We start from the raw sequence: 58,929 nt of genomic DNA on the forward strand, positions 1-58,929 counted from the left end.
GGATTTGGTGGGGACAGGTGTGAGTGCTGGTGTCCTTAATCATCCCAAGGAGCAGAGGCTTTTGGCTCAGTTCAGAAATTGCACGGTTTAGTGAAGTGGCAGAATTAAGGGAAAAAGCAGCCAGTTACCAAGGGAAAGTGTTGGGTTTGGGTTGGTGGAAGGCCTGTCAGTGCGTGGTTGGGGGGAGGGTCGTGGAGACATGGGGGGCCCTGAAGCCCACCCCGCCCCCAGCACCTGGGTGCTGCTCTGAGCTCTCGGGAGGCAGTCTCTCCACTGAGGCCAGCACCCATTCTCAGGGCAGACAGCTTTACTGACCAGGGTGTGTCTGGATTTAAGTCCCTTCTCCAGCTGGCCGTGTTCCCTGTGACCCCCTTTTGTTAGAATCACAGAGAGGTCGCGGTCCGTGAGTTCGAGCCCCGCGTCAGGCTCTGGGCTGATGGCTCGGAGCCTGGAGCCTGTTTCCGATTCTGTGTCTCCCTCTCTCTCTGCCCCTCCCCCGTTCATGCTCTGTCTCTCTCTGTCCCAAAAATAAATAAAAAAAAAAAACAAAACGTAGAATCACAGAGAGGGAGGGTCTGGACCGAGCTGGGGACCTGTGGGTTGTGTGCAGAGTCCTGCTGTTGCTGCCCCCCCCCCCCCCCCCCCCCCCCGGTAACCCTCTTCCTGGTGTTTGGGCGGCTGCCAGACGAGAGGAAGGCCAATTCTGGCTTGTGAGCTCTAGGCCTCTGTTGCCTTATTTTGTCTGGTTGGTCTGAGAGCGCAGCAAGGGCCCAGCCCGGGCAGCTGGGGTCAGGACTGGAAGCCTGGGGTCAGTGGCAGCATCCCTGCTTGCCTCCCAGAGTCCTCGGCACCACGACAGTAAAGGGGTGTCAACCGCTGCCTCTCAGGGGGCGGGTGGATGTCTGGGACCCCGGTGACACCTGCTTGCCTCCCAGCTGTTGCTCACAGCACCCTGGGTGTGGGGGTGGGACGTCTCCACTTGCCACACGTGACCTCTGTTCTCTGCTTGGTCAAGACCAGACGCTGGGATTTGGTTTAAAAATTTCTGAATCATTTGTTGTGTTTGCTTCAAAAATAGAATTTCCAAGTTGGGACAAGCACTTTCCGTTTTTGTTGTGTGTAAGACATGCCATCGTTGGATTTTTTTACTTGTCCAGAGCTCACCATGTCATGAAGTCTCCACTAAACTCAGCCTTCATTAGCTGAGCTAATGGGACCCTCTGACAGAGGTGGGAGGTGCTCTCCTCAACCCCGTGAAAGCCCCATGATGTCCAGGACCTGGGCATTGGTCCATTTTGGGGCTTGGTGCAGCCTCCCTCAGGCTCACACCCCCAGCACACGTAGGTGAATCCCAACCCCTGCTGTTTTTTTGTCTTGGATACCCTTGCTCTCTCTCCCTCTGGAGTCTCCTAAGCCCTTTCCTTCACCCCTTCACCCTGTTTGGGCCACCTGGCCACACACTACACAGGCTTTGAGTCAGTTCCTGGGCCCAGGGATGTGGGAGACCTGGCCTAGAACCTTCCATCAGGGAGGCTCGGGCTTCCCTCCAGAGAGGCCAGCAGGAGGAACTGCCTGGCAAGGAGCCCTGGGCCTGTTTTCTGGGCCCCTTGTTACATGGGTAATCAAAAGAATTGGGGTTTGGGCCTCACCCTTGGCCTTTTCCTCACAGTCCCAACCTGCTGGCTGCCTCCTCGTGACCAGTCGCTGCTCTGGGAATCTGCCTGGGCTCAGAAGACTTGCCGGGAAGCTACCTTGGGCCTCTTCTGGCCTGGGCGTGTGCGTGTGCGTGTGCGTGCGTAGGAGGGGATCTTCACTTCCTAAGGACTAGAAATCCAGGGCACTTGTCCCTGACACGTGACCCATATAAGCAGCCCAGAGTACAGCACCGAGGAACCCCCAGTGGCTTCAGCTGGAGAAGGCCCAGCGCAGTTTTGCTGCTAGGGCAGCTCCTCTACCCTCGACACGCTCTTCTGAGCTCTGGTGTCACCTAGAAAGGAAGAGACACTGGTTGGGCCTTAGGAAGAGGTGAGATTTTAATCCCAATGTTGGTAAATAAACTCTGCGGAAGCCATAGCAGGAAGGCTAGAGATGGAGGAAAAAGACGCAGGGGGCGGGGGGGCCATGCAGCTGCCCTGACGGGGTTTGTGTTTAAGTGGACTTCTGGATGGTGCCTGGCAAACGTCCTTTGAGTTGGTCCTCCTCGAGTGGAGGGAGCAGGCCTGTGTTCTCAGCGGGGGACTTGCCTTTAGTTGTGCACAGCGGGCCCAGGGCACCCCCGGGGCTTCCATAGGAGGGCAGGTTCTCCTCCCTTAGAAACGTTTCGGTGGGGAACGGGTCAGGGCGGGTTGGCCTGGGGACCGAAAGCAGACTTACGTATTTATTTTTAAACTGTTCTTGGATTTGCTGTCAGACCAGAAGCCTCTTTTATCCCTTAGCTCATAAAAAGCAGCATTGGGAGCAGCTGAGCCTGATGCCCTTAAGTTGGGGCCTGGGGGCTGTGCGAGGGCCCCTCATATTCCCAGTCCCCCTCGGGCGTCTGTACCCCAGGCCAGGACGCCAAGCAGGGGCACAGATGCTGGACTGTGTCCCGGGCAAGGGCAGACCCCGCCCACCCACATAGTCTGAGGCGGTTGTGCCTTATTTGGTGTTACGAACCACGGAGGGTGGGCTTGGCTGTCACACGGGGACCAAGACAAGCAGGGTCTTGAGGGCCTGAGGAGGGGGCCCTGGTGCCAGCAATGCTCCCTGGGTGGCAAGAAGAGGATGGGACTGAAATGAAGGTGGCAATGTTCAGGACGGACTCCCCTACCCACACACTTGGCTGGATAGCAGAGCATCCCGCAGGCTGGAGCACGGTGTGGCCATTCCCAGACCAGAACCCTGAGGCCCTCAGGGGGTTTGCAGAGAAGCTGTCTCCGACCTAGGTCCCCCTCACCCCACACCCCCTCGGGATTCTTGTGGCAGATGAGAGCACCCCTCCTGCAGACAGAAGTTTCCAAAAGGCCTAGGCCACTCCCACCTCGTCCTCAGCCATTGTTGTCCGAGACTCAGGGACTGGGACGGAGGGGGACATAAGGCCATTGGGCTGTGCTTGTGCTGGGGCACCCCGAGAACCTGACCCAGAGCCACATGGGTGGGCAGTGTCCATGGGGTCAGTATTGTCCGGATTTGTCCTGCCTCGGCCCCGGGGCCAGCTGGCCTAGTCCTCCTTGGGCCTCTCCACGGTGAGAAATGTGTCCACAATTGCTGGTTGGCGCTCCTGGTCACCAAGTGGCTGCTTTTCTCGGTTCTGCTCGGCCCTGGTTCGCGTCCAGGAGGGGGAGCGCAGACAGCCAGACCGGGGTAGTGGGTGCAGGCCTGATGGGAACATAAGGGTCAGGTCATTCCTGCAGCTACTGGGCTGGGCCCCCGTGTGCTTCTCACACGGGGTCTGGCTGCACACTGGGGTCCCCCGGGTGTTTAGAAAACACAGATGCCAGGCCACCAGCATTGCGGACATGGGGGTCTGGAGGCGGCATGGGCAAGGACGTTTGTGATGCCCACAAAAAAGAGGGTCTCTGTGCAGCTGAGATCCCACCCTGGCTGTGAACCTGGCCCACAGCATCTGAGCAGTCCGTCACCCTCCCAGGGTGCAGGCTGTACAGTACAGAGCTGGAGCCTGAGCCCCCCATTCCACCCCCTGCCTGCACGAGGTGCGATCAGGGAGAGAAAACAGTCCCTGGGTCCCCATACCCCCACTGGCTGCGTGGCTGTTTCTGGAGCCCTATAGGTCTTGGGTCAAGGGCAACACTTCCCCAGCAACCGAAGGGGAAACAAAGGACTGAACTGTGGTGCCAGGGTCGATGAAGGCCACCCTGCTTGGCTTAGCCTAACTTGTGAATGATTACATTCACATTTAGTAAATTTCACTTTTTGGTGGGACTATGGCTTTGGCCTTTTGTTGGCATTTGGAAAGGAGAATTGAGGAAAACAGGAGGGAAATTCCTTAAAGTTGGGCAAATAGACATGTGAAATGCAAAAATATTGGGATGCTTGGCTGGCTCAGTTGGAGGAGCATGCGATTCTTGACCTTGGGGTCGTGAGTTCGAGCCCTATGCTGGGGATAGAGATTACTAGAAAGAATAAAATGCCAAAATATTGAACGAAATGGTACAGTGACAAACACTGATTTTGACACACATGTGAGCAACAGTTATGTTCCGAAATAGGGGTTTGAGGAGAGCTGTGTTTGGTCGGCTTGGGCCCCAGGACCGCCCCACGCTGCTCACTGCGCCCCAACGCCAGCCCACCTGCTGGCGACTCGCTGGCCAGGCTCTCGTCGTCCGAGTCAGCAAAGACCTCAGCCAGCTCCTGGTCGGACATGTCTGTCAGCTCAGTGAGATCCAGGAGGTCAAAGTGCACCTCCAGGGAGGAGACGCTGCTCAGGGGCTCTGCGGGGCCGGGCAGGGGGATGGCTCGTCATGGGCGCAGTCCGTCCACCCAAGGCCCCCCATGAGCCCCAGGGAAGAAGAGCTCCGGGTGAAGCCCTGTGTGGCCAGGATAAGACGGGCAGACCCAGACACCCCCGTACTCCACACACTCAACCCTAAACACCTTCTGGGGTCCCCCACTTTGCAGATGGTACAGCCAAAGCCCACAGAGCCAGAGCTGTGAGAGCTCAGCACCACCACCACTGCCACCCTGGATACACCTGGGGTACTGTTTGGACAGGATGGGGACCCTGCCCTCCATTTCCCAGGGGATCATGGTCCCCGTGGGACACATGCTGGGCAGGTCAGCTGTACTTACGCCGCCTCTCTGTGACCTGCAGGAGCCCCGGTGCTGGTATCGGGATGCCCACCTCCTCCTCGGCCGTGGGCGAGTGGCAGCTGTCTCCTGTCCCATGGGCCAGGGTGCCCAGGGCTGCCTGTGGCACCTCATTCTCCTTAACCATTTCTGCAACAAAGACGGTGTTACCTGGGAGGAGAGATGGGGGCGGGGAAGACCTGGGTGTTTGGTTCACTGAGCCCCCCTTTGAGGCCCCGGGCAGTGAGCAGGGTAGCCTTGGGCCCGGATGCCAGACACTGGGCAGTGGCCTCCTGTGGATGGGGAAGGGGGTGTCCAACAGCGTCCTCTGTCTCTACTCTTAAGTCCAACCGAGGGTGCAGTGGTCTCTCTAGCATTTCCTTGCCTTTTGGGTCCCTGTGATCCAGAATGGCCCCTGCTGGCCTGCCTGCCCTCTGTGGATTGACTTTTAAAGTCCTATGCTGTTGTGTTTGAATGCTGAATAACGCATTTTCATAGTAAGATACTGAGGAGTGTTTCTCCAGGTTTGCAGGGGTTTTTTTTGTTTTTTTTTTTGTTTTTTTTTTTTGGAAGACGTAATTACTCGTGTTTTGCATTTGATGATTTTCTCAGATGAGAGCAGGAGGCCCTGTGGGCAGTCTGCTTGGTAGAGGCTGAGCCGCTCAGAGATGGGGTCCCTGCCCCAAGGAAGCACCAACTGCACCCTTCCGTTCCTCGGCCCAACACCTTGTCTTCTCAGCTCACGTCCCTCCATCCGTACCTCCTACCAGCCTCTCCAAAATGTTCCAGAACCCACCCATCTCCCCCTCCTGCTGCCTGACCTTGTCACTCCCTGAACTCAGCCAGAGGACCTGTGAGGCATGTCCCTTGAGGCAGCTGGACCCCTTGGTTCCTCCGTGTCCCTACCGTGGCCCCCAAAAGAGTGAACAAATGCCTCCTGACTCCCCTCAGCAGTGCTCTGCAATGCCCCAGCATCCATGCCTGTCCCACGGGGTCAACATTGAGAGCTGGGTGTGTGCGAAGCTACAGGAGCATCTGCCTTGAGTGTTGCATCTAGGAGGGTCCAGTCGGGCCCCCACTGCCAACAGCTGCCTGTTGGGGTGGGCCTGTCCCCCCCAACAGGGTGGTCAGCAGCCTGGATGCCACCCAGCAGGTCCTGTGGGTCTAAAGGGTTTTCAGCTGAGTGGGAAGATAATGCCATCCATTCACAGCTGTAGGGCTCTCTGGGTAACACCTTGGCCTCCTCTTGGAGGGTACCACTGTTCCTGGGAAGTATAGCTGAGGGGAGATGGGACTGGGCCCTGCCCATGCTGTGTCATCACATGGGGCTTGGAGCTGGATAGGGGCTCAGGGGATCTGGCTTCCAGCTCTCTGACACATTTGGATTGTGGCTTTGGAGTATCCTTGGAGGATACAGTTACATCCACCAGTGTCCTGGCCCTCCCAGCCCAGCAAGGACACCTTCCCAGCAAGATGGCACAAGAGATGTGATTCAGACCCTGCTCTGAGCTGGGGTCAGCAGGGACGCCTGTCTTGAACCTCCGACCAGCCATCTGAGAATCCCTGTCGAGAGTCCTCAAGGAGCCTTTACTCCATGGGACACTGCTTTGTTTCCTTGAGGTGGGGACTACAGAACCCCAGTCCCTCTCTCTGAGGGTGTGAGTATCCATGGGCTCACATCACACTGGTGTGTGTTGTCGTAATTCTGAGACACTTCTATACCCATGGCCCATGGTGACGGGTGAGGCAGGGGGACACAGCAGGGGATGCACATCACACAGATGTCATCAGGACCTTGGCTGCTACTCTGAGTGAGCTGGGAGAAGCCGCTGAAGGGTTTTGAGCTGAGTAGGATAACCTCTACCTCCATTTATGTGAGATGCAGGCCAGGTGGGAAGGATGAAGTCCATAGGTGCTGAGATAGTATGAGGTGGGGGACGAGCATCATTACAGATGCTGGGGTCCAGGGGTCTTGGACAGCCTAGCCTGTTGTGCTGACTGTAAGAAGCACATTTTGGCAAATTTCAACATCTCTGAAATAACAAAGCATTTGCGGTCGATGGTATCATGGAGCCAACAGAAAATGGTAGCCCTGAATGTTTCAAAGTCATCAGGTGTCTAGTTTTTTATTCCTTTCCATGTCTCTTGGCAGTTGGGGTGATCTGTACTCTGTAAACCCTGGTCCTTGGCCTGTGTCAAAGCTGTGGGGGGATGAAAATGCAGAAGATGCAACTTTTGCCATAAAGGACACTCACTGATCTTTTGTCAGGAAGAATGTCATGGAGATTAAGAGTCAAAATGCCAGGGCAGAAGAGGCCAGGGACAGAGAAGGTTCTGAGCCCCTCAGAAGGAGCAGGATTGACCTTGGCATGTAAAGTGGTATAGCCATTGTGGAAAACCATCTAGTGGTTCCTCAAACGATTATATATGGAGTCACCACATGACCCGGAAGTCCCCTTCCTATGCTTATAACCACGATCATTGAAAGCACACATCCACACAAACACCTGCACGTGAATGTTCGCTGAAGTATGACAGTAGTCAAAAGTGGAGTCAAGCCCAGATGTCCATCAACGGATGATGTGTGTCCATCCACACCATGGGATGTTACTCAGCCATAAGAACCATAAGAAGCCATAAGAAGGGAAGCACCGATGTAGGCTACAACATGCATGAACCTCAGAAACATGGTAAGTGCGAGAAGCCGGTCACAAAAGGCCATGCGCTGTGGTAATGTTTATATGAAATGTCCAGAACAGGCAAATCCATAAAGGGTGGAAAAGTGGATTAGTCAGTCGGTATAGCGTCTGACTCTTGATTTTGGCACTGGTCACGGTCTCACAGTTCTTGAGTTCGAGCTCCTGACTGGGCTCTGCACTGACAGTGTGCAGCCTGCTTGGAATTCTCTTTCTCCTCTCTCTCTGCCTCTCAAAATAAATAAACATTAAAAACAAAAAGTGTTTTGTTTTTTTTTTTTAACGTTTATTTATTTTTGAGACAGAGACAGAGCATGAACGGGGGAGGGTCAGAGAGAGGGAGACACAGAATCTGAAACAGGCTCCAGGCTCTGAGCTGTCAGCACACAGCCTGACACGGGGCTCGAACTCATGGACCGCGAGATCATGACCTGAGCCGAAGTCGGCCGCTCAACCGACTGAGCCACCCAGGCGCCCCCAAAACAAAAAGTTTTAAAAATAAAAAGAGTAGATTAGAAAAGACATAGAAAGTAGGTGGTGGTTTCCAGGAGCTGGGGTGTGTGTGGAATGGGGAAAGAACTAATGGGTATGGGGTTGCTTTTCGAATTGATGAAAAAATTTACACACACACACACACACACACACACATATGTATGTATGTATATTTTAGCTTATTTATTTTCAGAGAAGAAGCACAAGCAGGGGAGGGGCAGAGAGAGAGGAGAGAGCGAGAATCCTAAGCAGGTTCTGCACTGCCAGGGCAGAGTTTGACGCGGAGCTCAAACACTTGAACCATGATATCAGGACACGATCATGACTGAAGCTGAAGTTGGACACTTAAGCAACTGAGCCACCTAGGCCCCACCCCCACCCCACCGAGTTGATGAAAATATTCTAAAATTAGATGATGGTGGTGGTTGCACAATGTTGTGAATACGCTAAAAGCACAGAACTGTATGCTTTAAAAGCATGAATTTTATGATATGTAAATTATACCTCAAAAGAAATCCTCAGGGGTGTCTGGCTGGCTCAGTAAGTAGAGCATAGGACTCTTGGTCTCGGGGTTGTGAGTTCGAGCCCCACTTTGGGTGTAGAGATTACTTAAAATCTTTAAAAAAAAAAAGAAAGAAAATCCTCAGTGGAAACAGCTTGATTTTGGCTGGAATTGAAGGGCAAATCCAGGAGGACTCAAGACATCCACTAACAATTGCTGTGCACCTACTATGCACCAGGCATCAGGCTCAGAGCCTGGGAGTGGGTAAGAGAAGTGTGACCTCTAGCACCTAGGTTTGGTCCTGGCACACAGTAGGTCCACCATAAATGTTTGTTGAATGCACGAGCCAGCCCAACACCCAACCGCATAGTTACTAGGCGTCCGTGCTAGGAATCACCTCTCCATGGATGAGACCCACAGCTCTTCTAGGGTATGAGACAGGAGTGAAAAGCAGGCATGGGGCAGGTGTGTTTGACAGCCAGGCTCAGCAGCCCCTGGGTCACCTGGGGCCAGGGGGTGGGGTAGCAACACTGTGATTCTCAGCACAGCCCCCATTAAGCCCCTGCAGGGCCACTGCTGCGCTGCCCTGCCCTGTGCAGACAGCGAACCAGTGCCCCATGGGGACCGCAGTTCGGTTACCACAGTCCTGCCCCCCAGCACTGGTGGCTGATGTGAGTGGATGGATATGATAGGGTTACCTTGTGCCATGTGGCTGACCTATTTTCCGGCACATTTGTGTGAGCACTTGGCCCAAATTTCAAGTTCCCTGCTGCGTGCCCTGGGCCTTGCCCTAAGCACTGAGGAGGTGCACTGCATGAACAGTTGAACAAATTAATGAAGTGAATGAATGAATATATATGACACAATTGCAGTGGGGAGGGAGAGATGGTCACAGAGGTGGGGGGCACTCACACCCCATTTCCCCAGCCCCTTGTCCTTGGACTTGGAGGATGCTGGGTGGGCCTTGCCAAGGCTCAACCTCTTCGGTGCAGGGCCGTGGCCTCTCCCTGTGCCTGTTCAGACAGACTTGGAGTCCGGTGGGCCACAACCTTGGTTTTCCCCAGCTGGGGCCCTTCAAGAAGTGCACCGCCTCCCTTCTCATTTCCATGTCTGCGCACTTGGGTATGAAGACATTGTTGGGGTGCCTGGGAGGTTTAGTCGGTTAAGCGTCTGAGCTGGTTTCTGCTCAGGTCGTGATCTCACGGTCTGTGAGTTTGAGCCCCACGTCGGGCTCTGTGCTGACAGCGTGGAGCCTGCTTGGGATTCCCCCCCCCCCCATCCCCGCTGCTTCTCCCTCTCTCTCTGCTTCTCCCCCACTCACGCTCTCTCTCAAACATTAAAAAAAGAAATCAGTGTTAATTTGTTTAGATGCAAAAGTGGGCTTTTCCTTATGCTCTGTGAAGACCTGACCTTTCAGAGATACTTTCAGATGAAACAGTGTGTCTAGACTGGCTACGAACTACTCCTGAAGGGAGGATGCTGGTGGTCTGGTAGAGCAGGCTGGGAAGTGGCACACAGAGCTCTACTGCACTGTTCTACTTATTTGTGTGTCCCACATGCTCCAAAATAAAGTTTTCAAAAGTCAGCGAGCTGAGAGAAAGACAGAGCCACCCGTGTGTGACCTCATGAGATCCCACAGAATGGAGATCACCAGGCCACTGTGTAGGCAGGAAATGGCTACCAGGTAACAAGAGTTATGAGCCCGTCAGTGTGGCCCCATCTGCCCCTGCTGTGTTCCCACCGCTGCTCCTGCACAGGGTGGGCACCTGATAAATACATGTTTGTGCCCTCAGTAAGTGAGAGTCGGAAACTGAAATCATAAAGCCCCTCTCCCGACCAAACACCTTCGCTCCTTACCTCACTCAGGGCTCCCGCAGCCCTGCAGGGAAGTGAATCTGTCCCCACCGACAGAAGTGGGCATAAAAACTGAAGGCCAGGCTGCTTTCCCCCCATCTCCCAGTTCTGTGCTCCCCAGCCCTCACCTTTCCCTTCACATCCCCTCAAAGCTGCCACGGGGAAGTCCTGGGGTTCTGGGACTGTCAACAGCAAGAAAAAGGTGGATCCCTTCCACAAATGACAAGACAAAACCCACACGCACCAGCTCTGGGTGTGTCTGGTGGTGCTTGCAGGGAGGGTGACAAGGTCCTCCAGACAGTTGTCTGGGACGCACCTGCCCAACTCAGACTGCAGACACAGCAGTGGGTGGGCCCATTGCTTCAGGACACCCCTCGGGGCCATCCCTTTGGGCTCCAGATGAGGTCGCTGATGTGGCTGGTGTCCCTCCACAGGTCCCTGTGCGGTCAAGAGTGGCTCCCTGGGATGGGACCTCCAGGAAACCCATGATGCATCTGGGGCCTGGCCAGGCCGGTGGAGGCGCTGACGGCGCCCAAACACTCTTCCTCAAAGGACTCTGAAATGGGGTTCCTAGACTTTTCCTCTCATCACCAGCTGCCACCCTGCCTGGGCCAGACTCCAAGAGGGGAGACCTTGGTAGAATCTCAAACGCCAGAGTCACCGGGAGCTGACAGAGGCTTCCAGGAGGTCTCCGTGCACATCTGCCCTCCCAGATGTGAGCGCCCTGTGCCTCACCCAGGCCGACAGCCCCGGCTAGCGTGGAGGCAGGCGCCCCGAAGGCCCTGCCGGGTGCGCTGCCCACCCCCCCCCCCCCCATCCCATTCACCCAGGGCCTGTCCAAGCGCGGTCCCCTGCAGGATCCCAGAGGCGGCCTCCCTGCCCGAGCCCCCGGTGAATAGCGACTTGGGCGAACAAAGCAGATGCGCGGCCCAGGAGGGCAGCGTCGACCCCACGCCTCGCCGACCCGGACCCCAAACCACGGCCCAGACACGCCCCATGCCCTGACCCCCCAGAACCCCGGCTCTGCTGGGATGGGGTTCGGCACGAAACTCTGGGCCAACCACCCAGGAGCGCGCCTGGCGGCTGCCGGGGCCTGAAGCTCAGAAGACAAGGGGGCGGGGACGCGGTGTGTGCGCCCCCCGCCTAGCGCGGGGGCCGTTCCCGGGAGATGCCCCCGGCGTGGCTTCCCCGGCGGCAGGCCAGGCTTCCACCCGCTCCGGCCAGGCTCACTCGGAGCTACCGGTGGGTGTTTGCGGCCCCCGGGAGCGGCCGATGAGTGGGCCCTGGGCCGGGGGAGGGGGGGGGGGGAAGGGGCTATGCTGGCTGCGGGGAAGGAGAAGCTCGGGGACTTCTAGGGACTGGGGCCACACTCACCTCCGGGGCCGGCGCCCTCCGGGGGCTCCATGCGGCCAGCGGGGTCTGGGAGGGGCGCGGGCGGCGTCGGCGTCACCCGGCCCGGGCGCCCCTGCAGCTGCGGCGGCGACGCGGCCCCAGCTCCCGGCGCAGCGCATCGGGGCAGCAGCCGGGGGGCCGCGGCGGCGGGGAGGAGCCCGCGGGGCGGGGCGCGCAGCTGCTCCGGGGCCCGGGTTCCCCCTAGCATCCTCCCCCCGAGCCCCGCAGCACAGGTGCGGCCCCGCCCGGCCCCGCGCGCGCCCCCTGCCGGTCCCGCGCCCTGCGGACCGTGTCTCCCGCTGCGGACCCTTGCGCATCCGGCGGCGGCGTCCCATCGCGGGTGCGGCCCTAGCGCCCTCTGCGCCCCCAGCGCGCACGCTCCTCCCGCAGCCGCGCCGACTTCCGTCCATTTGTTCACCCCCAGATATTTATGGGGTGCCAGCTACTCGTCGGTGCTTCGCTGGCCATGGAGGGGAGGCACGAGGAGAGGCAAAGGCGGCGCCCACACCCCTGGCCTGTAAGCAAAGATTTGCAGATTGTGGCTAATACCATGGAGAACACATGTGGGTGGGGTTGGGCGGGAGTGGAACGGCGAGGCCGGAGTGGGGCGCGGGTGGGGGATGGGAGGTAGGGAGGTGGGAGCGGGCAGCCAGGGCGCCCCGGGAAGGCAGGCAGGATCCGGGCGCGTCGAGAACCGCAAACACACGCCCCTGGAATGCGTCCCTGTGTCAAGTTCTTTGTGCGCAGTATCTCATTAATTCTCCCAGAGATCCAAAGAAGACGGTGTCCTGTTTTTCCAGGTGCAGACGTTGAGCACAGAGAGGGTAGGTAACCTGACCAAGGCTGCACAGCCAGGCACTGGAAGCCAGAGGGTCCGAATTCAAGCCCAAAGACTGCACTTTTATAAAAACAAAACCAACCACAGAAGGGCATCAGGGAGAAAGAGTTTGTACCCAGCTGGGAGTGAAAAAGGCCCACAGAGGAGGGAGGTGGGTATGAACTTGGTGTTTGCAGGACAGGCACCCTCTCAAAGGCAGGTGGTCCATACAGTTTCAGCCACTCGAGGAAGGCCCTCGTTGCCCAGCCCAACTCCAGTTTCAGGGAGCCCACAGCCTTTGAGACTGTCAGTCCCCGAGGCTGGCTAATGGTTCCCATTTTTCTTTAGTTTACAAAACAAGTGAAAACAAAGACTGCAGTTTGCAACCTTCTAAAATGACCCTGTAGAACCAGCCCTTGCTGTGAGCCACTGGCCTCCATGTGACCCCAAAAGGCAGAGATTTGGCTTTCCAGGGACAAAACTGAGTTCTAGGATGGGTGGTGGGGCCATAAGCAAGCCAGTGAGTGCCCTGGGAAGTTGGGACAGGGGATAGGTACTGGATGTTCAGAGTGAGCTGGGGTGGCAGATTGTATATTCTCAAAATGGTCACATTGGTATTTCTTAAAAAAAAATTTTTTTTTCAATGTGTTTAGTTATTTTTGACAGAGAGAGAGAGAGAGAGAGAGAGACAGAGCATGAGAGGGAGAGGGGCTGAGAGAGAGGGAGACACAGAATTTGAAGCAGGCTCCAGGCTCCGAGATGTCAGCACAGAGCCCGACGTGGGGCTCGAACTCACAGACCGCGAGTGAGATCATGACCTGAGCTGAAGTCGGACGCTCAACCGACTGAGCCACTCAGGCACCCCCAGATTGGTATTTCTGATTCCATTTCCAGAACCTTTCCACTCCCCTCAAGACACTCCCTCACCTATACTTTTCCTGCTTGAACCTGGGCAAGCCTTGTGACTGCTCTGGCCAAGAGAGTGTGGCAGAAATGATGCCATGTGACTTCTAAAGTTGGGTCATAAGGGAGATTCACCTGTCCCTCAGAAGACCCCCTGGAACCTGGCCACCTTATGTGAGGAATTCCAGGCCACTCAAGACGCCATTGTGTGTGTTCTGGCCAGCAACAGCCAGTAGACAGGACTTAAGTCCTCAGGGCATGGGGCAGACATGAGACCCGCCTTTGAGCCACCCCTCTGGGGGTTTCTGTGGAGCCGAGGTGAGCTGTCCCCCACTGAGTCTTGGCTGAGTTGTAGACTCATGAGCAAAACCGATATTGTTACTGTATCAAGCCATTACTTTTGGGGGTAACCTGTTATGCAGCCACAGTAACTGTAATGGCAATTGTTTAATAATTTTCCCTATTTGAGAGATGGGTAGGTGGGTACCTTTAGACAAGAGGGGGTCTTGTCTAAGGCATTCCAGCTGGTGACCAGCAGGTGATCTGATTCCAGAGCCAGTGTTTATTTATTTTGAACTTTTCATTAAGAACATTTTTAAACAAAAGGAGAGAGAATAGCACAATTAACCTGCTTGTACCCAACACCCAGACTCAGCAGTTACTAACTCATGGCTGATCATGTTTCCTCTCTACTATCAATTACCTCCCTTCATTGCTGGATTTTTTTTGAAGCAAATCCTACACATTATATAATTTCATTTTTAAATACTTCACTATTTATCTCTAAGTGAGAGTCCAGTCTTCTCAAGTCCTCTGTTATCTTTTTTTTTTCTAAGCTTATTTATGTAATTTGAAAGAGAGAGAGAGGGAGAGAGAGGGAGGGAGAGGGAGGGAGGGAGGGAGACAGAGAGAGAACAAGCAGGGGAGGGGCAGAGAAAGAGGGAGAGTGAGAATCCCAAACAGGCTCCTTGCTGTCAGTACGGAGCTCGACACGGGGCTCGATCCCATGAACCATGAGATCATGACCTGAGCTGAAATCAAGAGTCAGACACTTAACTGACTGAGCCCCCCAGGTGTCGCTGAAGTATTCTATTACCTTAACATCCAGGCATCTGTTGAGTTGACCTAGTGGTCTGCACTTGATCTTAGCCAAAAGGCCGAGAAGCGATGATGATGTAGTGGTCTGAAGCAGTTTACCTAACCGACCAAGTCAGCAGGCATGAGGAAGAGGCAGACATTAGACAATATGGTCAGGGGGTTTGTCTGTGTTAACATTTGCTCTGTGATTTTGCAGGAAACTCAGATGCCATTTATCTGGGTTTCGGAGCTGCACAGCCTGATGCTGAATAAAAGTATCTTGAGCCACACATGTGAAGCAAAGTCTCTTTTCTAAGAATCTGAACTCAAATCCAATATGAAAAGCACAGGTCACTGTGGGCCTTGTCAGGAGCCCGGGGAGTTGTCAGCCAGGGCTCTCTGTGGAACTTTTCATCTCTGCAATCCATACTGATAAACTAAGCGATGCTGCTGCTTTTGACAAATGAATTCCCTGACTCGTTATCCTGAGCTCACCTTTTTCTTGCCTTTTTTGCTGAAAGGAATTCTTGTTAATGCATTTATTTAATTCAGAACTCCCAGACTTCTAAAGCAAAAAAGCCAATCAGCATGAGGCACCTAGCATATTGGGTCTGCCAAAGTAAGTGTTAAATAACAATAATTACCCCTCCGTGTTACCCAGCTGCACTCTCACCTGCCAAATTCCCTCTGGGAGGCCCTGGCATGGGGGGAGGAGGCCCCTATCAGGCCAGTGGTGTAGGCACAGGGACATGACCAGACCTCACAAAGGCCTCAGGGCCTGCTATAAATAAATCATGGCTCTGTGCAAGGTAGGTCCTTCCAATTGGCTGCTCCAGTCCAAGAGCAGTCATGGCTTCTGTGGGTAAACCAGGAAGCCCTTCAGGGTCCTCACTGTGGCTCTCAGATCACTGCCTGTGTGTGTGTGTGCCTGGGGCCTAAACAAGCCCAGCTAAGGAGGCATCTTCTTCCTTGGGTGGGACTGGCAGATCCCTTCTTCATTACTCACACTTTGTCCCCAGTGCAACTCTCCAGGGCGAAAAAATTCTGGAATCTTCTCCATCCCCAAACAGATGGGAACATAGGACCTGCTGCAAAATCACTAGTTAGGAAGATGTTAAAGGGAGAGGGTGTACAAACCAAGAGGACAAATGGTGTGTAAAGATGGGCACTTGCTTATGACACATTCTTAGTCTTCTGATTGACAGGGAGTGATACACGTGGGCAACAGGGTGGTGGCAGGGGTTGGAAATTCACCTGCAAAATCATATAATGATTTGCAGTTTTCAGAGCAAGGGGTTGGGAAAGGGACCTCCTAAGGCTTTTTCTGCAGTGCCTGTCTGGAAACCCCTGGCAGAGGTTTCTAGTTTTTCCTCACCATGAGGACCGGGGGCCACAGAGGAGGCCTCCTCAGGCAGAGCAGTTTATTTATTTATTTATTTATTTTAAATTTTTTTTTTCAACGTTTTTTTTTATTTTATTTTTGGGACAGAGAGAGACAAAGCATGAACGGGGCAGGGGCAGAGAGAGAGGGAGACACAGAATCGGAAACAGGCTCCAGGCTCCGAGCCATCAGCCCAGAGCCTGACGCGGGGCTCGAACTCACGGACCGCGAGATCGTGACCTGGCTGAAGTCGGACGCTTAACCGACTGCGCCACCCAGGCGCCCCAGAGCAGTTTATTTTTGAGGAGACACTTGCTGACTTCAAAACTTTGGAGCTAGCTGGAAAATACTTTTCTTTCCTATTTTTGTTTTGTTCTGATGGTTTGCGGAAACCCAGCTACCTTCCACCCTCACCGCGGCAGCTGGTGGGAGGAATTTTCAAAGGTGGGCGGGGGTGTGGCCCAGGGGCGTAACCTCGGCCCAAATTTGAAGCCGATTTGCATAGCGTCTGGGAGCCTTGGGCGGCTGATCTGTCTTTCCTTGCAGTCTCCCTCCTTCGTGGAAGGCACTCTTACTGAACACCTGGTATGTACTGTTGTTCTAGGCGCTGTAGGTAAGAAGTGGACGAAACAGTTCCTCCCCCTCCGGGGAGCTTAAGTTCTAGTCGGGGAGACACGCAAAAGACGCCATAATCCCCCAACGAAATGCGCTTAGGAGCTTCGGGAAGATCCAGAGTGTGGTTGACACCAGGCCGCCGCAAGACCTACTCGACTCGGGCAACCCCAGGTCCCGCCCAGCGCGAGTTGCTACGAACTCGCCTCCGCGGCGGCGAGGGACTGTACCGGCTGGCCGAGTCTCGCGAGGATCTTCGAGGTTTCGCGCGGGACCGCCCATCGGTTGCCGGGAGACGCTGCGGCCTCCGTCGGGCGGGCGCCTCTGTCTGCAGGTCGCGGCGGGAATCCACCACCAGAGCCATGGTGAGGAGGCGCGGGGTACCCGGCTAGGGTCCCTGAGGGCGCCAGGGGCTCCTTGGTTAGACAGTCCTGCGCGCAAAGAGACCCCTGGATGGGGAGGCCTGGGGTCCCGGGACCTGTGCGCACTGAGACCCCAAGAATGGGCAGGCTTGGAGCTCTGGGTTCCTGGAATTGAGGCCTTGGTGCTCGCCTGGCGTTCCCATGAGGAGAGCCTGGGGCGCTACGCATGCCGCATCCCTCATCCCGCACGCACGCTGAGCTGAGAGATCTGGGATCTCCAGGCTCCTGTGCTCACCACCCCCCCCCCCCCCCCAACCCCCGCGCCGAGATCCAGGGTTTGATGTGCAAGCTGTCCAGAAAACAGAACCTGGGACAAAAAGATTTCCCATTTGTTATGGAGGTCTCAGTCCTCCGATCCTTCGGCCCTAGGGTCTGACATTATAGGGTCCCATGGAGCACAGTCGGGGTCAGGGGACACCCCAGGACGCCCAGTCTCTGGGATGGAGAGTCTGAGGCATACCGCAGTGGCTGGAGTTCCCGCTACAGCAAGGAGTACTGGACAGAGCCCCAGGATACAAGAACTGCTGTTTCCTTGGAGAACCCCGTGGGAGGCAGGCCTGTCCGAGCAAGACGGGGAGCTCACCGCCTCTCCAGTTCTTCCTCCTGCCTCTCTCCTGTATTGGGGCCCTCAGCTGCCCTGGCACCCATGGTATAGACGCGTTCAGTAGCGCCTTTTCTGGGATGTGGCCCGCGGGCCATCAGCTGGCGGGGAGAATGCCTCTCCAAGCCCCTGCAGTTGGCTGTGAATTGCCAAGTCGTGGTGAACCTTTGGGGCCTTCTGATGGGGTGGGCTTCTCGGAGGAGGAAAGATTTTAGTGGATGGGTCTTTTAAAATCAGCTGGAAAAGATCGCTAAAATACTTATGTGTATCACTAGCTTGTGGGAATATGGGTGATTTTCCTATTCACTTTTTGCTTTTCTGTGTTTTCCGAGATATCCACGTAAAACTTTTTTGTAATCGTAAACATATTACAGAGACGTGTAGACATGCACGTACACACATGAATACATTAACAGGGACGTTTAGACACACAACTATGTTACATGCAAAAGCATGGGTCACAGAGTTGGGAGAAGTCTAGGCGTAAAGACAGGGATTTGGAAATTCAGTACCTGCTTGAGTGGCCCTTGAGAGGTGAGTGGGGGTGGGAGGTGTCTCTCATCTCGTCAGAGTTGTTAAAAGCAAGTGACACTAAGAGCAGGTCCGTGTGGTGAACCGTTCATAGCACACCCATGGCGAGTGCTGTCTGCTTCAGCTCCTGACAAGGCTTCTTTCAAGGATTTATTTATGTATTTACTTTAATGTTTAAAATTAATTAATTAATAATAAATAATGTTTATTTACTTGTTTGTTTATTTATTTAAATGTTTGTTTTTGAGACAGAAAGAGAGAGAGCGTGAGCGGGGATGGGGCAGAGAGGGAGACACAGATTCCGAAGCAGGCTCCAGGCTCTGAGCTGTCAGCACAGAGCCCGACGCGGCGCTCGAACTCACGAACTGTGAGATCGTGACCTGAGCTGAACTGGGGTGCTTAACCGACTGAGCCACCCACATACCCCAAAGATTTTTTTTTAAGTTTATTTATTTTGAGGGAGAGACAGCGGGAGCGGAAGAGGGGGCAGAGAGAGAGAGAGGGAGAGAGAGAATTTAGAGCCTGACGTGGGGCTTGATCCCACAAACTGAGATCATGACCTGAGCTGAAATCAAGAGACGCTTAACTGACTGAGCTGCCCAGGTGCCTCTGATTCTCTGAAGGAGTTTTATATTTGGAAGAAAGGAAGCCTTCTATTACCACCTGTGATCATTGCTATGGAGATATTTCTCCTTAGACTTATTGAACAGTTTCTTGCAGGTTTCTCTGTGGTGGTGACCAAGCATTGTAGCCAACATAGTAACATTTGGCAGTGTGGTATTGGGGTTTGTCCTGGCCAAGCACATTTTGCATCCACACCAAGGAGGTCTCTGCCACGTACCAAGGAGTGGATTTGGAATGAGTTCCCCCTCCCTTCCTTTCTGAGGGAGAAAATGTTCTCTTCTAAAAAGGAAGATTTTTTTCCTTGTTTCTCCAGAGGTGTCAACAGAGAAGTGTGTGGGTGGTGAAGGGTGGGGAAACCTTAGGGCGGAGTGATGTGCTCCAGGTGGGGCATGAGCCAGTGAGCAGTAGGACAGAGGTACCACGACAGGTACTCCTCTTCCGGTGAGCCCGGGAATTAATCAGAGCCAGGCCTCCCTGTCTTACCCGATCATCTCTTCTTTAATCAAAGGCGCCCAAGAAGAAAGGGAAGAAAGGGAAAACCAAAGCTACCCCGATTGTTGACGGGCTTGCTCCGGAGGACATGAGCAAGGAGCAGGTGAGCAATTAGGTCGGGATGGGACTGGCGAGTGTCGTTCGAAGTTGTCTCTGGCTGTTTGTCTTTCTGAACTTCTTTTTTTTTTTTTCTTTTTTTTTTTTTAACATTTATTTATTTTTGAGACAGAGAGAGACAGAGCATGAACAGGGGAGGGGCAGAGAGAGAGGGAGACACAGAATCAGAAGCAGGCTCCAGGCTCTGAGCCATCAGCCCAGAGCCCGACGCGGGGCTCGAACTCACGGACTGCGAGATCGTGACCTGGGCTGAAGTCGGACGTCTAACCAACTGAGCCACCCAGGCGCCCCTTTCTGAACTTCTTACAGACTGTTGCCCGCTGCCTCCTCGTCCACCTCCCCTCAGTGTGTTCCTGCACTCGTGTCCAAACCAAGATAACACCTCTTCCCATTTCCATACTTCTCGTCGGCTCCAAAACTCTCAAGCACAGTACAATTTAAAAAAGGCATCAGTACACTGAAGACATTTTTTAATAGGGTGGTAGCAATTTGGAAGGAAATCATTTTCCAAAATAAAAACTATTTTTAATTTTCTGTATATCCTTTCAGTCTTACCCTTTTATGCGCCTGATGCTTACTGAGCTGTTATCTGCATATATAATATTGTTGTTTATTTTATTTGCATTAAACAGTAGGGATTATTTTAAGCCACTTACCCATTGTGACGACATTAAGGACCAGAGAATGTAATTGTCTAATTATAATTCCAGTGGGAAACCAGCACATGGTGAACCATGAGAGCAGGTGTGGTGGCCCCTGCAGCCTTTGTGTTGGTGACTGACCCGTGAGTGTCTGCTGTAGGCCTCTTGAGGGTTCCATGTCAGCTTGTGGGTTGGTGTTAATAACTCACTTGATAGTTTTAAGACATAAATACAAAGGAGACAGGGACAGTGACATGAGCTGAAGTTGATGAGCTGGACAGAGGCCCTTGTACACTAGTGAAGGGTTGCTTTATTTTACATGCGGGGGAACCACGAGCAGTTTAAGGAGATGGTGATGGGTTCAGGTTTGTGTTTTGGAGAGAGGGTGGGGCTGCTGTGTGTAGAATGGACGGCACATCACATTGCCAACAGTTGAGCTGTTTCTCGTCTCCCCGTTTACTTCTTGTCCCTGTCGATACAGAACTGTGACACAGCAGTGGTTAGGGTGCACATGTGGGCACTGACACCTCAGAACTGTCTAGGGTCCAGGCAGGGGTGAGGGACTGGGGACAGCTGGGTGAGGGACTGTGGACAGCTGCAGTCAGTTCATTGGATGGTTACCTTGGGGGCACTGGGCTCCAGTGTGGTCTGTTTTCTGCTTTTCAAAGAGAAGCTAGAAATCTGGATATTTATAAGAAACCTAAATATCGAGGGAAATCTAAGACTGTGAGTCAATCGAACTAGGTAGGAGCCTGGTTTAGGCTATCTGTTTGAGTCTAGATACGAAAGGTCTGTGCCATGAGGACACTGTCATCTGCTGAACCCCTCATCAGACCCCCATGGGGAGGCAAGCCCCACCCAGGTTCCCCACCACAGAGCTCTGGCTGCCCCTCCTTGGGGGCTTGTTATCTTGGCCTTCTCTCTTCTTAAAGTTTTTAATTCATTTTATTTATTTATTTTTACTTTTATCTTCTAATGTTTTATTTCTTTTTGAGAGAGAGAAAGTATGAGCAGCGTAGGGGCAGAGGGAGACGGGGACAAAAGATCTGACAAAGGATTTGCTGAGAGCAGAGAACGCGATGTAGGGTTTGAACCCATGAACCGTGAGCTCATGACCTGAGCTGAACTCAGACGCTGAAGCAACCGAGCCACCCAGGCGCCCCTCTCTCTCTTTTTAAAAAATGTTTATTTATTTGTGGGGGAGAGGGGCGGAAAGAGAGAGTGGGAGAGAATTCCAAGTGGGCTCTACATTCAGTGCAGACCGTGTGCATGACCCTGGGGTCATGGCCTGAGCCGCCATCAAGAGTGGGACGCTCAACCGACTGAGCCACTCAAGCGCCCCTTGGCCTTCTCTTGAAGTGAGAAGTGTGGTTTCCCTGTGGGGAGTGGGGTTATCAGGAGAGAAAAACTTCACAGTGAGTGGCCTGAAGTTGTGCTCCGAAGATGACTAATTCTTGTTGGAGATGAAATTCCCAAGAAAGCCAAGAGCCAGCCCCACGTAAAAAAAAAAAAAAAAAAAAAAATTAACCTATTTGGAGATTGGCAGTGGGCTTCGGACAAAACCTTTTTGACTGTTAGGGGTTCTTCTGGGTTTGTATATTTTTTTTGCTTAACATACCTTTAAAGGTGAGCGTTTGTTTGTTTGTTTATTTATTTATTTAAAGTTTTATGTACTTATTTTGAGAGAGAGCAAGGGAGGGGCAGAGAGAGAGAGGGAGAGAGAGAATCCCAAGCAGGCTCTTTGCTGACAGTGCAAATACGGGGCTTTAACTCTTGAACTGTGAGATCGTGACCTGAGCTGAAATCAAGTCGGATGTTTAACTGAGCCACCCAGGCACCACCAGAAGGTGAATGGTTTTTAATTTAGCATTGTTTTGTTAACGTGTGTACATGCTGCTCCATCATTTTCATATTTATGTGTCTTTGGGCCATATGATCTTTTATTTTTTTTTTATTTTATTTTATTTTTTTCAACTTTTTTTTTTTTTTTTTTTTTTTTTTTAATTTATTTTTGGGACAGAGAGAGACAGAGCATGAACGGGGGAGGGGCAGAGAGAGAGGGAGACACAGAATCGGAAACAGGCTCCAGGCTCCGAGCCATCGGCCCAGAGCCCGACGCGGGGCTCGAACTCACGGACCGCGAGATCGTGACCTGGCTGAAGTCGGACGCTTAACCGACTGCGCCACCCAGGCGCCCCAGGCCATATGATCTTTTAGTAGATTTACTCTAATTTCTCAACCATTTCCCTATTTAAAATCATCTCAGATTACTTCCTTTAAACTTTTCTTGCTGTTGTAATAATGGTGTGGCTAATGTCTTTGAGCAGATAACTCTTGTATTTTTTGGTTCTTTTTTTTTTAAATTTTTTAATTTTTTAACGTTTATTTACTTTTGAGAGAAAGAGAGCATGAGCAGGAGAGGGGCAGAGGGAGAGGGAGACACAGAATCGGAAGCAGGCTCCAGGCTCTGAGCCGTCAGCACAGAGCCCGACGCGGGGCTCGAACCCACGCACGGTGAGATCACGACCTGAGCCAAAGTCAGACGCCCAACTGACCGAGCCACCCAGGCGCCCCGACTCTTGTGTTCTTTTGAGAAATTCCTCTAGTATGAATTCCTGGGAATGGATGAAAAGATACAGTCATATTTTGATTATTGGTTACATTCAAGGTACTTCTGCTATTTTCTGAATTATGTCCTGTCCTCGGGACCTTTCTAGCATCATATTTTAACATCCCACTTTTAGTTTTTACTTGTGTTTAGGTGAGAACGGCCTTTCTTTCTTCTTCGCAGTGGGCAGGGGCGGGGGGAGGGCCCTGCTGGGCCTCACGGCTGCGCTCTGCCCGGCAGGTGGAGGAGCATGTCAGCCGTGTCCGCGAGGAGCTGGACCGTGAGCGTGAGGAGCGCAACTACTTCCAATTGGAGCGGGACAAGATCCATACCTTCTGGGAGATCACGCGGAGGCAGCTGGAGGAGAAGAAGGCCGAGCTGCGAAACAAGGACCGGGAAATGGAGGAGGCTGAGGAGAGGCACCAGGTTGAGATCAAGGTAAATGCAGCTGGCCTGCCCGTCCCTGCTGGACGTACCATATGGCACAGAAGAACGGGGCAGGGGCAGGGGGGCATTTTGTTGCTTGCTTTGGGGTCACAGCCCTTTGTATCCTTTACACTGGGAAATGAAGGTTTGTTGTTTTTTTAAGTTTATTTATTTTCAGAGAGAGAGAGGGAGAATGAGTGGGGGAAGGGCAGAGAGCGAGAGAGAGAGAACGAGTGGGGGAAGGGCAGAGAGAGGGGGAGAGAGAGAATCCCAAGCAGGCTTCGTGCTCATCGCAGAGCCTGACATGGGAAATTGTGATGTGGACTGAAATCAAGAGTTGGACACTTAGGGGCGCCTGGGTGGCTCAGTCGGGTGAGCGACCGACTTCAGCTCAGGTCATGATCTCAGGGTTTGTGAGTTTGAGCCCCGCATCGGGCTCGGTGCTGACAGCTCAGAGCCTGGAACCTGCTTCCGATTCTGTGTCTCCCTCTCTCTCTGCCCCTCCCTGACTCATGCCCTGTCTCTCTCTGTCTCAGAAATAAACATTAAAAAAAAAAAAAATTAAAAAAAACAAGAGTTGGACACTTAACTGACTGAGCCACTCATGAAATACTCATGAAAGTATTTTTTATAAAAGGGTATGTGCATGGGGCACCTGGGTGGCTCAGTCGGTTAGGCGTCCGACTTTGGCTCAGGTCATGATCTCCTGGTCCGTGAGTTCGAGCCCCACATCGGGATCTCTGCTGTCAGCCTGGAGCTCTGTCCCCCTGTCTGCTTCTCCCCAACTTGTGCGCTCTCTCTCTCTCTCTCTCTCTCTCTCTCTCTCTTTCTCAAAAATAAATAAAACATTAAAAAAAAAAAGGATATGTGCCTGCAGGTGAGCATGCACGGGCAGGTGAGCCGGCGAGTGTGCGTGTGCAGGGGTGTGGGTGAGAGTGTGCAGGGAAGCAAGCGGTGCTCTCGCTGCCTGCAGGTGTACAAGCAGAAGGTGAAGCACCTGCTGTACGAGCATCAGAACAGCCTGACAGAGATGAAGGCTGAGGGTACCGTGGTCATGAAGCTGGCCCAGAGGGAGCACTGCGCACAGGAGGGTGCACTGCGCAAGGACATGCGGGCACTGAAGGTGGAGCTCAAGGAGCAGGAGCTGGCCAACGAGGCGGTGGTGAAGAACCTGCGGCTGGTAGGTGTGAGGGCCGCCAGTGCCTGACTGGCTGCTGGGGACCGTGAACTCCCGGTTAGTCAGCTTACCTGGGAATTCATATTTTGCTTAGAAGCTTCCTGCATTTTGGGAATTCGTTGAACTATTTAAGAAAAAGACAGATCCCATTTGGGGGCCAAGTACAGAATTTTATTTCAGAGCTGAGCAACAAATGGACTTCCCGAGGGGAGAATCCAGCCTAGAGTCCTCTTCATGTGCTGCTGACACCTGACACCTGGCTGCTTTCCCAGGGAGTCTGTCAGGTGCATTTAGAAACATACAGAACCGGGGCGCCCGGGTGGCTCAGTCGGTTGAGCATCCGACTTCGGCTCAGGTCATGATCTCGAGTTTGTGAGTTCGAGCCCTGTGCCGGGCTCTGTTCTGACAACTCAGAGCCTGGAGCCTGCTTCAGATTCTGTGTCTCCCTCTCTCTCTGCCCCTCCCCTGCTCGTGCTCTCTCTTTTAAAAATAAACAAACATTTAAAAAAAAGAAAAAAGAAACATACGCAACCATTAACATGTCTGGTGTGCCAGCCCCTCCGTGGCCATGGCAGTTTGTCATGCAAGCTGGGTTCATAAGCACCTGGCTGACTTTTTGGTCCTTTCTGAGTGAGGCTTGGGGGTTCCAGGTGGAGGTTGAGATTCATTTGCCTGGTGCCCATAAGGTGCCAAGCCCTGTTCTGATCTCTGGGGACGTATAGGGAACAGGACTGAGAGAATGACTGCCCACGTGTGGTTGACAGTCCAGGAAGGAGACAAAAGACAGAACGAAGTGTTGGATACGTGGAGCACATCCACAGGCATAAACGCTGTGGGAAGAGCAGTGCGGGGAAGAGGATGCCGTGGGTTGAGGGTAGGGTTGTATTCTTCTACAAGGAATTCTGGGAGTGTCTCATTGAGAAGGTGACATTTGGGCAAAGGCTGGAAGGCGGTGGGGCTGAGCCAGGCTTAGGGAGACCAGGTCTGGAGAAGGCATAGGGGATGGGCTGGTGTGGAGGCCCAGAGGAGCAAGGGGCAAGGTGGCTGGGCAGGTAGGTCAGAGCTTGTCGGCATCAAAAGCCACAGTCAGGACCCAGCTGTTGACCTGGGTTTAGTTGGGGGAACTTTGGAGGTTTTGGGCAGAGGGAAGATGTGCCTGACTTTGGTTTTCTAAGGTTCTTCTTGGCTGTGGGTTCGGAAGACTTTGTCAATACGTTTGCCTCATGCTGGAGGCACCGCAGCCTCAACTAAGAAAAAACTGCAGTGAAGGCTGACAGTGAAGTCTTGGACCTATAAGAATAGTCTGGTCTTTGCTGACAGACAGATTTCCAGTGAATTTGGTGATGTGAGGCTGTCTGCTTACCTGAGGCCTGGATATGGAGTAGTTATGTGGTCAGAATTCCCCTTTGTGCAAAAGTACTATCCTATAAAAAATAATCTAAATTTTCTATTCAAAACCTCTCTATATAACTGTGAAAATGATTGTGAATGCTGCTCTAAGTCACAGCTGAAGCAGGCCGTCAGGCATCTGGAGAGAACCTGCAGCTCCGTGTAGACATGGCCCGTGCTCTCCGACCTGTGGGCAAGCTGAGTGAGGGGCCAAGCACGGTCAGTGTTTAGCACGTCTGTTAACATTCGGTCATTAACCAAGGAAAGTGAATTATGAAACACGGAAGTTACCAAAACCACGTTATTCTGAGCATGGTCCAAGAGCTCGGAGATGAGGGGAACCCAGCACCCTCCAGAAACAGCGCAGAGTTTACGGAGTTGGATTTTCTTTTTTTTAAAATTTTTTTTTTTTTTTCAACGTTTTTTAAATTTATTTTTGGGACAGAGAGAGACATAGCATGAACGGGGGAGGGGCAGAGAGAGAGGGAGACACAGAATCGGAAACAGGCTCCAGGCTCCGAGCCATCAGCCCAGAGCCCGACGCGGGGCTCGAACCCACGGACCGCGAGATCGTGACCTGGCTGAAGTCGGACGCTTAACCGACTGCGCCACCCAGGCGCCCCGTGGAGTTGGATTTTCCATACCACCGAGGAGCAGGGCCAGCCCCAGGGAGAGGCTTCTGTGTGTGTCTGTCACCTAGTAACGGCCTGCTTCTCTGCCTTTGCAGAAGCACAGCGAGGAGGTCACCAAGATGCGGAATGACTTCGAGAGGCAAGTGCGAGGTCAGTTCCTTACATGCGTCCTGTCAGAAGGAAATTTACCTCTAGGGCCTGCTCACCCAGGGCACAGAAACCAGGTTAAAATGGCCTACACACGCAGAGAGAAAATGTAGTTTCCAAGGCTGACGGATTGCCCAGAATCCCGGAACAACTTACTTCCACGCAAGTTGGGGAGGCTGTGATTACCTCCTACGTCCCTACTCCTGGCACAAATCAGCAGTTTGAGGCACGTGGCAGTTATTGTCTTGTGGGCAGTATTCTTAGAATAGTCTTTTCATGGCTTCTGGCCTGAGGAGGCTCCCATTTGAGAAGTCTGTTGGGTTCACTAATAAAGCTCTAGAGTCGGCCTGGATGACCACTGAGCCGTGGGATCAGCTGACACTTGGTTTTGGGAACCCTAACCCCGGGATTGATTATCAATGCCTGCTACAGGCAAAGGAAGGCAGACAGTGGTGTGTGTGCTGAATATGTCATCTGTGAGCCTCAGCAGAGAGAGGTCCACTCAAACCCGTCCTGTGCTTTGGCCGCGCTTGTGTGCACAGCCTTCATCCCGGTGGATGTTCCTGGGCCGTGTTTAGAAGTCCCATCTATTCTTTTTTTTAATGTTTATTTTTTGAGAGAGCATGAGCAGGGGTGGGGCAGAGAGAGACAGAGGGAGAGAGAGGATCTGAAGCAGGCTCCATGCTATCAGTGCAGAGCCGGACATGGGGCTCGAACCCATGAAACATGAGATCATGACCCGAGCCAAAATCGAGAGTCGGACGCTCAACCTACTGAGCTGCCCAGGTGCCCATAGGTTCCATCTATTCTGATAGACACTGGCCACCTGTTCCTCTGCTAAGCTGCCCTATATGTGCTTCTGCCTTTCAGAAATTGAGGCCAAGTATGATAAAAAAATGAAGATGCTTAGGGATGAACTTGACCTGAGGAGAAAGACTGAGATCCACGAGGTGGAGGAGAGAAAGAACAGCCAGATCAACATGCTGATGGAGCGGCATGAAGAAGCCTTTACGGACATCAAGAACTACTACAACGACATCACCCTCAACAACCTGGCTCTCATCAACTCCCTCAAGGTGCTGCGCTAGGGCCGGCTGGGCCGGGGGCCCCAGACGCTAGGTCTCCACCCAGTCGGGCCCATTACTCTCCTTTTAAGAATGTTTGATGGTGCCCCTCTGTCCTTGTTTGAATTCGTGATGGAGCCTCTCCACACCTGTGGCTGGTGGCAGCCAGGATGTTGCCCTGACTGTAGCGTAGGTGGGGCTCGTGAAAAGGACACATTCGACAGGTGGAAGCTTCATGCGGAACTGTAGTGGGAGCCCCAGCATGGCTGCACAGGTGGTGTCATCACCACGCAAGTGCTGGCAGGGACAGAGTTCCCACGGTGGGGAATGCCCCTCGGGTCCTGGAAAAGTGTAATCTCAATTTGTGTGGAAGCAGCCTTCCTAGAAGATTCAGAATAAGTGAAGACTGCAAAATTACTCCGTGTTTATACACAGAACAGGTCTTCAGGACCGTCCTTGGTGGGCGGTGGGCAGGAGGGCTCCTGGCTCTGCCCTCTGAAGACCTCGGCTCTGCCTGCCGAACCCCTGCCGCACCCCTGCCGTACTTGTGCCAACAGGAGCAGTTGGAGGACATGCGCAAGAAGGAAGGTCACCTCGAGAGGGAGATGATGGAGGTGTCCGCGCAGAACAAGCGCCTGACAGACCCTCTCCAGAAGGCTCGGGACGACGTGACTGAGATGCAGAAGAAGCTCGGGAACTATGAGAGGGACAGACAGACCCTGGTTGTGAGTTTCTGCCTGACTGTGCCTCCCTCCTTGCACTTCCTCCTGGGCTAGGAGAGGAGGGACATCAGCAAGGTGTCTCCTGGGTCCCAGAGCAGGGTCGGGCAGGACTGGGGGGCTGAATCTCAGCTTCTCTGACTGGTGTCCTCCATGGACAGGATGTTAAGCTGGTGCACGTTCTGGGCAGTAGGTGTTTCCACCAGCCTGCTGCGGGGGGCGCTCAGCTGCTTGTGTCCTTGAGCCAGTCCTTCGTTCATTCGTTCGTTCCTTCATTCATTCTAGCAATCTCTACACTGAGGATGGGGCTCGAACTGACAGCCCTGACCCAGAGACACCAGATGCCCCTGAGGCAGCTCTCTTCCACAATTATTTTTGGCCTTGCCATCCCCCAGGAGCCTGCATTTACGTGGACTCCTGGTCCTGAACACCTTGTCCTCCACCTTTCATTTTCTCTCCAGCGCACAAAAGCACGTTTGAAGGTTGCCGAGAAAGCGCTAAAGGACCTACAGTGGGAACACGAGGTGCTGGAGCAGCGATTTCTCAAGGTGAGCAGATGCCAGGCCGGCATCCCAGGGACCCCCAGTCAGGGAGAGACCCTTCCTGTAACCCTGGCTCGGCCACTGGTTCCAGGAAGCCTTAGAACCGCGGCCGGGTTTCTAGGTTCGAAAGCTGGGAGTCCTGTTGTCCACTTCTCATGCTCTGCAGCCTTATGAGGCAAAACCCTGTGGTACATTCTAGAGAAGGCCCAGGGTCTCACAGAACAGGTGCCCTGCTGGGAGACCATCACCCCCAATTCTCTTTCCCCGCGGCTCACCTCTGAAGCACGTGAAGGGTACCTGGCCCTTGCATCGAGGGTCTTTTCCATGTATGTACGTGTGTTTAAGTAGTAAACTGTTGGGCACACGTTGTAAAGAAGTCCTGGAACCCTGCCATCTGTGAGTGAAAATGAGAGGGCCCTCCTGCTGTGCAGTGCTGGTTCTCACGAGTGGTAGCAGCTCCTTGAGTTTTGTGCAGACTTCTTCCTGTGCACCCTTAGGCACGGGTGGCTTCATGCCTTAAGAACGCTGTGCTTTTTTTTTCTTTTTAACCTCACCTTGACTGTGCTGTCTCCAGATTGTACACACAGAACAGTCATGTTCGGCTCTGTGCCAGAACGCTCCGTTTAAAAAAGTTTTTTTTTTTTTTTACATTTATTTATTTTTTGAGAGACATAGAGAGACAGAGCACAAGTTGGGGAGGGGCAGAGAGAGAAGGAGACACAGAATCTGAAGCAGGCTCTGGGCTCTGAGCTGCCAGCACAGAGCCTGATGCAGGGCTCGAACTCCCAAACTGTGAGATCATGACCTGAGCCGAAGTCGGACGCGGACGCTTAACCGAGCGAGCCACCCAGGCGCCCCAGAAGGCTCCATTTGTTATGCAGCCACTTCCCCTGGAGAGATGTCTTTGTTTGCGTCCTTTGCTCTTACAAACCACTGCCACTGTCATCCTTCTAAGTTTACCTTTGTGCAGGGGTGAGCATCTCTTGTAAAGTCAGTCCCTAGCAGTGGCTTGTTGGGCCAAAAGGTTTGTGTTCCGAATTTGGGTAGAGGCTGCACAGAGCGTTGTTCTGAGTTATGACTCTGCCCAAAGCACCCAAGGGGCCACTTCCTGCCCGAACCAGATGTCACTAATTCAAAACTTGCTGATGTGATTGGGTGGAAGATGTCTCGTTGAATGTGCTTTTCTGAGGTACCCCGTGAGTGGCACACATGCCAGGCAGAGCAGTTCCGTCTTTGTAAACTTTTAATTCAGGTTTTGTTCCTTTTCTTACCTGATTGAGATTCATGCTCACAGACAGTGATTATGGAATGGTCCACATTCCTCAGGTACATCCCATCATCCCATCAGATCTAGAATCACCTTCTTCAGAGATGCCTCTGAGGGTCCTGCAGGCTGCTGGCCAGCCAGGAGAAGGACCCTTGAGTCACCAGTGAGATGTGCCCTGCGGCCCCCCCCCGTTGCTGGCTAAGGGGGTGTGCATTTGGGGAGGAGGAAATGGAGGCTGACTGCAGAGGCTTGCGTTGGAGCCTGTGCACTTTGCCCCCTTCTCTTCTGTTTGAGTGTCATTCGTGGCAAAGTCAGTGTTTCCTGAGAAAAGCAAGCGTGTCGATGTGTCAGCAGATTTTGAAGACCAAAGGGATGGACTGATTGAAGTGAATCGAGGGAAAACTGTACAGTAAGGAGAAGGAGAAGGTGCTGCAGGTTTGAGCATAACCCTCTTCTCTTCCTAGCTGTAAGACATGTTTTTACACACGTAGAGAACATTCTGGAAGGAGTTACATCACGGATTCACATGGAGGCCTCTGGGAAGTTGGGTTAAGGGGCGTTCACTTTTTATACTTACACACAGTCTTGATTTTTCTTTAAGGTGCTCAGTTAAAGGAAAAAGAATGGGAAGATGAAAAAGAACACTTCTATCTATTGACAGGCTGGTCTCCAGATCTGCCTCGTGGGGCATGTTCTAGGATCCAGGGCTGGCAGAGGGAGTGGACGGATCCCCACGGGCCCCACTCCCAAGCATTGCCTGCTGGAGTTTGATGCCTTGGATGTGACGTAGGGGTGATCAGGGACATGACTTTCCTGAGCCTACTGAACAAACCCAGGGCCCCAGCCTCTCTGTGGGGCTTCTCCAGCTCTAACGAGGGTGCCCTCCTACCTCCTGAGACACCTTAGTAGACAAGGGTCCAGTTAGTGTTTCCTCCTGCTTTCCACAGTGTGGATGGCTGCAGCCCTTTAATCCCGTCACAGAGAGTGAGTGTGGCGGCAGTGTAAATGACACCCAGCCCCCCCATCCGTGGGTGGGCACTGGTGAATGGAGTTCACTCGGCAGAACTGGTATGTGCTGGCCCAGGGAAGAGGCGGGAGGGGGCTTCCGACCAGTGAGATGCTTCCGGGGGAGGTGGCCTCTTTGTCCACTGCAGCCTGTCCCTTGCAGGTACAGCAGGAGCGGGATGAGCTGTACAGGAAGTTCACCGCGGCCATCCTGGAGGTGCAGCAGAAGGTGGGCTTCAAGAACCTGGTTCTGGAGCGGAAGCTGCAGGCGCTGAGCGCTGCTGTGGAGAAGAAAGAGGTGCAGATTAATGAGGTGCTGGCGGCCTCCAACCTGGACCCTGCTGCCCTGACCCTTGTGTCCCGCAAGCTGGAGGTAGGCCCCAGGCAGGCTCCTGGGGAGGTACTGGGCTGGAGCCTCATGTCCTTGCCCCCCAGTAGGTGTCCTGAGCTTGGGTTGGGGGTCGCTTGTTCCGTGTGTTTGTGTCCAGCCTCCGTCATTCCGGTGGGGGCCCTCAGGTGGTGTTGGGAGGGTCATGGGTTTCCTGTGGCCTGAGCATAGATGGGGCTGCAGATGTCTGCTCACAGGCCCGTGTGTGCCATCAGGCTCCCCAGGTTCTCTGTTACTGGCTTTGCTCAGGTCTGAGGTCTTCTGCAGTCCCCTCCTTAACGTCTCAGCCCTTCTGGCCCTGAGCCCACTGCCCGTCCAGTTCTCGAGATGGGTTTAGTTCAGCCTATCAGGCCCTGGGTTTCTCAAGCTGCTGTGGGCCGGTGCTCCTCGGGAATTTGGCAGCAAACCTAGAGACGGGCCTGGGGGACAGTCAGGCCCATGAGCTGTCAGCTGAGACTACTGCCACAGTCTGCCTGGGTTGCTTTGATGTCCGGATGTAGGCTGTGGGCAGTTAGGACGGGGAAATGCAGGGCCGTGGGCAGTTAGGACAGGGAAATGCAGGGCTGTGGGTGCCCCTTTGTGGTGGCGGGTGCTGTGGCAGGGTTCCCAGAGGGAGTTACGTCTGAGCAAAGGCCACGAGTTCACAGTTCCTCGTGGTGCTCCTCTATGCTGGAACCATCTTGGGCACTGGGGACAGCAGTAAACAAGGCAGATGGGGCCCGGGTGCCCATGGGCTGGTGGGGCCAGCTGAGGAACCCTGGCAATAGCTGCCAGCTTTGGCTCAGCAAGCAAAAGCCTGACAGCACCTGGCAGGCCGTCTTGCCTGGAGCTGGGCCTTGTGTCTCTGTTCCCTGGGCCTAGTTGGGGCATGTCACAGAAAGAACGGGTGAGGCTGGACAAGGGGTCTCTGGGCTGCCGCGGGAGTGCGGCTGTGCAGGGATCCTGGCCACCTGGGTGACCTACTGTAGCTGCCAGGCCTGAGACAACCCCAGGTGCAGTGCCCTTGGGTGCCTGGGAGACAGATGCGGGTGTGCATGGCCCCAGAGAACGCAGCTGGTCTGCATGTCTTTATGGAGAGGCCCAGTGAGGAGAGGCCAGCTTGTCCCAGAGATGGATCCTTCCAGGATAGACGGTGCCTGTGTGTGTCTGCTTTTCCTTCATGGAGAAACAGATCTTCGGAGTTAGGGGCTGCTGACTGCTTCAGTTTGCGCAAGTGTGTTTCATGCTGAGAAATGGCACACATAGCATTTAAAAAAAAATGTTTTATTTATTTATTTTGAGAGCGAGAGAGAGCGAGAGCGAGCAGAGGAGGGGCAGAGAGAGAGGGGGAGACAGAGAATCCCAAACCGGCTCTGCACTGACAGTGCCGGAGCCTGATGCTGGGCTCGAACCCACAAACCGTGAGACCATGACCTGAGCCCAAACCAAGAGTCAGACGCTTAACTGACTGAGTCACTCAGGTGTCCCTATACAGGTAGCATTTTTTAGGTGATTTGTAGTTCTAAACCCCCCTTTGCTCACATGACACCCAGGCCCTGAGGATTAACTCTGTGTCAGGTCACTTCATGTTTATGTAAAGCATCCTGCACTGGCCTACTGCCCACCTGGCCTTGACCTTAAGCTTGCAGCTCCCACTTGGTTGTATCCTTGTGAGCCCCTTGCTGCTGCTTGGGTGTTGGGGGGAGTGCAGGGCTGAGGCGAAGGGAGCAGAGCCAGAGGGATGGGGGTGATTCTCACGCTAGTGGCTGTGCCCCTGGGTTTGGGGCTGGTGAGGAAACATGGAAGGTCCTGGGTGGGGCAGACTGGATCAGAGAGGACCCTCTGGGAAGGTGGGAGGTGAGCTGGCACTGAGTAGGGGTGAAGGACTTATTGCTGGTGGAGAAGTGCTGAGGAGTCCAAGATTATGTAGTGCCCATTTCTGGATGAGACCAGGTGCTGCTTTCGGGCAGCAGTGAGTCCTGGCTCAGGGGGTGGCAGGGCCAGGAGGCCCTGAGTCACTCAGGACAGGCTCTCGGGGCCTGTGGTGGTGCGGCCACATGGGAGGGGTCTAGTCTGGGCTGGCAGCACCATGGACTTGGGTCTGGGGGCCCATCTGTGTCCTTGTCCTTGTTTGTGTGTGAATCCCTGTGAACGCCGGCCGGCGGGGAGCGAGGGCCCTGTTAGAAAGGTCAGGATGGCTTTCCTGTCTCTACTTTTGGGAGGGGCAGCTGGTCTTGGAGCTGGATGAGGTTGTGTTGCCAGCACTCATGATGAAATCAGTCCCGTCCTCAGTGGTTGCTGCAGCTGGGCCTGTGGGCCAGGGTGCGGTGTGTCAGCTCTTGCCTTTTCTGGACACTTACTTGGCTTGCCAGGCAGGAACCCTCCAGGCAGCAGGTAGGGGTTCAAGGGGCCTTCCCTGGGCCATGGTTGGCCTGGCTTCTCTAATCTCTTATCCTCACTTCCCACCATCTAGACAGTCGCCATCTGGAGAGGCAGATGGTATTTTCCCTTTCTCCTCTGAAGACCTTTCTGTGCTGGCTGGCTGCGCCCTGTGTGGATGCACACCGTGATGGGGTCAGGCTGCCATTCCCTGGATGTCTGAGGTCCCCTGCTGGAGCTCCCAGACCCCTGCCAATCCCTGTCTACCTCAGCTCAAAGACAAGCTCTAACTCACATCCACCTTTCTCTCCTTAGGATGTTCTAGAATCAAAGAACAACACTATCAAGGACTTGCAGTATGAGTTGGCCCGGGTCTGCAAGGTATGAGGAGGCTCCTTGACCCTCTCTCAGGGCCCCACCTTATTTACACTTTGAAGCATACGCAGCCTGAGGCTGTCTGGGCCTTCTAAGGGTCACTGTGTGTGTGGACTGGGTCTCTGATGCTGCCACGGGAGTGCGGTTGTGCTGGCATCCTGGCCACCCGGGAGACCTGCAGCTGCCAGGCTTGAGACAGCCCTGTCTCAGCTCTGGCCATGGTCCTGGTGTCCCTTACAGGGGCCTGCCCAGTGGATGTCTGCTAAATGAGGGCACTCTGTCCCTGTCTCCCTGTTTGACCCTTTACTCTTGCCGACCTGGGCTCCGGGGTGACTGGATGGGCCTCCTTTGCTTCTTCTATGTAGGGGACAGTTACGAGTCTAAGCTTGTCTCACTCCTTTGTAAGTCTGATGAAAGCTGCACCCCGTACCCACACCAAAGCCACCAGCAGTGTGGAGGCCTCCCGCTGTTGCGGAGTGGCAGGGAGTGCCTTGACCCTTCTGTTGTCTGCCTCGTGAGCCCCAGAGGCCTGGGCCCTCTACCCAGTATTCACTCCCCTGTGGGTGAGCCCCCAGCTCTGCCTTGGCTTTGCCTGTGGGAAGTGCGGACATAGCGCTGCCTACATTGACCTCAAGCAGCCACCCCGTGAGTGTGACTCAGATAAGCCCATAACCCTGCCGGTGGACATTGCATCCTGGTTCTACTGTGCACCCTGGGTTGTGGAACCCCAGGAGGGAGGCGGTGCCTGTCACTGGCGCTGGGCTCCAGCGCCCGTGACCAGATCTCCCTGAGCCTTTCCTCAGCCCTGCCCATCTGGACACTTCCCTTACATGCTCTGGCATCCCCTGATACTTAGATCTGCAAAATTAGAACCATCTACTGGTGTGTGCAGTTCTAAGGGAATGTATCTGACTGTCAGGAGGTCCGACCCCCAGAAAGAGGTGAGAGCCAGGACCTAGCCCCCAAGTTCTGTCTGGAGCCCAGCCTGAGTTCACCCTTTAAATCTCAGCTCCAAGCATCGGCACCTTTTTCTTGATAATGGTGAGGATGATGTCAGACCGTAACCAATCCTATGCAATTAACTCTTTAAAAAGTATCCATTTTCCAGAGTGCGGCGGGGGGGGGGGGGGGGGGGGGGGGGGGGGGGACAGGAACCTTGCCTGTGTTGGCCCCACCAGCACTGTTGTCCAGACCTTAGCCTTCCTGGGATCGGGGGATGGAGGGCCGCCTGCACTCTCCACCCACAAGGCAGGGAGGGTCATATACACGTGGAAGGTCATGCCCGCGAAGTCAGGGGTGACCGATTTGAATGAGAAATGCCTGGCAAGGAGCCAGGAGCACGTTCAGACTATAGTTCTGCTCTGAGTCTGTATCTTCTGCTTCAGTTTCCCCATCTGTGAAACAGGAATAATGGCAGCGTCTCCCATTGTGGGTTAGCTGAGTTATGTACGTGAAGGTGCTTATGATCAGGTGTGGCGTACCGTGAGCCGTTGGTAAAGGTTAGCTTTAAATGGTTTTCCTCCACCACCCTCCTGCACCCTCCAGAACTGAGTAAGGCCTGGGCTAGAGTCACCCTCGGTGTGGCTCCACCCCTCCCGATGCTGCTCTCACCCCACAGGCCCACAGTGACCTGCTGCGCACCTATGAGGCTAAGCTCCTGGCCTTCGGAATCCCTCTGGACAACGTGGGCTTCAAGCCTCTGGAGACGGCCGTGATTGGGCAGACGCTGGGCCAGGGTCCCGCGGGGCTCGTGGGCACCCCAACGTAGTGCCCGCCTGGGACTGCTCCCTGGATGACACTCCCTTTCACCAAGGACAGGAGCGGTTTGTCTTTCTATTTGTATCGTCTGCAAATGAAGTTTTTCTACATTTGCTGTGTGTCCTGTTGCCTGGCTACGTGGAGGAGAGGCACCTCCAGGGCCCGTGGTGCCCTGACCACTTCCTTCCCTGCTGCCCTCCTTCCCACCTCGGGCCAGGGCAGCACCAGCCGAGCCCAGGAACCGCAGCAGCCTTGCAGATGCCAGCACTGACTTTATTGATGCCTGAGACTCGGCGGCTACTGGAAATTGGGGGGCCAGAATCTCCCGCAGGGAGTGTGAACTGGTGCCCTCTGTTGAGGTGTCCCAGTGAGCTGTGGGGATGGGATTGATGCTCACAGGCCAGCAGTTGTCCAGAGGAGGCGATGGCTCAGCCACTAGCTTCCTCGATACGTGGTGTAGGACCACGGGCTCAGCAGCAGGGGCACATGGAACCTGTGGGTCTCGTTGGTGATGGTGAAAACGACCTGAGAAGCAGAGAGGGCACCGAGACAGAGTGAGGGTCCGGTGCAGCACACAGGCAGCCCAGACTGTGGACCAGGGGCAGAAGTTAAGTGGGGCTGGAGCCTCGAGGGCCAGATGAAGCCAGTGGAGAACTGGAAAATGGTGAGGGCTGCGGATGGGGCTGAATCCTCCCCCGGAGAAAGCCCTCGGCTTGGGGAACTCGAAGGATCCGCCCTGAACGGGGTCAGGTGAGTGCCTTTGTCCACAGGGGCTGAGTCACTTTTGGCCCTGCCCCACAGCTTTACCCAGGGACAGGGCAGGGATGGGTGTGTTGTGGTAAAATCTCTGGACACCTTTCTTCTGAGAGCTCAAAGCAGGCGAACCCACTGCTTGCCACCGCCCAGGGAGAGGTGGGACCAGCCTGCCCACTGCAGGAATCTTGGTGAATCACAGGCCTCCACCCCTCTGGCCCACCCCCGGCCCTCACCTCCACATACGGGTAGAAGCTCTCCTGCCCCCTCTTCTTCCAGTAGCCCTCAGTGTCAAAGGACAGCTTGTAGGTGCCTGCCTTCATCGGGCCTGCTGGCAGGAGCCCCGGGCAGCGGCCATCCGAGTCGGTGTAGCTGGGGAGAGTGGAGTCGGAGGGAGTGAGGAGTCACCCCTGCCTGGCTCTCCAGGTCGGTCGGCCCATGGCCTCAGACGCCTCCACAACCTGAGTCACCGGGAATGCCCTGCAGCAGGACACGTTCTGGGGCCTGGGGTCTGGAGCAGCTCGGGGACACCACTGCAGTGTCTTTTTAGGGAACTCCAGTACAGAGAGGCAGAAAAGGAAAAAAAAAAAATCTATTCCATGAGCAACAATCCCTTTATACTGGCATATATTTTTCTAGATTGTCTCTATGCATAACTATGCTTATTCATAAACTTGGAAAAATACTCTAAAATGGATTATTCTATTCATACTGTTTGATAGCTTGCCCTTTTCATTTAACATATTGTGTGTGGCTTTCTGGATCAGTAACTGTCCCCAAACCCCCATCCTCATGGTGGCCTGTTTCCAGCTGTACCGAGTGTCTGAATGGAGGGTTCTGAGGGCCTGGCGCTTTGCTCACTGATTAGCCCCCAGTCACGTCTGGAAAGTTCTCCCATCGTTCCTGCCACCTGTGCTTTCAAGTTTCTGTGCTGCGACTGGAAGGAGCAGCATGTACCCACACAGTTTATGGGGGAGAAGTTGGGAATGGGTCTCTAGGACCCTGCGGGGGACTCCATATATTCCTTCAAGAACCTGGAACCCCAGCCTCTGTGAAGGGGCGGGGGATGAGCTCTCTGTCCTCAGGCCCTGAACCCTTGGGGCCCAGCCGTCCACTCCCACCACCAGAGGGAACCTGCCTCCCTCAGGAGACTCACAGGGCTTGCCCCAGCGCTACAAGGCAGGGCCTGGGCTGGGCCTAATCCAGCGGAGCCTGGGGCAAGGGGCCAGGGCCTGCCGAGCCGCCCACCTTTTGCTTGCCTCTTGCTGCCTTAGTCTCCGCGACTATAAAAGGGGTAATTATGGAGCCTGGCCACAGGCTGTAGTGAGAATAAGAACACAAGAAAAGTGTTCAGTGCACTGCCTGGCACAAGGTTACCTGTTAATCACGGTGACAGTGAGGCGTTCAGATGACACTTCAGGCCTCAGCCAACCCTGCCCTCAGGGAGAGGCAAGCCCTGGCTCCCGGCCCAGTAGGCACTGGGGCTGTGAGGCTGCACCAGTGTGTTCTTTGGCCCCAAGGCTGAGGGGACCATAGCACGGTGGTCAGCACTGCCATCCAGCCCACACTTCCTGGCTATCTGGACTCTCTGTGACCCTCAAGCCTACCTTTTTCTCAGCTCCATCCACTGCTGGCCATGGTCCTCGAGCCTGGACAGACGGAGGCAGAGGCCCTGGGCCGGGAGCCCTGAGGCCGTGTCCAGCACATGCGTGGTCAGCGGGCTGCTGACCAGCTCCATGGCTCTGCCCTGAACCACGAGAGAGGGACAGGGATGAGCGTGTGGGGCCCAGCCCTGTGTCCACACTGGCGTAGAGACAGCAGCCTCGGAGTAAACAGCCCCAGAGGACAGAGTCCCCAACTGCCCCTGGACCCTGGAGGGGGCGGGGTTGGGCTGGAGTCGCTGAGTCAGCCACGTGAGGCTGTGGGGCTAACACACTGAAAAACGCTTCATAAACAATGCTGGTCTGACCCCCATTCCCCCACACTAGACCCCACTAGGGCCCCCTCCCCTCCGCCCAGCCAGTGAAGGGCATCTCCACACACCGGCTTCCTTCTCCAGCCAGTCAGTGCCGGCAGGGGTTGGCCAGACCCCATCTCCTCGTTCTCCCAGAGCCCCTGGCTCATGCGCCACCTCGGACCTTAGCCCCCAGGCCGCGACGAGCCAGGAACCCAGCGTCCGGACCCGCCCCCTACCTCCGAGGAGCCCAGGTGTCGCTGGAGCGCCCGCAGTCGCGGAGCGGCCCCCGAACTCATGCCGGAGCCGCCCACGTCCACCACCCCTAGAACGGTGGTCCTGAGCGGTGGTCCTGGGACGCAGGTACCTGCCCGAGTCCGCCCCTGCCCTCACCCTGGCCCCTCCCAGGACCCGAGGGCCACGTGTCGGGCCAAACCCCGGTGGGGGGCGCGGCGCGGTGGCGGGGAGGGCGGCTACACCTCGGTGTCCACCAGGGGTGTCCGAGGGGGCTTCGCTGCGGAGCTCTGGCGTGGCGACGGGGGCGCAGACCTGCGGGGGCCGCGGAGGCTCCTCCCAGGGCCGGAAGTGAAGTTGAGGGCACCGGCGGGAGGTGGGGTTTGGGGCGGGACGGGACGGGGCGGGGGGCGCGGGGGCGGAGGGGGGAGGGGCGTCCGTTCCGGGTCTGTTGCGCTGCAGGCAGAGGGGCGGGCCGGGGCCGGACGAGTAGGTCCAGCGGAGATCAGCGTGGGCCGCGGGCTGCCCTGACTGCCCTGAGAGACCACGTGACGGTGCCTCAGTTTCCTGTCCGGTTCTGTAAAACCCTCGGCAGTAACTCCCAAGGCTGAGATGAGGCGAAGCTGTCTACCTACCTCTCTCCCCTTACGCCCCTGTGCCCCCCCCCCCCCCCCCCCCCCCCACCTCTAGGGAGGCTCTGCACACTGACAGCTTAGGGCCTGGGAGAGAGGAGCAAGTGACAGAACTGAGCGGACGGGTACCAGTCCATCGCCATATTGAAGTTCTTGCACATAAAATAGTTTATGTAACATAAGGGCACTCTATATTTAACATCTGGAAAGGTCTACACCACCATGTTGGTTGACTGGTTGTGTTGCTCTAGGTAGGGAACCTTTTTCTTGCTGTCAAAGGGCATTTTCCAACTACTGGATGGTGAGCATGGACTATGTGTAGGTTAAGAATCACACCCCTCCAAGTCAGGGAAGGAGACCCTCCTACCAAAGGCGGGGAGTGTGCTGGTTACACCTACTTTGGAGTTAATTAAGAGATCTCTATTTGAGGGACTCCTGGGTGGCTCAGTCCGTGGAGCCTCGGACTTTGGCTCAGGTCATGATCTCGCGGTTTGTGAGTTCGAGCCCCGAGTCGGGCTCTGTGCTGACGGCTCAGAGCCTGGAGCCGGCTTCGGATTCTGTGTCTCCCTCTCTCTCTGCTCCTTCCCTGCTCACGCTCTGTCTCTCTCTCAAAAATAAAGATTAAAAAAAAAAAAAAAAAGAATATCTATTTGAGGGGCGCCTGGGTGGCTCAGTCAGTTAAGTGTCCGACTTCCTTCCGGGTCATGATCTCACTGTTCGTGGGTTGGATCCCCGCATCTGGCTCTATGCTGACAGCTCGGAGCCTGGAGCCTGCTTCCGGTTCTGTGTCTCCCTCTCTTTCTGCTCCTCCCCTGCTCATGCTCTGTCTGTCTGTCTGTCTGTCTCTCTCTCTCTCTCTCTCAAAAAGAAATAAGCTTAAAAATTTTTTAAATAAAAAAAAATATCTATTTGACATTTAAACACACATGACGTTTGGCTGGGATTATGTTTACAGGAGATAACCCCAAAGAGAGGCTCACACCTGTTTTTGCCAACACCCTTGGGTACGATGGATGAGAAACAACCAGATGTCTCCCCTGGGGACAATTAAATAAATGAGCTCTGTCACAGACCGGCATGCTCTGTAGCCCATTAAAGAGAATGAGGTCCATTTGCGTGTAACAGTGTCCTGGAGTAGTGACTAGCCGCAAGGCATGACACAGGGTGTAAACAGGGGGAGGCGGCTATAGCTTCCTGCTCTGAATGTGTGTATAGCTTCAGCTACGTTAAAAGCTTTGCTCACTTAATCCTCACGGCCACCTCATGATGTAAGTATTATTAACCCCATTTTATAGAGGAGGCACAGAGAGGCCAAGACCTGGAATACTTTCTAGTATGCTACCAGCAGACTTACACCGGCGGCCATCTCTGGGACAAGCAATTGTGGATGGGGTTACTTATTTTTGCTCTTTAACCTTTCTTTGAACTCTTAGATTTTTTATTTTTGTACTCTTAGAATCGTTAAGTCGTCTCAACCGCCATAAGTAAACTGACAAGAACAACAATGAAACCTTTGTGGGGGTGTGCCCTGTAACTCCCTTTCTAGAGACCTGACACTCTTTGCCCCAAGAGAGAACTTAGTGGCCCGGAAAGAAGGTGGGGGGAAGGGAGTTGTCGCAGTTCCTTCCAGGGCCCCTCCAGGGCCCGTTCCCCATCCTGCCTCCACCCAGATGGGAACTTCAGTGTCTAGGGCCCCTGCCCCTTTCACAAGTCGCTTGAGACCCTCAGCCCCTGCCTGGCATCCTGGCATCCTTGTCCCCATGAGAACCAAGATTATCATGGGGACATTGCATACTGGGAACTTCCCTAATGAGAAGGTGACAAGGTCCCTTGTGGCACCTCGAGGCAAATTAGAATAAGGTGCTTCATCTTCACGGTCCTCATCTACCAGAAAATTGTCATAGTAAATGTTTAAATGGCTCATCTTTGGATTCAAAGTTATAACATTTGAAAACACTTAAAAATGATAAAAACACTTGCAGTGTGAGGTATATATGTATCAAGTCAGTGCACGGTCTGATTGGCTGTACACGGTGCCTTGCCGATCCTGGTGACAAGGCTGGATACTCACCTGGGAGCTCATCTTTACAACCCATGGGGACCCTAGAAAGGCAAGCGTTTGGCGAAAGGCCCTGGTGGCCCATACTTACAGCCTCAGGCTCTCGTCCCCGCCGGCAGATGGAGAGGCACTGTGAGTCTGCCACTGGACAGTCTGTGTGAGAGAAAGTGAGGAGAAGGGTCCTGGTCCCCATGGCTGGAGGTTGCCCTAAGGGGGAATGAGACAGAGGAGATCAGACCCTACAATTGTGAGCCTCTACATTTCCTCCAACTTAAACACCGTCCCATGAGGTCTGCTGTCCCCCCCGGGGCCCCTCCCCATGGTCCTACCTCTCACTGGGTGACTGAGCCAGCCTGAAAAGGGGCTGCTTGATCTTACCGTTTATCTCCTCTCTAATCTACCTCTAAACGCAGCTTCGGGGCGCCTGGGTGGCTCAGTCGGTTGAGCGTCCGACTTCGGCTCAGGTCATGATCTCGCAGCCTGCGAGTTCGAGCCCTGCATTGGGCTCTGTGCTGATGGCTCAGAGCCTGGAGCCTGCTTTGGATTCTGTGTCTCCCTCTCTCTCTGACGCTCCCCCGCTCATGCTCTGTCTCTCTCTCTCTGTCAAAAATAAATAAAACATTAAAAAAAAATTTAAACGCAGCTTCTGCACAGCGCCCTGAGTACTCACTGGGCCCTTAGCACCACCATTTATGGGTACGGTTTGCCAGGTGCTGGTGGCCACAGGCAATGTGACCTGAGCAGGGTCTTATGAGAGTGTGTGTGTGAGTGTGACAATTCGTCTGAATGTGTATGATGTGTGCGTGTGCACGTATGAGCTTGTGAGTCTGCATGGATGGTAGTCTGTGGGAGTGTGCATGAGTGACTGTTTTAATGTGATCTATGTGAATGTGAGTATGCACATGTGAGTGTGCAAATGGGTATTTGTTGAAGGTGTGTGTGACATGGGCCTGTATGTGTGCACTTTGTCCTGCCACTCTCTTCCCAGCGCGGGTGGTGCTGTGCCCACGGTCACCTTTGCTGTAACACAGCAGCCAGGCTGGACCCCCTGAGTGATTTTGCTCGGAAGTCTGGACAGCCTGGCTCAAGCCCGTCCTTGCCCCCTGGGATGCTGGGAGGATCATTTTCACTCCTCAATCCTGTGTTTTCATCACAATCTCAATCCTGTGTTTTCAGTAAAACAGGTAAGAGAACATAGTCCCTCCTCGTCAGCTTCTGGGAAAGATGTGTTGAGATAATGTATGCAAGCTCAGCCACAACGTGGAGCTGGGCATCAGAGCATCACATCAACAGAGGGATGTGGCCCAAAGATGAAACATCCAAGCCCCTGCCGTTGTCTACAGCTATGACAACAGCCGAAAATGTGTGATTCTCCACGCTGTCCTCGTGCAGACTGGCTTGAGTGGAAATGACGCCTGTTTCTGAGTTGATGTCCAGCTGATGGCTGGGGTCGTGCCCTATCTGGTACCTGAAAGGGATAAACCCTCGTTCTTACAGGGTGGGGCCATGTGTCCCCCAACCACCCTCCCGGGGCATAATGAGCTACTGGGGGCTGACAAATTTAAGTATTTCCTCCGGCCAGCTCTCCAGGCACATGGCTGGGTCTCAGCCCTGGGTGCCTTGAGCAGGTCCAAACGGCAGCAAGGCCAAGCCACACCTCCAGTCCTACCTGATTTCCTGAGAGCGGAAGCTGTCTGGGTCCTGGGCCCTGTAGGATGTGATCTCCTGGCCCACACTGATGTCCTTGGGCATTTCCACCATCTCTATCAGGGGTACAAAGACAGGGGCCTCATTCACGTCCAACACGTCCACGGTGACTGTGGCCGTAGAGGTGAAGAGAGATGCCAAGGGCACTGCATCCACCACTGTCACGCAAAGGACGTACTGCTGCGTGGTCTCAAAATCCAAGCCCTGAAGAACATAGCAGAGGGCGGTCAGGGGACTCAGGCTTTCCAGGACTTGGTACAGGAGGCCTCCCTTTTGCTGGCCTGCAAGAGAGCTCAGGCCCTGGCTTGCTACCCTCTGCCTGTCTTGAGGGAAGGCCACAGCTTGGTATGGCGGGCTGTGTTCCAAAGATGGCCACAGAACATCACCCTTCGCACGTGCTTTCCTGAGCGCATCACCCAGAAGTGGGGCCCACGTCCCCTTCCTGTGAACCCCAGCAGGCTTCCATCGTGGTTTCTCCTACTGCAGGTTGCCAATGTCATGCATTCTGACTTCAAGGCTTTGTCACCCAAGATGAGGCACCCCGCCCTTGCCCCCTGGAGCGTGAAGTCAGAGAGCCCTGAGGTCACCATGCTATGAGGAAGCTCATTTGAGCCCCCGGCCTCCAGTCCTGGTCACCTTCTGGCCACAACTGTGGGAGAGACCCTGACTCAGAATCACTGAGTCTTTCCTGAATTCCTGACCCATGGAGGTAAAAAACTGTTCCATTTTTTAAGCCACTGAGTTGTGTGTGGGGTGATTTGTTATGTAGCAATAGTGGCTGGTATAAGGAGCAGCCAGAAAGCTCCCATTTCTGAGCTTTGTAGGCCAGTCCTCATTTCAAAGAACTGTGGTAGAGGTTTCATATCATCATGCACCCCTGGACTGGTCCTGAGCCAGAACTCCCTGACGGCCACGTGTGCCCAGCCGTGTGAGTGCGCTGGGGTAGAAGGCCCAGCCCCTGCCTCAGCATGGACATCATCCCAACCACGAATCTCAGAATTCCCTCTGGCCGAGGCTGGCCTGACCCGAGACCTATTGGCAGGGCAGAAGCGGCCATGACAGGGAGTGCTCTGTGCTGAGCTGGCGCTTGGATACTTCGCACTTAACATAGCAGTGAAGAGGGGGACTGTGGTGAGGGTTTTGGCTTTGCCGCTTACTGTGCAGCCCAAGCAGGTGACCTCACTGCTCTGTACCTCATTTTCCCCATCGTCACATGTCCATAATTGCAGCACTTCCCTGCTTGAGTGAATATTGAGTGTGTTAGTACATAAACAGCTCGTGGCACTTATTGGGACCCTGTGTTAGCTCTCTGTTTTATTATCCTGCACAGGGACAACATGGGTGGTGGGCCCTGAGCAGAATTATCTGAAAGAGTCCCCAGATGGTTGGGCCAGGAGTCAGCTGGGATTGGGTCCTCCTGACTTAGGCCTCGGCACCACCCGCAAGGCATGTGGTTATTCCCAAGGGGTCGATTTGCCGCCTGCTGGCACAATACTCCGGTTTCATGCAGGTCGACAAATGTTCCGGGGCATGTCCTTGGTGGAGTTCTTGATTTTTAGCTCTTCTGTCCCCCAGCCTTGTCTAGATGCTGCCTTTGGCCTTTTCCATGTTTATTCTAGGTGTCCTGGTATTCCGGCACAAAGAGCAGTTGAGTGCCTACTCCCTCCCCAGTCACTCCTCAGCCAAGCAGAAGTTCCTAAGATTGTCCTTCTCCCCCATGACTCCTTACATTCCCTCTTGTTTTTTTAATTTTAATTTTATTATTATTTTTTAAATTTACAGTCAAATTAGTTAGCATATAGTACAACAATGATTTCGGGAGTAGATTCCTTAGTGTCCTTACCCATTTAGACCATCTCCCCTCCCACACCCCCTCCAGTAGCCCTCTGTTTGTTCTCCATATTTATGAGTCTCTTCTGTTTTGTCCCCCTCCCTGTTTTATATTATTTTTGCTTCCCTTCCCTTATGTTCATCTGTTTTGTCGCTTAAAGTCCTCATACGAGTGAGGTCACATGGTATTTGTCTTTCTCTGACTAATTTCTTAGTATAATACCCTCCAGTTCCATCCATGTAGTTGCAAATGGCAAGATTTCATTCTTTTCGATTGCCGAGTAATACTCCATTGTATATGTATACCACATCTTCTTTATCCATTCATCCATCGATGGACATTTGGGCTCTTTCCATACTTTGGCTATTGTCGATAGTGCTGCTATAAACATTGGGGTGCATATGTCCTTTCGAAACAGCACACCTGTATCCTTTGGATAAATACCTAGTAGTGCAATTGCTGGGTCGTAGGGTAGTTCTATTTTAATTTTTTGAGGAACCTCCATACTGTTTTCCAGAGTGGCTGCACCAGCTTACATTCCCACCAACAGTGCAAAAGAGTTCTTTCTCTGCATCCTTGTCAACATCTGTTGTCGCCTGAGTTGTTAATGTTAGCCATTATGACAGGTGTAAGGTGGTATCTCATTGTGGTTTTGATTTGTATTTCCCTGATGATGAGTGAAGTTGGGCATTTTTTCATGTGTTTGTTGGCCATTTGGATGTCTTCTTTGGAGAAGTGTCTGCTCATGTCTTTTGCCCATTTCTTCACTGGATTATTTTTTTGGGGGTGTTGAGTTTGATAAGTTCTTTATAGATTTTGGATACTAACCCTTTATCTGATATGTCGTTTGCAAATATCTTCTCCTATTCTGTCGGTTGACTTTTAGTTTTGCTGATTGTTTCCTTCGCTGTGCAAAAGCTTTTTATTTTGATGGGGTCCCAGTGGTTCATTTTTGCTTAGTCTCCCTTGCCTCTGGAGACGTGTTGAGTAAGAAGTTGCTGCGGCCAAGATCAAAGAGGTTTTTGCCTTCTTTCTCCTCGAGGATTTTGATGGCTTCCTGTCTTACATTTAGGTCTTTCATCCATTTTGAGTTTATTTTTGTGTATGGTGTAAGAAAGTGGTCCAGATTCATTCTTCTGCATGTCGCTGTCCAGTTTTCCCAGCACCACTTGCTGAAGAGACTGTCTTTATTCCATTGGTTGTTCTTTCCTGCTTTGTCAAAGATCAGTTGGCCATATGTTTGTGGGTCCATTCCTGGGTTCTCTATTCTGTTCCATTGATCTGAGTGTCTGTGCTTGTGCCAGTACCATACTGTCTTGATGATTACAGCTTTGTAATACAGCTTGAAGTCCGGGATTGTGATGCCTCCTGCTTTGGTTTTCTTTTCCAAGGTTGCTTTGGCTATTCGGTGTCTTTTCTGGTTCCATACACATTTTAGGATTATTTGTTGTAGCTCTGTGAAGAATGCTGGTGTTATTTTGATAGGGATTGCATTGAATATGTAGATTGCTTTGGGTAGTATCAATATTTTAACAATATTTGCTCTTCCTATTCAGGAGCATGGAATCTTTTTCCATTTTTTTGTGTCTTCTTCAATTTCTTTCATAAGATTTCTATTGTTTTCAGTGTATAGATTTTTTACCTCTTTGGTTAGATTTATTCCTAGGTATTTTATGGTTTTGGTGCAATTTTACATGGGATCAATTCCTCGATTTCTCTTTCTGTTGCTTCATTGTTGGTGAATAGGAATGCAACCGCTTTCTGTGTGTTGATTTTATATCCTGCCACTTTGCTGAATTCATGGATCAGTTCTAGCAGTTTTTTGGTGGAATCTTAGGGTTTTCCATATAGAGTACCACGTCATCTGCGAAGAGTGAAAGTTTGACCTCCTCCTGGCCGATTTGGGTGCCTTTTACTTCTTTGTGTTGTCTGATTGCAGAGGCTAGGACTTCCAATACTATGTTGAATAACAGTGGTGAGAGTGGACATCCCTGTCTTGTTCCTGACCTTAGGGGGAAAGCTCTCAGTTTTCCCCCATTGAGGATGATATTAGCGTTGGGTCGTTCATATATAGCTTTTATGATCTCGAGGTATGATCCTTCTATCCCTACTTTCTTGAGGGTATTTATCAAGAAAGGATGCTGTATTTTGTCAAATGCTTTCTCTGCATCTATTGAGAGGATCATGTGGTTCTTGTCCTTTCTTTTATTGATGTGATCAATCACATTGATTGTTGTGTGGATATTGAACCAGCCCTGCATCCCAGCTATAAATCCCACTTGTTCATGGTGAATAATATTTTTAATGTATTGTTGGGTCTGGTTGGCTAATATCTTGTGGAAGATTTTTGTGTCCAGATTCATCAGGGAAATTGGTCTATAGTTCTCCTCTTTTGTGGGGTCCCTGTCTGGTTTTGGAATCAAGGTAATGCTGGCTTCATAGAAAGAGTTTGGAAGTTTTCCTTCCATTTCTATTTTTTGGAACAGCTTCAAGAGAATAGGTGTTAACTCTTCCTTAAATGTTTGTTAAAATTCCCCTGGAATTTCCCCTGGAAAGCCATCCGGCCCTGGGCTCTTGTTCTTTGGGAGATTTTTGATTACTAATTCGATTTCTTTACTGGTTATGGGTCTGTTCAAATTTCCTATTTCTTCCTGTTTCAGTTTTGGTAGTTTATATATTTCTAGGAATTTGTCCATTATTTCCAGATTGCCCATTTTATTGTATAATTTCTCATAATATTCTCTTATTATTGTTTTTATTTCTGCTGTGTTGGTTGTGATCTCTCCTCTCATTCTTGATTTCATTTATTTGGGTCCTTTCTTTTTTCTTTTTGATCAAACTGGCTAGTGGTTTATCAATTTTGTTAATTCTTTCAAAGAACCAGCTTCTGGTTTCATTTATTTGCTGTTCTTTTCCCAGCTCTTTAAGGTGTAAGGTTAGGTTGTGTATCTGAGATCTTTCTTCCTTCTTTAGGAAGGCCTGGATTGCTATGTTTTTCCCTCTTATGACCGCCTTTGCTGTGTCCCAGAGGTTTTGGGTTGTAGTGTTATCATTTTCATTGGTTTCCATATACTTTTTAATTTCCTCTTTAACTTCTTGGTTAGCCCATTCATTCTTTAGTAGGATGTTCTTTAGTCTCCAAGTATTTGTTACCTTTCCAAATTTTTTCTTGCAGTTGATTTTGAGTTTCATAGTGTTGTGGTCGGAAAATATGCATGGTATGATCTTGATTTTTTTGTACTTGATTTGTGTCCCAGTATGTGGTCTATTCTGGAGAATGTTCCATGTGCACTGGAGAAGAACGTATATTCTTCTGCTTTAGGATGAAATGATCTGAATATCTCTGTTAAGTCCATCTGGTCCAGTGTGTCATTCAAAGCCATTGTCTCCTTGTTGATTTTTTGATTAGATAATCTGTCCATTGCTGTGAGTGGGGTGTTGAAGTCTCCTACTATTATGGCATTACTATAGATGAGTTTCTTTATATTTATGATTAATTGATTTATATATTTGGGTGTCTCACATTTGGTGCATAAATGTTTACAATTGTTAGGCCTTCTTGGTGGATAGACCCCTGGATTATGATATAATGACCTTCTGCATCTCTTGATACAGTCTTTATTTTAAAATCTAGATTGTCTGATATTAGTGTGGCTACTCTGGCTTTCTTTTGTTGACCATTAGCATGATAGATGGTTCTCCATCCCCTTACATTCAATCTGAAGGTGTCTTTAGGTCTAAAGTTGGTCTCTGGTAAACAGCATATAGATGGATATTGTTTTCTTATCCATTCTGTTACCCTATGTCTTTTGATTGGAGCATTGAGTCCTTTGACATTTAGAGTGAGTACTGAAAGATATGAATTTATTGCCATGATGTTGCTTGTAGAGTTGGAGTTTCTGGTGGTGTTCTCTGGTCCTTTCTAATCTTTGTTGCTTTTGGTATTTATTTATTTATTTATTTATTTAATATTTTCATCTTTTCTCCTCTGAGAGAGTCCCCCTTAAATTTTCTTGCAGGGCTGGTTTAGTGGTCACAAACTCCTTTAATTTTTGTTTGGGAAACTTTTTATCTCTTCTTCTATTTTGAATGACAGCCGTGCTGGATAAAGAATTCTTGGCTGCATATTTTTCTAATTCAGCACATTAAATATATCCTGCCACTCCTCTCTGGCCTGCCAAGTTTTGTCAAAAGGTCTGCCGCAAACCTGATCTGTCTTCCCTTGTAGGTTAAGGACTTTTTTTCCCTTGCTGCTTTCATGATTCTCTCCTTGCCTGGTATTTTGTGAATTTAACTATGATACGCCTTGTTGATGGTCGGTTTTTGTTGAATCTAAAGGGAGTCCTCTGTGCTTCCTGGATTTTGATGTCTGTGTCTTTCCCCAGGTTAGGAAAATTTTCTGCTATGATTTGCTCACATAACCCTTGTACCCCTCTCTCTCTCTCTCTTCCTCTTCTGGGACCCCTATGATTCTGATGTTGTTCCTTTTTAATGAGTCACTGGTTTCTCTAATTCTTTTTTTTTTTTTTTTTTTTTTTTTTAATTTTTTTTTTCAACATTTTTTATTTATTTTTGGGACAGAGAGAGACAGAGCATGAACGGGGGAGGGGCAGAGAGAGAGGGAGACACAGAATCGGAAACAGGCTCCAGGCTCCGAGCCATCGGCCCAGAGCCCGACGCGGGGCTCGAACTCACGGACCGCGAGATCGTGACCTGGCTGAAGTCGGACGCTTAACCGACCCTGCCACCCAGGCGCCCCATGGTTTCTCTAATTCTTAAATCGTGCTCTTTTGCCTTAATCTCCCTCTTTTTTTCTGCTTCATTATTCTCCGTAAATTTGTCTCTATATCGCTGATTCTCCATCCTTGCTGCCGCTGCATCCATCCGTGATTGCAGCTCAGTTAGAGCATTTTTTATTTCATCCTGACTAGTTTTTACTTCTTTTATCTCCGCAGAAAGTGATTCTAATCTATTTTCAACTCCAGCTAGTATTCTTATTATCATGATTCTAAATTCTGGTTCAGACATCTTGCTTGTACCTGTATTGGTTAAATCTCTGGCTGTCATTTCTTCGTGCTCTTTTTTTTGGAGTGAATTCCTTTGTTTCATCATTTTGAAGGGAGAAAAGGAATTAATGAGGTAGAAAAAATTAAAATTAAAATTAAAAAATAAACACACACACACACACACACACACACAAAATCGAATACGTGATGCTAGATCCTAGGTGTGTTTTGATTGTTGAAAGTGGCTTGATAGGTTAGATAAAAAAGGGGGGAGAAAAAAGGAAATCGTTTGAAAACTTGAAAAAATGAATACACTGAAGTAGACTAAAATGAAATGATGGAAGTAAAATAGAATTTGAAAAAAATTTACACAAAAGTAAAGAATATAGTAGAAAAAATTAAAGAAAAATATTTTTAATAAAAATTGAAAATAAAAATGAATTTTTTCCCTTTCTGTTTTCAAGAAAAAGAAAAGAAACAAAAAAGAGAAGAAAAAAGAAAATTGAATAGATGGACCTGCTAACAGATTGAAATACGACTGAAATTACTTCGTTTTCCTGTAGAAGGCAGACTACGAAGTGCTTTATAGTCCATAAACCAAGCTGGTGGTGAGCCTTGTGTTCTTGAAGAGCGAAGTTGGCCCAGTTGGGCGGGGCTCGCTGTAACAGCTCCGCTCTCCACCAGATGGCGCTGCTAGCCTACTGGGGTGGAGTGTTGCAGGTAGGTGCGAATGCGCATGTGTGGGAGTGGTGAAAATGGCGTCGCCCAGCTATCCAGCCTGTTCTCCCAGATCAGCCATCGTGCACCGGTCCTCTGTCTTCAGCTGTCATCCACTCCCTGCTTTTTCACTCTCCGTGACCAGGCCCCAGTCCGTAACTCTCTCCTGAGTTTTGTCTTAGACGTGGCTGTTTTCCCTGGCCCCTTATTTCCAAAAGATTGCGGCTTTGACCCGTTCCGCTCCTCTGCGGGAGGGTCTCACCGAGCAATGGCCGAATGAGCAATGGCCGAATGTTGGCTGCACCCAGGAGCTCCTGCTGGACCCCGCTGTTGCCCATACCCTGAGACTGTGGCCAGGTGCCAGGCCGCCCCCAAAAAAGTTCGCAAGACAGTGTAGCAGGAGTGTTTTAGGGACCATGGAAAATCACAACACACATGTGGCACCAGGCTTCACCCTTAATGACCTTGTTCCAGCACCAGCGAATGTGGCCGTTCTCTGGGGTCTTCTGCGACCAGGTGGCCTCAACAGTCTCTACCAAATGTTCTTCCAGCAGTGGAACCACTTTTTCCCGTGTGGCCCAAGAACCTCCCGGACTCCACTCTGCTCCTGGGGATTCACACTTCCGACCCGAGCACCACCAGGTATGGAGCTGTGGAGTTTCAGACTCTGCATTCCCCTTGTTTACAGTCTTAATGGAATTTAAACCCTCGCCTTTCTCCTGTTTTAGTTCAGTCCCTGTGGCTGTTTCTAATTTTCTGCTTTCTCTCCAGCTGCTTTTGGGGAAGGGTGCTTTTCCTGTTTTCTCCCCCCTCCCCGGTCTCCGTCCTCTCTCTGCCTGCAGAAGCACCTCCCTTCCCGCGGTTTCTCTCTCCCCCAGTTCAGCTCTCCGCGCTGCATCCCTGCTGAATTCTGTGGTTCAGGTTGTGCAGATTGTTGTGTTAGTCCTCCAATCAGTTTTCTAGGTGTGCAGGATGGTTTAGTGTTGGTCTGGCTGTATTTCATGCATGCGAGACACACAAAAAACTTCCATGCTGTTCCGCCATCTTGGCTCCCTCCCTCCCCTTCTTGTTTTTGTTTGTTTGTTTGTTTTTGTTTATTTTTTTATGTTAGAGAGAGAGAGAGCGAGAGCGAGTGCATGGATGTGCATGTGCGCATAAGCAGGGAAAGGGCAGAAAGAGAGAGGGAGAGAGAGAATCCCAAACAGGCTCAGGACTGCCAGCAAGGAGCCCAACGTGGGGCTTGAACTCTCCAACCATGAGATCATGACCTGAGCCGAGATCAAGAGTCTGACACTTAACTGACTGAGCCGCCCGGTTGCCTATCTTTTTGTTTCTCTCTCTCTTTTTGATAGTTTATCTTCAGTTTATCTGGGGGAATGGGGAGTAGATGGTTCCAGGCCCCTGTGCCCACTCTGAAGACCACTGTGGCTCAGGGGACCTGGCTTCCTGCCTCTAGGGGTAAAGCAATAGTTCTAAGCATAAGGGAAGGGAGACAAATGTCTCAGATGAGATGACTGCTCAGGCATTGCTCAGAATGACTCTGGAGGCCTAAGCCCTCTATTCTTGAGCCTCCTGTTCTCTCCCCACTTCCTGTCCCACTCACCCCTTCTCAGTGCTTCTGGGGCCCCTCCCACTTTTGGAGGAACCCAAATGAAGACCCCTGTCCCAGTTTAGCTCTCTGAAAACATCCCAGGTTAGTGTTTTTCTGGGAAAAAGCTGTTAATTAGGCAGCATTTCTGAGGCCCAGGGTGATGGCATGGCTGTTTTGATGCAAGGACCGGGGGGGGGGGACCCCCATCGCAGTAGAAGTTCCCCACTGGGAAACTACCTTCCTGGTGTGAGGAGTGTGGTGTCTGCTCCTGTCTTGGTTCAGGGTGGACAGAGCCAATCGATCATGGCGGCCATCTCCTTAGAACTCACACCTACCTTGGCTGTTTTCAAAAGGCCATTGTTGGTCTCCGGGTCCGTGGTGACAGTGTAGAGGCCTGCTCTGTCTTTCAGGATGGAAAACACTGCCTTCCATGCTGGAGAGCCTGGGGCATCTTCTCTCTTCACCTTCAGTCTCACTATCCCTGCATCCACCTTGTTTTCAAACACCTGGCCCGTGTACTGCAAGAGAAGGACACAGACACTCATTCCTGACATCCTGTGTGGGGACCTGGGAAGCAGCCTGTGGCAGCCTCAAGGGATCTTCAGCAGGATGGGCCATGATAGAAGGGTCTTTTCTTGAAGCGGGTGTCTGTTGGCCTGAGCGACAGTGAGGGGCACCTGCAAAGGCCCTGCTCAGTACCCTGGATGTGTGCGTCAGCGGTGGGGCTTCCACCAGCTCAGTGGCTACTTTCACTCTGTGCCAAAGGGACGGGAAAGGTGAAACCATGTCGCCTAGCTCCTGAAGCTTGGATCCCAAAGTGTGCATCAGCCTAGGAGGATATGTCCCCATGGCCAAGTGTAGCCATTCCAGGCTCTGTTCTCAGGTTGCAGCCACCGTGAGAAGCTCCTCAGATCCCAGCTGAGGCCATTAGCCCCGCAGGCTCAGGAGCCAAGCGAGAAGTTGGACCTAGAGTGGCTCCTCCAGCCTGTCCCCCGCACCTCGCTGTCAGGTCACTTCTGACTCAGTCTCCATGGGGAGCAAGTGTCTCCGTCTTACATCTTGCACACGAGACTGTTAGGAGGGCTCTGCTGGAATACCTTCCAGGCTCAGGTGTGACCCTGACTCCAGCCCTAGTCACCTTGGGAGGGACGCTGGGCTTATTGCCCAGGACTCTGTGGATGATATGGTAACGTCTACAACTGTCTCTACATTTCGGTTATAGGGAATTCAGGCATGTGAGCCTCTGCTGTTCTCTGTCTCTTTGTATCCTGGCATACCTGTCTTGGGAACAAAGGACAGAGAAGGATGGGCTTCCTAATTGTAGCACGTCCAGCAATGGGTTCAAAAGAGTTAACTCAATTATTTTTCGGATACATCTTCCAGAGTAGAGACAGTGTGCTCTCCGAGGCCAGACTGGTTCCAATTCCAGCCTATGAATGAATTCCTATTAGCACCTTCCTGTACGTTATTTACTGTGGTCCTCATATACCCCCAGAGGACAAAATCACTGCCCCCCCTTTCCATAGATGATAAACACAGGGAGGTCAGACAACTTCTTCTCCATTCAACAAGGCTAACTGATCTGTATTGCTGTCAGGGTAGCACCAGTGGGAGCAGACAGACCCTAATCTGTACTGCAGTTTAGGAGATCAGGGCTACTGTCACCTCTGATTTTGGTGAGGGGCACAGAAACACTAAGGTCACAGCTACAGGACTGAGAAGGGGATGCTTGGGACCTAAATCCAAGGCCCACTGCCTTGAGCACATCCCTGGACTTTATGCCAAGGGTCTGGCCCATTTCCCCTGAGAGAAAGCAGCTCAGAGCCTGGGGCTCTAGACACCCAGGTGACCACCCTGTCACCATTCCCGGTGGCCTGAGCAGGGCCAGCCCATGGAATCCAGACCCCACGTCCCTGGGCTTAAGCCAGGTGACCACCAAACAGGTAGGCCTTGGTTAAACCCTTCAAGGCCTGCAGGCTTTGCCTGGAACCTTCCTCATGACTCTCCTATGGCATTGGGCTGCTTAAGAGTGGGCAAGGGGGTCCAGCCTAATGGGGTCAGTGCCAGTCATTCTGTTATTCTCACTGTGTGATGCCCTGCTCTGTAATCCCTGCTACCTAAACAAATTCCAGCCAGGGGTGGCCACATACCACGTTCTGGCTGGTGGGGTCAAAGTGCAAGTCTACCTGGTGGAGGTTATGGTAAAAAGACACCAGGCATGGCTCTCGATCTCTTCCCTCCCTCTTCTAACTGGATCAGTGGTCTGGTATAGCAGCCACCACGAAGACAAAACTCACAAGCTAAGGAAGATGGAACAAAAAGAAGGAATCTGTGTCCCTGTGTTGCCGCTTGGTGTGCCCGGAAGCTGGGGCCTTCTGTGTCTGGATTGTGTTACATAGAGCAATAACCCAGTCATGGTTTTAAGCCAATCCTGTTGACTTTTCTGGGTGTGTAGCTGAAAGGATGTCTGCCTCAGGAGGTTGAAATCATGCAGGTAAAATGTGTAGACATAAACTGCTCAGTAACTTGGAACTGACAGCTGTTCTTGGTTGGTCTGCACCCTGAGCAGGTACAGATACCTTCTGTTTCCCAGTGAGACACTACTGGTGTGACCGCTGCCTGAGTTAGCACTGAGAGCTGGGAGGTTCCCGCCCTACCCTGAGCCACTGGAGAGGCCCACATGGGACTGCCCACTGGGGCCCCACTGAGACACCGCCCTTATCACAGGAAGGATGCCTGTGCCCTGCCCCCGGCTCCACACCCTGTCTAGAGAGTCCTCTCAGGCCATTGCGATGGGGATTTGTGGTGGGAACGCAGAGACTTTGATTCCATTCCAATTGTTGCCTCAACTGAGAATACATAAAGGCACCTGGGACCTTCCTTCCTTGAGGAAATATCGAGGCAGCATCGCCAGGTGCACTGACGTGACACAAAGTGGCAAGAGGAAGGGACAGCCCTAAAGACCTGAACAAGTACAATAATCAAGATGGTGAGATGAGCTGAGAATGAGCTTTGGCAGGGGGTGGCAGCCAATGGGTTTGAGTGTGGTCTTCTCCAAGGAGGAGGGAAGTGCTGAGACAAGGGCATGACTGGTATGTTGAAAGACCAGCAAGGAAGCAGAAAGGCCGGAGCTCAGGGAGGGCCAGTTGAGTAGTGAGGCCAGGGGGATGGGCAGGGGCTTGAGGGCCACAGGAGGGTCACGTGTCCCCTGGGAGAATTTCATCTCCCCAAGACCCGGAGTTTTTGTCTGTGTCATCACAGATGTCCCCATGCCTGGGACGGGACCTGGCCACAAGTAGGTATGAAGTAAATGTCCAATGGTTGAAGAGATATAATGACTCTGCACATATGCACAGACAGAGTCAGGCTGCAGAGTGAGAATTAAACAGATGTATAAAGATGAGACAGTGTGAGGGAGAGGGACAGACAGACAGACAAGGTGACTTGGATTCCTGGGGGTTTCCAGACACTGTTTTCTAGCCCTCATAAGGCTCAGCTGCCCCCGAGCCTGTCTGTCCCCCACCCTGTTTCTTTACAATAAATTCCCTCTATCCTTTTGCTCATCCAAGTGTCCTGTACCGCACGTCCTCAAAGAATCCCTGTGTCAGTTCCTGCCACCTGGGCCCGAGGGCTCTTTATTCTTAACCAGTGGGATGGGGCTCCCTGTGAACGATTGTGCCCCTAGGACAATGACATCTTGTCTGTGTCATGGACTCTGTCTTTCACACTCATCTGCCCATCTGAGTCACCACCTGGCCCAGAGCGAGCTGCCCTTTCCCTGGGACAGGGAGAGTTTCACCTTGGCTCACCACTCAAAGAAGCAAACTTTGGTGAATTCAGATCATCCCCTCCCAATACTGACCCATATACTGACAGTTTCCTGGATTGGGATCTGATCAATATATTCCCACTCCCAGCACTACACCTGGGAGTCCTGGGTCTCCTTCCGTTATGTGTGCAACACTTATGGGGGCGGGGGATGCTTGTATTTTCCTATTTTCATCAGAGAATGTGGTCCAGAGCATTCTCAAACACAGCCAGGCTGAGGCTTGAATCATGACACTGCTTGTCAACACAGTGACACATAATTCACTGTAGAACATAGGTCACGAGACATCCATTGACTTTGGCTGGACTTACCAAAGTTGGGCTGAAGCCGGGAGGGTTAGCATTGCTGTGGGTGACTGTGATCACAGCTGTCCCTGTAGAACTTAAGCCTTCACCTTGGAGGTCAGCAGCTTGAATTGTCAGGGTGTATACGGAAGCGATCTGCAGACAAGCAGGTGGCAGTCAGCACTGGGGATTATAGATGCAGATTTGGCTCATCTACCCAGTGGCACCCAGAGAGTAAATGTGGAATGCCCGAGGCAGCAAACCTGGTGGACCCTCCCCTCCAGTAAATGACTGGCTCCCAGGAGCGACGGTCCTGTCAGGCACTCAAGGAGAGGCTGACATGCTGCCCCATACCTCAGCTTTCACCTTGGCTCACCACTCAGAGAAGTCAACTTTGGTAAATTCGGACCATCCTCTCCCAAAACTGACCCAGGAGGGAAGTTTCCTGGATTGGGATTTGATCAATATATTCCCACTCCCAGCACTACACCTGGGAGTCCTGGGTCCCCTTCAATTATGTGTGCAACACTTATGGGGGCGGGGGATGCTTGTATTTTTCTATTTTCACCAGAGAATGTGGTCTGAATCCCTGGGAAACAGAATCATTTCATTTCGTCAGTTACAGGAATTGTCTTGTGGCTCACATTTCTAATTCACCCCAGTGATACCTTAGGCTTTGCTATATGCCCAGGGCTCACAGTCAGCCAGGCGGGGGGTTGGGGGGGGGGGGCATCAGCGGGAACCCTGTCTGTGGCAGATAGATGCCTCTTCTGATTGGTTGGTTCATGGTCTAACAGTCAGGAGTCTGTTCTGATTGGTTGAGTGCCTATTCTGACTGGCTGGGAACCTGTTCTGATTGGCTGGTGTCTGCTCTGATTGGCTCATGTTTGTTCTGATTAGTCAGTGTTTGTTCTGACTTGTGCCCGAGCGTTACCAGCTGGGACAAATGTGCATTTAACTGCACCACCCGGTAGCCCCTCTTGACCCCTGACCTGTTAGTCCAACCCAGAAGTGAGCACAGCGATGATTCCTGTGTCCTGGTTGATGGTGAGCATGTTGGGGTGAGGCACCGAGGGGTCTTGGCTGAGTACGGTATAAGCAATGGCCGCATTGTAGGTGTTCTCATGGTCATCTGCGTCCGTTGCTGTGATTTGCATCACGGAGGTTCCTGCAAGGACAAAGGGGAGAAGAGTTGATGATCTCAACAGCTAACAACTGGCAGGGCAATACAAATTAACACAGAAATCTAAAATTAAATGTGTTCTTTTTTTGGTCTATTCACTATACAGGTGACAAAAGTACTTATCAAGTGGTATAAGTTCTAGTTCAAATAATTCACCAAATTATTATAATAATTTACAAATGATTTGTTTACTTTTTCCAGAAATCTTTAGGGCATCCTTTAAAATTTTTTTTTAGTTATTTTTCTTTTTAAAGATGTATTTATTTATTTAAGTAATCTCTACACCCAACATGGGGCTTGAACTCAAGACCCCAACCGAGAACAAGAGTCGCTCATTCCACTGACTGAGCCAGCCAGGTGCCCCAGGGCATCTTTTAAAAAATGTATTTTATTTTATTTTCTAAGTTTTTATTTCAATTCCAGTTAGGGGCGCCTGGGTGGCTCAGTCGGTTAAGCGTCAGACTTCGGCTCAGGTCATGATCTCGCTGTTTGTGAGTTCGAGCCCTGCGTCAGGCTCTGCGCTGACAGCTCGGAGCCTGGAGCCTGCAGCCTGCTTCGGATTCTGTGTCTCCCTCTCTCTCTGCCCCTCCCTGACTTGTGCTCTGTCTCTCTCGGTCTATCAATCAATCAATCAATCAATAAATAAATGTAATAAAAAAAATTTAACAAAAATAAATTCCAGTTAGTTAAAATACAGTGTAGTATTAGTTTCAAGTGTACAATATAGTCATTCAAAAATTCCACACCTCCCCTGGTACTTATCTCGACAAGTGCAGTCCTTAATCCCCGTCACCTATTTAACCCATCCCCCACCCCGCTCCCCTCTGGTAACCATCAGTGTGTTCTCTGTAGTTAAGTCTGTTTCTTGGTTTGCCTCTCTCTCTCTTTTCTCTTTAGGGCATCTTTTGACATGGCTGTCGCTGTGGGATCATGTCCCTCATTAACATGATACTTCAGGGTGCTGAGATGTTATTAGGTGCTCAAGGGGAGGGTCAGGTGACCATTTCATATCTCATCTTTCCAGCTGTTCTACTGATCTCAGGCCTCTTGTGTCATTCTTCCTTCCCTGCCATTGTCAGGGGAGTCCCGTCTGGACACTGGCCACACATCTGAGCTAGAGCCAAGCACGTAAGCCAGATGGAGGGAAGTGGTGAGAGAGTAGACAAAGGCAGGTGGGGGCAGTATGTCATGGTAGCTAGAACCAAGCCTCTAGAGTTTGGTCCGCTGAGAGAACCTGAAACAGACCTGTCCCCTACGTGGGTGATCAGGAGACAGCTAGTGCTGGCCAGTGAGCCATGGTTTGTGGTAGGGCCAAAGGCAGCACGAAGATAGAGAATACAGAGAAGAGGAGGAAG

General features: G+C 52.2%; 3 protein-coding genes and 3 long non-coding RNA genes across 17 annotated transcripts; 3 read left to right on the forward strand and 3 right to left on the reverse strand.

Moving 5' to 3' along the window:
- Window positions 1-651: 651 nt before the first annotated feature.
- On the forward strand, window positions 652-2,073 carry LOC131499533 (uncharacterized). Of its 2 annotated transcripts, none has more exons than XR_009255936.1 (2): window positions 652-1,344; window positions 1,670-2,073. It is a non-coding gene; the product is annotated as an uncharacterized LOC131499533 (long non-coding RNA). The 2 variants fall into 2 exon arrangements; XR_009255935.1 differs by having other exon boundaries at window positions 652-1,340.
- DBNDD1 (dysbindin domain containing 1) lies at window positions 2,009-12,044 on the reverse strand. Of its 4 annotated transcripts, none has more exons than XM_058707610.1 (5): window positions 11,704-11,803; window positions 8,478-8,589; window positions 4,789-4,935; window positions 4,290-4,430; window positions 2,009-3,357 (listed from the first exon to the last, which is right to left on the reverse strand). In XM_058707610.1, exons 3-5 carry the CDS (start codon window positions 4,931-4,933, stop codon window positions 3,200-3,202), a joined length of 444 nt encoding a protein of 147 aa, XP_058563593.1. In that variant the 5' UTR covers window positions 4,934-4,935; window positions 8,478-8,589; window positions 11,704-11,803; the 3' UTR covers window positions 2,009-3,199. The 4 variants fall into 4 exon arrangements, with proteins under 4 accessions (XP_058563593.1, XP_058563592.1, XP_058563591.1 ...); XM_058707609.1 differs by having other exon boundaries at window positions 4,789-4,956; window positions 11,704-11,802; XM_058707608.1 differs by lacking the exon at window positions 8,478-8,589 and having other exon boundaries at window positions 11,704-12,044.
- A 70-nt stretch (window positions 12,045-12,114) lies between these two features.
- On the forward strand, window positions 12,115-35,907 carry GAS8 (growth arrest specific 8). Of its 8 annotated transcripts, XM_058707593.1 has the most exons (13): window positions 12,132-12,238; window positions 12,522-12,710; window positions 16,504-16,876; window positions 19,198-19,284; window positions 22,788-22,985; window positions 23,947-24,153; window positions 26,267-26,321; window positions 27,189-27,394; window positions 27,940-28,107; window positions 28,563-28,649; window positions 31,079-31,288; window positions 33,977-34,042; window positions 35,655-35,907. In XM_058707593.1, the coding sequence occupies exons 3-13, from the start codon at window positions 16,604-16,606 to the stop codon at window positions 35,802-35,804; spliced, it is 1,707 nt and encodes a 568-aa protein (XP_058563576.1). In that variant the 5' UTR covers window positions 12,132-12,238; window positions 12,522-12,710; window positions 16,504-16,603; the 3' UTR covers window positions 35,805-35,907. The 8 variants fall into 8 exon arrangements, 6 of the variants coding, with proteins under 6 accessions (XP_058563574.1, XP_058563578.1, XP_058563579.1 ...); XM_058707591.1 differs by lacking the exon at window positions 12,522-12,710 and having other exon boundaries at window positions 12,115-12,238; XM_058707594.1 differs by lacking the exon at window positions 12,132-12,238 and having other exon boundaries at window positions 12,492-12,710.
- Window positions 30,543-35,090, reverse strand: LOC131499534 (uncharacterized). The gene is made up of 2 exons (XR_009255937.1): window positions 33,643-35,090; window positions 30,543-32,528 (listed from the first exon to the last, which is right to left on the reverse strand). It is a non-coding gene; the product is annotated as an uncharacterized LOC131499534 (long non-coding RNA).
- A 139-nt stretch (window positions 35,908-36,046) lies between the features above and the next one.
- Window positions 36,047-38,857, reverse strand: LOC131499531 (5-hydroxyisourate hydrolase-like). The gene is made up of 4 exons (XM_058707611.1): window positions 38,741-38,857; window positions 38,155-38,294; window positions 36,784-36,919; window positions 36,047-36,319 (listed from the first exon to the last, which is right to left on the reverse strand). Exons 1-4 carry the CDS (start codon window positions 38,798-38,800, stop codon window positions 36,230-36,232), a joined length of 426 nt encoding a protein of 141 aa, XP_058563594.1. The 5' UTR covers window positions 38,801-38,857; the 3' UTR covers window positions 36,047-36,229.
- An 11,511-nt stretch (window positions 38,858-50,368) lies between these two features.
- Window positions 50,369-54,707, forward strand: LOC131499392 (uncharacterized). The gene is made up of 2 exons (XR_009255850.1): window positions 50,369-50,690; window positions 51,162-54,707. It is a non-coding gene; the product is annotated as an uncharacterized LOC131499392 (long non-coding RNA).
- Window positions 54,708-58,929: the final 4,222 nt, after the last annotated feature.

This window comes from Neofelis nebulosa, chromosome 17 (assembly GCF_028018385.1).
Source record: "Neofelis nebulosa isolate mNeoNeb1 chromosome 17, mNeoNeb1.pri, whole genome shotgun sequence".
Lineage (NCBI taxonomy): Eukaryota > Metazoa > Chordata > Mammalia > Carnivora > Felidae > Neofelis > Neofelis nebulosa.

Excerpts from the sequence above, each read along its gene's own strand:
- DBNDD1 (XM_058707607.1), bottom strand. The coding sequence starts at position 11,929 with ATGCTAGGGGGAACCCGGGCCCCGGAGCAGCTGCGCGCCCCGCCCCGC. Across the intron at positions 4,957-11,703 it reads GGAGGGCGCCGGCCCCGGAG|GTAACACCGTCTTTGTTGCA; the intron begins GTGAGTGTGGCC and ends CTCTCCTCCCAG. Across the intron at positions 4,431-4,788 it reads GCAGGTCACAGAGAGGCGGC|AGCCCCTGAGCAGCGTCTCC; the intron begins GTAAGTACAGCT and ends CCGGCCCCGCAG.
- GAS8 (XM_058707591.1), top strand. The coding sequence starts at position 16,604 with ATGCGCTTAGGAGCTTCGGGAAGATCCAGAGTGTGGTTGACACCAGGC. Across the intron at positions 24,154-26,266 it reads TGGTGAAGAACCTGCGGCTG|AAGCACAGCGAGGAGGTCAC; the intron begins GTAGGTGTGAGG and ends CTGCCTTTGCAG. Across the intron at positions 31,289-33,976 it reads TTGTGTCCCGCAAGCTGGAG|GATGTTCTAGAATCAAAGAA; the intron begins GTAGGCCCCAGG and ends TTCTCTCCTTAG.
- LOC131499531 (XM_058707611.1), bottom strand. The coding sequence starts at position 38,800 with ATGAGTTCGGGGGCCGCTCCGCGACTGCGGGCGCTCCAGCGACACCTG. Across the intron at positions 36,920-38,154 it reads TGGATGGAGCTGAGAAAAAG|CTACACCGACTCGGATGGCC; the intron begins GTAGGCTTGAGG and ends CACTCTCCCCAG. Across the intron at positions 36,320-36,783 it reads GCTTCTACCCGTATGTGGAG|GTCGTTTTCACCATCACCAA; the intron begins GTGAGGGCCGGG and ends TCTGCTTCTCAG.